At 36.9% G+C, this 60,948-nt stretch overlaps 1 protein-coding gene across 2 annotated transcripts; it reads right to left on the bottom strand.

Annotated features, from left to right (window-relative positions):
- Positions 1 to 374: 374 nt before the first annotated feature.
- MINDY3 (MINDY lysine 48 deubiquitinase 3) lies at positions 375 to 50,811 on the bottom strand. Of its 2 annotated transcripts, none has more exons than XM_040547998.1 (15): positions 50,599 to 50,811; positions 42,469 to 42,548; positions 41,557 to 41,614; positions 40,498 to 40,671; positions 36,814 to 36,865; positions 34,903 to 35,017; positions 34,315 to 34,388; positions 33,876 to 33,955; positions 28,197 to 28,267; positions 26,920 to 27,000; positions 8,837 to 8,909; positions 7,901 to 7,973; positions 5,118 to 5,205; positions 1,824 to 1,895; positions 375 to 1,447 (listed from the first exon to the last, which is right to left on the bottom strand). In XM_040547998.1, exons 1-15 carry the CDS (start codon positions 50,693 to 50,695, stop codon positions 1,298 to 1,300), a joined length of 1,338 nt encoding a protein of 445 aa, XP_040403932.1. In that variant the 5' UTR covers positions 50,696 to 50,811; the 3' UTR covers positions 375 to 1,297. The 2 variants fall into 2 exon arrangements, with proteins under 2 accessions (XP_040403932.1, XP_040403933.1); XM_040547999.1 differs by lacking the exon at positions 50,599 to 50,811 and adding an exon at positions 44,201 to 44,232.
- Between the last annotated feature and the right edge of the window lie 10,137 nt (positions 50,812 to 60,948).

The raw sequence follows: 60,948 nt of genomic DNA, 5'->3' as shown, positions 1-60,948 counted from the left end.
ATGCAAATGATGTTCTCTTTCTGCCATTACTGCCTACTTTACAGTGCAACAAGGATTTCACCTCAAACCTACGTGTTCCATTTCTGACCATGCCTGTTTGTCTTCCTGCATGATGATCATTCTAGAGGAATGAAATTTTTAAAAAGTAAAATAGTTCTGAATGCGAATTTCAGCCCTGTTGGCAATAACAGAGGCTCTTCAGTCAGTTAAGATGCAATAAATTACCCCCCTCCCCCAACTCCCTCTTGAGATGTGTTCATCTCAAAACCTGGCATTTCTAAATGCAAGGTCCCTTTTCATCATTTTACAGAAGTGGTAAACAAGTCACATTAAAACCAAATATATAGATAGAAAAAAAAAACAACACATCATGATTCAAGGAAAAAAATTTATTTTAGGGCTAACAAGTTGATAATAAATAAAGGAATATAATAACGTAATAACAGATGTTCTCATGCACTTAACACATACAATAACGCTGGCTTACACTGCTGTTTGGACAAATTGAGAAGAGGTATTTGGCAATATAAGTTTGAATAGTTTAGAGATTATAGAACAAGAAATTCTGCTGTGTTTCTTTTTTTACATTTCTTTTATACAAATTCAAATAAATATTAATACATCTATTTTTCCTCAGATTGTGTTCACTTTTAACATGCCTGATAACTAAGCCACAGTAATATACAACTGCCAAGAAATAGTATTTATGAGTTATACTTATTAACATTCCTAGAAATGTATCATATTATGTCACGTTGTGCAAGCTCCTTAGGTAAGATTGGATTTTAGGAAAAACTGCAGAAGGTTTAAACTCATTTAAACATATCCAGTGCAAAGGCCAGTCTAGTCCACACATTATGGTACTGTAATGTAAGCCAATATAATTTAAATAATAAAACATGCCTATATGATTCAGAAGCTGAATATGTCTTATGTTTTAAAGATCTGACATCTAATATGCAGATTCTGCAATATCAGACATTTTTCAAATCTTCATGAGATGGCAAAATAATGTTAAGACTTTATAAGTAGTTTTTATTTTCTTTTTTAAGGGTAACTCACATTAACAGTACTACAGTGGCCAAAAAAAGACAAACTATTATAATAGAAATCAATCTGATTAAAAAATTAAATATTCCAATTAACACTGAAAAAGTGTTTGTATTCATTATTTACAATTCATCAATGATACCAGTGTATAACTTCACACATCAAAGTATACCACTTTCCGAGCAAATACCAATTCGTCTATCCCCATTCAAGCATCCGATAGTAGCATGTTGTTTATACGTTTCATTCAGTTTAAAGAAGGAGATCGATCTGTGGTCCACAGTAATTCTATATATGGCCATTTGGTTTGCAAGCAGCGCTTTACGGGAGTGTCATCAGTCTGTAGCATTGGTTCTTCAAAGCCCATAACAACTGCTGTGCCTTCTACATACATGACCTGTCAAAACAAATCCAAATATGTCAGCTTATGTTTGTTCAAAACCTTTCTTTTCCTAAAGAAGAATCAGATCCATGAAGACCTTCTTATTATTTATTTTTATTTTTAAATGAAATGAGGTATGAAATCTCTACTCAAAAAGCACATCTGAAGAGCTGCAGTCTAGCCAACCCATTCACTATACTGTCTACAGTATGATCATAAGCACAAAACAGTTTCTGATTCCAAATATATCCCTTTGTAAGAAAAATTAATACTTTTGAAAAAGCCAGTTTGAAGTATTTTGTCTGCCACTACAGTTCTACAATTTAAGGCAGGGAGTCAGCTTTGCAGGCTAATTGTTATTAAGACTAGATTTATGTTTCTTACATCTTACCTTTTCATTATAGTTGGATTGTTTCAGTCCGTTGTAATGGTAAACAGTGAATGACTCTGAAACCCTGGAGTCCTAGTAGAAAGAAAATGGTTAATTTCATGTAATATATACACTGTGCCTTAATAGTGTCTTTTCTTTACAACCAGACAAAGCATTTGAACAGGAAGGCTCAACGAATCTGTAGGAGTGTACTATTTCTATTTTTCTTTTTCTTTCAGGTGACATATTGAAGATTTTGTTCATCTTGCTTTCTTCATCACAAATTATTAAAAGATGTCATTAAATTAACAGTTAAACTCCTCCAACACCCCCCCCCAACATTTTCACGAGCTACTCATGATTTTCAGTGTTCATGTGGACACTTTAAATCACACCTTCAATACTCAGCATGTAGTAACTGTCTTACTCTTTAAAGTTAAGACACCTTAAGTAGTAGCCACAGTTGTGTGTATTTATAACTGTTTGGATACTGCTAAGTTAAATATTTACTAAGGACCAGATCCAGTCTCCAACCCTCCATTTGAAAGGCAGAGAGAAATTTCTATTTTACATGCCTGCATATCTGCGCACTAATTCTGAGGACACCTGTTCAGCTGATGCCTAACAGATGGACTGCAGTTGTCAACCTTTACCACTCCAGGTGTTTAAGTGCTTTAGTCCTAAAAGGACTGAAATGTTTTGCATGTAACTGAATTAGGAAATGCATATTAGGTGTAATATCATCGCTTTTATACCTAGTGGTCCAGGCTCCAAACAAAAGCTTTTCCCATTTTAAAATACACGGCAATAAAGGCTGAAATGAGGACACATCTGCTCAGGTTACAGCACATTCATCAGTTTACAGAAAGCCCCCGTTCGTTTTTCTTCTCTGGAAGGACTCAACAACTGTGCCATGCTATGGGTCTCACACAGCAAGCTAGGTTATGCAGCAAAGAGAGGGTGGAGAAGGGAACTTACTGAAGTTGCTTCACAGAGACAAATAAAACTATGCTTTGGTGGGAAGGGAAGAGGGCACGTTCTTTTCCCTGATAAAGGTATGCTCACCCTGAAGGAAGAGAATTGCTGGTTTCCAGTTCTTGTCCCACAGATGTTAAGAATTTTGTGCAGTAATTGTTTCCCAAATAAAGGGCATACGGGAGAGTGCAAGTACTCCCCTCTCCAAGCGACTACCTAACCACTGAAGAGTCATGCTTGCACTCCCAGTCTAAATGATTTTTGAGTATTTTTCTAAGTCAACAGCTTTGAAAAGGAAAGCTGAGATCCCTTCTTCCTCTTGAGGTGGAGTTCAGTACTTTCTAGGAGAGTAAGAATGAGAATCCCTTCTCAGGAAAGAAGGAACTGATCGGGATCTCCTGAGCACTAAGTGTTCATATATTACATAAAGGGGAATATCAACAATCCCAACCATCACCGGCATCTGCTATTTCCTCACATTACTTTAAGACATTGTTCTTAATTTCCAAAGAATTTTACTTTAACAAAGAATTCTGAACTAGGCATCAGTATGGGTAAGGAAGGGTTCCTGCTATTCAGTCCAGAGACACGGGTAGGTTTGACAACCTGTGCCCTCAGCATTTAGTCACTCACTGACAGTGGCATCTCCCAGTCCAAAACATGCTGGTTGTTCAGACTGTACTCTTTAGGCAGTAACATTTCCCGTGTTTTGCACTAGAGCCAGTTCAACAGCTCAGGGAAAACCGAGTGGTAGGGAATCGTGGCAGCAGGGAATTAGCACCTGATGGACAGGTGCTGATTTGCGGCCTCCACCCTTGCAGCAGACAGAGTTCCTCCACCAGCTCACCAGGTGACTAACGTGGAGATCTGCCCATGACTCCATGATGCGTCCTTCTCCAGCTATCTTTGGCCTGTCAGAGATGGCATCCAGGACATCCTTGGCCAACAAGTTCAGTAGCCCCCTGCAAAGACTTTTTTTTCCCCTCCAATTATGGCCCACAGTACCGGACAGTTTAGGTACAGCCAATTATAGAATAGGTACTTTGGCTTTCTAAACTCCATTCTAGGCATCTGAGGCCTAAAATTAAGTACTGGAATCTTCTAGACTTAAAAGTGCAATATAATTGTAAAAAATAAGATTAAATTATATTCATTTTTAAAGATATTTCCAATTCTGGAAGTACAAATGAAAGGAAGACGAAACAGCTGGCAAATACACAATGTGTGTCTAGTTCTGTAAATCCCAAGAAAACGAACACTAACTCCTCTTTTGTCCTCCAGATGCTGAATCATCTCTTAATGATGTATTCAGTCACTACCATCTTTGGCAGTGCATTCTTCTGAATGGCCATCTCGTTTCACAGTGCAGTACTGTTTGGGTGTAATACTCTGTGCAACTCTAACAAAAAGAGTCTTCCTGAAGGTATTTTAAAAATACTAGTTTCATGTTACCTTGGTTGTAAAAATTAAGCCACAGTTTCAATTATATGTTAAACCACAAAAGCCTCCAAAGGATTACTCCTCCCAGCCCTTCTCTTGCCTCCACCATTGTATCTTTCCATCGCTGGGAAAACCCTCTCTCTTCTGCCGATACAAACATCTGAGACTGCTCTCGTCTGGACCAGCTGCCTGTTCTGGTTTAACATACATCTGTACAAAGTTGCTCCTTGTGGCAGGAGGAAGGCAGCATGACAGCAGGAGAATGTGACCCAGGCCAAAGAGAGAGGCGGGCAGCAGTGCTAGGTTAACACATGCTTCAGAGCAGTGGTGCTATCTTAATGAATATATGCAAAATTACTTTCAAGCTCTCAATCTGTTTCATCACCCTGGCAGATACTGACTTCCACACATACTGAACATAAATCTATAATGACTTCTTGTTGTACTGTTTACATGATTAGAGATGCACAGTTTTACATATGTTGCAATCTTTTCCTATTTGGGTAGCAATTATAGCAGACGTTTGGAATATTGATAGAAACAGACCCGTCATTTCATTCTCAGAAAAAACAAACTCAGATGAACTTCCTTTTCTGGCTAGGGAAGTGGTTCAATTTCATATGCAACATAATTATATATTTCCAGAACTTAATTTTTGAAATTGTCACTACAAGGGAGCTTCCTTCCAGTGTAAAGCTGACAAAATCAGAGATACCTTATGCAAAATGAAAGTCTACAGTTTGCTATGCAATGCAAGGAGTTATTTACTGGTCATACCTGCCAAATGAATACAACACTTATTATTCAAAATATCTTTATGATATTGATCAAAGTGCTTTATGACCCTCAAAGACAAGTTAAAGAGACAGTGCTCTGCAGCAATGAAGCTATATTGATTACCTGCTCAGGGAAAAATTCTTGCAGAAAGGGACCCAGTAATATGATGCCCAGCCCTTCTGGGTCTAATTTGGTCTTCATGAGGTTTACACTATGACAAAAACATCGGATATAAAAGTATGAGTAAGACGTCTTTACTCCTGCATGACTAAATTACGCTCTGCTACCACACTACTGGCTGCCAAGTATATCAATACTATTCTATTTTTAATCCTAAGTGACAAAATGCACCAGAATGGCATGCAAGTTGCCAAAACACAGTTATTTTTAAGTAAAAATAATCTGTTATTTTAAATTAAATAAGTGATAATTCTGAAGGACCACCATATTTGGTAAAGTAATTTGAAACCCATATAATCTAAAACTAGGTTTGTAGCCCAAAAGGCATTTTGCTGTCTCGTAAGCATTCTTGAGCTATACATAAAACAGTCATCTCTCAAACACAGCTCTGTAACTGCCAAACAACCTGTTTTGAAACAGAGACTTGAAAAGCCTCCAGGATGTACTAAGCACACTGAAATAAAACTAAGCTTAACATTTCATGTATACATTGTGCCCTTGATAACAAAGAAGCCAAAAAAATAATGCATTTATTAATAGTACACTGGAATAATCTGAAAGCCTTTCTGCATGAATATGGTGCAATATTGGGTCACTACAAACAAATGTCAATTATACCTTTATGCTTCTACTTAAACATCATATTCTACAGACATCAGATTGTTTAAACATTTATTTATATTTATCCTATCCTTTTGTCTAAGTTACAAGTTGTACCATACAGGAGAATGTCCTCATTGGAGCAAACCAACAGACTGCCTTGCCCTGTGTACTGTTTCTGACACCGGTCAGTAGTGGATGCTTACAATAGAGTACAAGAGGGCAAGCACAGAGTGATACCCTTAGTTTACCCTCCCCGTTTCCAGCAGTCTGCTGCTTCAAGACATCTTCAGTGAGAGGCTGTATCTAAACACAGAGATTGGTATTTTTTTTAAATTTCCATGCATGTGCCTAATTGGCTTTGAACCCATATACACTTGTTGCATCTAATCAACTCCACTCAAATTAAATTTAAGAAACTGTAAATAAGCATCCTATGTTTTGCAACTGCTATCTGCTAATCCAGTCTGATGACACCTTATTCTTGTACAGTGAGTAACAATGAACATAATTCTGTATTTATTTTTATGAAAATCCTGAATTTAGAAACCTCTCACATGCCAATGATTGTCTTTCATTACTCACCTTGAGATTCCAAAAAGCTTAAAGTATTAGATAAGATGATCACAAGCAATTTCTACTTAGTTCTCAAATTTAAAAGTGCAAATATCACTCTTGGAAGCAATGCCTTTAATTTTGCTTTAACAACAACAACAACAAAAACAGAACAGAAAGGTCTGTATGTAATTTGAAATGTGTTATTTATACTTTTGTTCCACATTAAATGGACAGGGCAACTAGAAACAAAATAGAATAGGTCCTCAAGACAGTAATGTTAGACAAAATTTTTATTTAAGAAGAGATGTTTCAAGACAAAATATTCCATGGTTTGATCTCCAGTGAGGTCTTTCCCATATAGCAGGCTGTCTGACTGTCATCCTACATCAGTTTATGTTTGATGTGCTAAGCACAATAACATAGGCCAGGGTTATGCCACAGACACCCTGAAGGCCAAACAGCCGAATGAAAAAACTGCTCGATACAGAAAGGGTATTTCTGCAGACTTATTGATGCAACAGAACAAAAGGCCAAAACAAAGTTTCTCAGACCTTTTAAATGAAGGCTTTTTTGCCCTTTAAAAAAAAAACTTTTGCAAATTGCACCATTTACTAACATGACACAAGTACTAGTATTTTTGTCTCATCTTTCCTTTGATTTTAGTTTCCTGGATGTCTTTTGATTCCAATTTTCACTCTTCCTCCCCAGCTCAGTAATCTTTGCTGTAGTTTGTAACATTTGGAAGACAGAAAATGACATCAATAAATTTCACGTCTGTGGTAAGTCCACTTGCAGCCTCCACAGCCATTTTACAGGAACAACTGATTTAGACTATAATAGGCTAGAACATATGCTCATGAAAGAGCAGAACCATCTTTTGAAGATGTAAAAAAAAAAATAAATAAAAATAAAAATATTAAGCACATAGCTCTCCTTCCTGGGTTAAACATTTAGTGTCAAGACACGATTAGAAGGTAAGCTTTGACACTGAAGTTTAACTGCTGCCACTGAATATTAGTCCTGTCAGTCCATATAACATCTAAAGTAAACTACCTTTTTCACTTAGTAGTTTTGACTCTAATCCTAGAAATGTGCCATTTCTGGAAATAAATGTCAGTTATAAACAGAAGATACCATGTGCTGCTGGAACAAAAATGCAAGCGAAGCAGTTTCAGCTTTAAACTCTGTACATGGATCAGGCAAAACCGCCTTCACGTGCCTTAGTGATTTATCTTTTTTGTCACACAGTTTCACCCTAGTCAACGTATGGGAATATACTCAAAAATGACCATCTCCTCAATACATAGTAATGACAGTAGTGTTTTTTTTTTCTTTTTTTTTGTTGTTGTTGGTTTTTTTTTTTTTTTGGCTTCTAGTTATCACTACCAAAGTTAGAGAGATTTTAATTCTAATTCATCCCCCCTTCCATTTCACTGAAAGCTGACTTAGGCACTTCAAAATAACATCCTGTGCCCAGAGTACAGGCTAGAAAAAAAAAATCCAGAAAAACCAGGAATTAATATGTGGCTAAATGATACTTCTGTATTCTGAAATTTCATTACACTTACTATTCAGGATCTGAAACAAGGTCCAGAGCCTTCATTACATCTTCTAGGAGAGTGTCAGGTATAAAGCCATTATCTAAAGAAGTAACAAAGCTCATTAGGAAAAGAAAGAAAATGCTTTACAGGAACACAGAATTTACTAAAAAATATTGCATATCTTTATCTCTAAAACTTAAAAACAAATGGTGGGGTTCTAGAAGGAACAGTTTTCAAACACTTCTCTCCCACTTTAAAAGAATGCAATACAGAAACTGTAGGTTTATCATTCATACACTTAAAAGCTTAATTCTTGCTAAGAATTCAATCCCTATAGCAATCTCCACTTGATACATGGGGTAATAATTGCTCCTTTTTTTGTTTGTTTTTAAACAGTTAAAATAATGACTGAATGTTACACAATTTGTTTTTCAAAACATAAGAAATTTTTCATTTTGTGCCATATACGTTTAAAAGCAATTTCATGACGAATGCAATCATAGCAGGTCAGTTATTTTATGAAAGATTAATATAAGAGAAATCAAATTATATGTAAGCCTTCTATTAATTACAAACAATATTACGAGGTTAAAAAGCATATGCTCTAAGAACTCTAACTCCTGTTACACTATGTTGTACTCAATTTCCTTTGCTATAAAAAGTTTTCAAAAATTTGTTTCACTTATAGATTGAATGCTGTATTAAAAATTTCTTGTCTTAAGTACTAAGTACTTTATTTGTCTATTAATCAGTGTGGGAATAAACAGCGTATTACCCTGACATAGAAAGCACAATGGATTTGAAAGTGCAGTATTTAGAACAAGTTTTATAAAATAATAATCCTGTTTATTTTTAAGAGATACACCATAGAATGCAGTATTCATCACTCCTTGAAATTTGTCTCTACTGAATGAATGCATTTCAATCTGAAAATTACACTTCAGCAAGACATACAGCCCTTACCCTCAGGGTCGTATGTTTGGAAGACCCTCCTAGCTTGTTCTGAAGGCGCTTCAGGAGCAACAAGGGCCATATCCTTTGGAGAAAAAAAAAAGAAAAAGAAAACTTTCAGGATATTCTTGATTCAGATACAGATTACTAAGGAAAAATTTAGCTATACTACACGGGTTTGGACCTTAAATGAATGCAAATTAAATACAAGAGAAGAATAACTGAAGGTACTTTGAAAATATCGCTGATAGTGACTTAAAGCTATCAAGAAATATGTTACAGACCATTAAACTTCTAGACAAAGCTTACGTAATTTTTTATGCAGATGTCATGGCACAGAAAAACTACTTGGAGTCTGTGTATTAAATAGAGATTTAGATTTATAGTATTATTCTTCATATCCGAAAACACAAACAAGTAGCAGAGGAATTTAGTGAGTGTACTATGCATGCATGCATTAAAAAAAGATAAAAATTATTTAGATAGAAAGCTGCAAGACAATGTTTTGAAGTCTATTTCACAGGCTGGCAGAACACAAACTTGTTAGTTGCATGAAAAAAATATGGTTCCAATAGTAGCTGTTGTAATGCTTTTATTTATGGGCTTTTCATCTCAAACACAGTTTTGCTTTCCAAAACTCATATACAGGAGACATTTTCTCTACTATCGTAAAACAGCAAAAAGCATATTCCCCTGGTTTTATAACAAAAACATTATGAAAAAAAATAAAACTGGTAAGCTATTCATGAGAAATAAAAAGCGATAAAAAGGGTAAGAAATGCACCATACTCAACACACCCTTTAGCTTAAAAAGGTAACAAAACCTGAGATTAAAATGGAACATAAAACACCAAATAACTGCTCACTAGGAGTACCTCAAGTCCTACATCTCCTCTTAAAAGTTATGATCATGTATGTTATTTTTCACACAGAAAGGGAAATGAAAACTTACTGAGGAAATGCTGCATTTGACAATGCCCCCCTATAGTTTTGCTTCCTGTCAAAGTAGAAATGTAATGCTACCTGCTTTGCTATGAAAAGGAAAACAAACAAAAAGTTGGCTTTCCTCTAAACAACAGTAAACATCAAAACTGTTTCTTCATATTGTATTGAGTAAATTTATTTGTTTTTACAAATCAAAAAGTGTTTTAAAAAGTATACAATCTTTTTTATTTCTAGTTTCGGCTCAACTTTTTGAAGATAACAGATTTTTTAAAAAGATAAAGTCACAGTATCTACTCATTATACCTATATGCGGCAACGGTGAATCAGAAAAACATAGAATTCAAAAATGTATAGCGATCTATGGTTCTTTGAACAGATTAAGAAAACTACTTCAGGGAAAGAACAGTAGCAAATCATAGATTTTACCAGAATTCCACTCTTATCCATTTTCTCTTAATGGCTGACTCCAAATCAGCCAAGAATTTTAAGTATACACCTAACAGTATCCGGCACGTGCTTAAAAAACTTTCCTGAATGAAAGCCAGCTGCCTGGAATACACAAAAAGGGGTAATATGCGACACAACACACATTTTAAAATATCAATCAAGTTTTACTTTGCAGACATGAGAGATACAGCTATTACTGGCATCAGGTGCATACAATCATGGGTTAGAGTTCCCCTAATTTCTGTACATGGGACAGCCAATATTTGGTCTTAAGAAGGACAGTATATAGAAGTTAGGAGGAGATATCTGAGCTGCCAGCCAAGGCGCTACTAGAACACCACCCCATTATACTTTCTCTCCTAAGGCCTGCTCTCCTGCTGCTTGACACCATGCAAAAAACCTACATTACCGAGCAGTGCGGTGCCTTATGGAAGGATCGAGGTTCAATCTGCTGTGATCTATTACGGGGTACCCGTATTGCAACTTAAGTGGTAATAAAGTTTGAGCCAAATGCCAGCCCTAGATGCACACTGTGCAGAAGCAAAGCCAGCTGCTCGTGTCCACCCCACAGGCAAGGCTCTCTGAAAAGCAGCAACCCAATGTGCAACTTCAGCATGGGCTCCGCAGCTACAGAAAGCTTTCAGCACATCTGTTGGACACTTGGTTACACGCTGCAGGATTCAAAGGATCAATGCAATGGGAATTTTCCCCTAAAAGAAAGCTCTCAAACGTGCTAAGTCCCTAATGCAGATTAATCCAATGAATCACGTCTGCTGGAAGCCTCCTAGTTCTTAAGACGTGAAAAGTGCTTACCAGGACCAAGTCAATTCCAGGCTCCAGCCTACTGGGCCTCTTGCAGCACAAGTACCACATCTCATTGTGACTGGACTTCTGAACCCATCTTCATTTATATCAGAAGTAGGCTGGCCTGCAGAGAAACTAGGACTGCACGTCTCCCCGAGCTACATGCGACTTCTCCATCACCCTGTATCTGAGTACTCCAAGGTAGGAAGCCTACAGAAGACACTAATTCAGGAGAAGTCCCTTCATGCTTTTAGTCTCTCCTAGTGAGAACACATTCTACAGTACTTGCTTAACAGACTGGAAAAATAAAAGCTAAATTGTTACATTAATCCAGTATCATCAAAATGCAATTTTAAGGGTCTAAATATGACTGATTTGGAACAAAAGCACCAATGAAAAATATTAGTGATTATGTAAATGAATGACAACTAGAGCACTTACAGAAAATCAATACTTTAACAGTGTATCTTCATAGTTGCCTATGCTTAATCTTTTTTTAAGCAGGTAAGAGACTTAGCAAGCAAAAAGATTAGAAAAAATTCTTATGTTTGAAAAACCCTACAAAAGATTAAAATTAATTCTTTAAAAAAGGAAAAAGTAAATAAAATATATCTGTAGGGAGTGTGGAACCCCAAACTGTTCTAACCTCTGAGACCATAAATAATTAAAATTCCAAGATTTTAGCTGTGTATATACAAACCCCATGCATCCCCTAACTTTGACTATATCCACTATCCAGAAAAACTAGACAACTCAACCAGTCCATACGTTTCTATCTAGCCAACGCCCCTCTTGCTCCCCCCAAAACAAACCTGTACCTCCCTCAAGCAGCAAAATTGAAAACGTGACAAACATTTAATGAAAACATACTTCAGCTGCCCAAGTTGATACTCCATCATATGTGCCAAAACACACGCCCCCAGCCTTATGAATTGTATTTTAATGTATCCCATGCATTGAAAGTTCCATATAAGGGAATTCCATCAACAGTTAATTGTAATAATTATTTACAATATTAAGTACAACATGTCCCAAAAATCACATTTCACTTGTTGGCTCTTATGATTCACAAACAAGTCATTTTGTATTACTTTGAAAAGTTGTTCTCATCAGCGGTACCAGTTATTTTAAGATCCCATGTTTACCCTCAGAGGCAAAAAATACTCTTCATAAGTTTTAATGAAAACATTCCAGAAGTTTTCATTTTACAAATCGAAACCAGAACATAATGAATAAGCCACGCTGACATTCTGGCTATGAATTTTTACAAAGACCCCTTGCTGAAAGACCTGCTGCCCCTGAAAATGAAATGTTTGTATATGGCCCACTTCACAGGTCCACATATACCACTGTTGAGTGATGCATGGAAGAATTACATACTATAGCACTAATTCTTTTCTTAAAAATTTGCCTGAAAACAATACAGAAACACTGGTAATTTATTAACTATTTAATCGGATCTGCAAGAACCAAGATTATTTTGTATCTTGTATTCTGGAATCTTGTATTACAGACAAAACAGTGTCCTTTTCAATGCTGTAATCATTGGCTTTCAAGACAGAAACTTTTCCAAAATAGTTTCCTAAGAAAACAAGGCTGATGGGATCTGAAACCAATTCCCGTATCTCTAGTTGACTTCTGGATGCATTGCTCAACTTCAATTTTATTTGACAGGAGGGCTGGAGTCTCAAGACTGGTTGTTGAAACTGGAGTCCAGGCAGAGAGGAATTGCACAAGTTTGTGTTCCCAGCAAGACAGAAGGCAGACACTGCTGTTAGTGACTGCGTTTGGCGGAAGGTAGACAGCTGTCAACTACTGCAGGCACAAGCTCAGACTTGTGACTCCATGCCTGACTCTCCTCACGTGCACCCTTGCAGGGGATTGAGTGGTGGGTTACCACAGCACGTATCTGTGTGTGGAGAGGTAGAAAGAGAGGTGCAAGAGAGAAAAGGGAAGGGAAAGAAGAAAAAACATTTAAGGTTGTCTAGGAGACAACTTGCTGAAAGACAGGCTTTGTCTGGTTTGCTCTTCCACAATGTGCCTGGGCTTGGAAGCCCGTTAACCCTATAGCAAAATCTGACAAAACATTCTTTGCATACTACTTTCTTTCCCTCAAAGATAAAATGAAATAAATTTTTCAGAAAGTTAGGCCATGGTATCTTGGGAGTTCTTTTGGACAACAAATTGTCTATCAGTCAGCAGCACATCCTTGCGTCAAGGAAGGCTGTATTAGCAGGAAGGTTGTAAGTAGTTGGAGGAAAGTGATTCTTCCTCTATACCTCTGAGATTCCACCTGGGATACAAGGAACGGGTTTGGGCTCCTGACCACAAGATGTTGACATGCTGGAGAACTCCAGAGAAGGGCAACCAAAAGGACTAGCGTGGGGAAAGAATGTAATATAGGAGAAGGGGCTGAGGGGACTGGATTTCTTAAGTCTTCGAAAAGGTTAACAGAAGGATCATTGCTATCTTCAACTACCTACTAGGACAATAGGGAAGACAGGGCCAGACTGTGCAATGTACAGAGAGGACAAGAGCCAATGGGTACAAATCACAAAACAGGAGATTTAGATTAGGTATTATAATTCAAATTTTTTTTCCCCCATGATGAAGGAAGTCGAACATTGGAACAGGCTGCCCAGCAAGGCTGCAGAGATATTCAAAACACAACTGGACAAGACCCTGAGCAATCTGCTCTGGGCAAGACCTGCTCTGAGCAGGGAGCTTAATCCTAAAACCTCTAGCAGTTCTTTCCAATCTAGTTTATAATTCTAACAAGTTCTAGATTTACGGTTCTCATCTTACAATTTCAGCTGGTCTTGATGAGACACTGAACATGTACTTAGAGATGTGTAACAATCTTATTGTATAAATTACTTTTTCAGAGTGGTCACCATTTCCTCTTAATTTTAACCCAATGGCTTCAAGGTGAATGCTTCCATAACTGATTCAAATATAAAAATACAATGCCCTGGCAAGTGACAATTGTGATTTGAACTTAAGTACAAAGCTTGAAAATTCTTATCCAAAGACAGCTATCCACACATCAGTGTTGAAAAACTTTGAGTGTGGATGGATCTGATAGTTTAATCGCTGGTTTTGGTCCACATGTAATGGTCAGGACTCTGGACTGAGATCCCGATAACAAAACTATCCCTACCATGTCAAAAAACACCAGGGTCCTGTTCTGTTTTTACTCTAGATAGGAGTCCAGAGACAAGTTAAACTGGATAAAATCCAATATCTGTCTGTTCAACCCAGCACACCATTGGAAACACAAAAAAGTAGGTTTTAACAGTATAGGAAGTAAAAAGGAAGTCAGATCTATCCTAATACTGTGAGACTATAAAGGCACCTGATGCATGGCGTAGAGGAAGAATCTCATTCACTTAATCTCACTGTGGAGGCATTTCATAAAGAAATCTGATTTTAATTGTCATTAAGGTTCTCTTAGAGATTATCTTTTGAAAAAGAAATTTCATATGATCCTAATAACGTACTCTGTAACTGTATCACCATTTGGATGCATAGGTCTTTCACACATGACCAGAATACTTTTCAAATTAGACAGTGCTCCGAAGTAAGAACGAGAAGCTTCAGTTCCTCAACAACATGTTCAACAACATTCCAAGAATGCAACTGCTGCCACATTAAAAAAAAAAGGGGGGGGGGGGTAGGAGGTGGAAAGGGGGCAGGAAATTCATGATCCTTGTTTTGAAGCATGTATTACAAGAGATTACCATAAAACAATAAAGAGTGGTTATATAGTGTTCACTTTTATTTATTTCAATTACCAACTTGTCTTTCTCACTAACACAGAACAAAGCCTTTGTTTTGAGAGCAAAAGTGTGTTACTGGAATTACAGAACAGGAGTGGATAAGTTTTAGTTTCCTGGAATTCTTATTTAATTACTGAATTAAATGTTACCCCCACCTTCCCAAGTTTAATTGAAAATGGCAGCATTTTCATACTTATTTGTATTTAATAGTATCATAGTCTGTCCTCAACAACGAAAAAAATAATCTTTATTCCTAAGAGGAACCAAACTGGAAGTGGTCAAGTTTCATGGTTGACAACATGCAAAAACCTCACAACAAAGTTTACTCAAAATGAATTGTAGTTTTTATTATCATGCTAGCTGTCAACTTTTAAAAAAATCTATATGAAATAGTATTTCTGTATCTAGTACCATTTCAGGCTGCACATGAAGCACTTGCAGTACGACCCTTGGTGAGCATTAATATACTAACTCTATTTGAAAATTGCACTAAGTAGGTGGGAGGTGAACAGGTATGACAGGAACATGCAATGGCACAGTTCGAAGATGTACCTCAGAAATTCAATTCTTCTTAAATACTCAAAGTACTGGGAGCCTCACTTCATGTTAGAAACTAGTTTCAGGTATTCAGTTTGCCACTTAAACCATGTAATTCATCCTTGGAAAGACGAAAATGGCCTGGTTTGCTTCAACCCAGAATCATGAAATGTTTTTGAAAGTGGGTGTGATTGTGAGACTGATTATTTTGTAATTCAGATATGACAAAAATGTTTCTAAAAGACAATTATTAACTTGGTTAATTACTGACAGTAACACCTTATGGCTTTACATGTGAAAAGTATGAGTTTTAGAAAGTAATCAAGACAACAATATATTAAGAACATCATGTGACCACTGCTATTTTGTGCTGCTAAGCAGTATTTTAGGGAATCTGTGTACGTATGCAGAAAATACTACATACTCAGGGACATTACACTTATTTTCTTTTTAAAAACAGTATTGCCTTTTATGTTCATATTGCAATTTGGCATTTCAGGTAGCTAATTCTGTAATACCAGAATACAACAATTACCTCACATTAAAGGCAGTATGCTTATTCCTTTAATACAAAACTTGTGTTATTTTCCTCCTTACAGCTGTGTTACACAATAAAGCCCATTTCATTTAACACCGATTACATCAGTTTTCTTAATTATGCATAGGCAATCACAGAACTTTATTTCTGAATACATCCATACTGTCTCAATATTCCTGTAGCAAAGTATCTTTAACTTATTCACATCTTAGACTGGCAACTTTGGCACCTCTCTAACATAAAAATGCTCTTTTCAAAAAGTCTATATGAACATATACAGACATATAAAGATTCCCTAAACTGTAAAGCAGTAGACCCAAATGGGTATAATTCAAACTCAAATGAGAAAATATTAATGTTTCATACCCTTCTCATGCAAAACAAATCAACAGTGGGGGAAAAAAAAGTATTTAAAAACTGAAAGGAGGTTACTTAAATCTTAGAAACAAACATGTTACTCAGTTATTTTAATATGACTTCTGATGCTACGATGCTACATATGGGAGAAATAAAGATAGAAAATTAAAGTAGCATGTTAAATAACTGCTTCAACTCAGCTACGAAAAGTTAAAAGCTTCTTCCACCATAAGTGGTTCCCCCCCACATCTTTCTTCATATTTTTTTCTTCCTTCCTCATTTAGACTTTCAATTCATTCATTCACGTATTTCTAACCTGAAAGTAGAGCTGCTTTATCAAAGGAGGTTGCTATCAGTATGAAAGGAGATGACCAAGGAATGTAAACCTCATTTCTGAATGCTTCTCAAAAGTGGTTAGAAAGGGACTTCTGAGGGTATTTGTGATTGTACTTGTGAAGGATGAAATTAGATGCTATATATGGGTTCACTCTGATGTTCCCAGGGATTCAACAGCTGTCACATGCATTAAGGTTCTGTGAATCAGACAATAGCTAAAATCCAAGTTGATTTTAATCAGGTTCCTGCCAGTTATAAAATTACCTAAGGTCTCCTGGAAACATGCGGATTTTGTACACCAGGTCAGTCCGTCACGTGACACGTTTATTAGGCAGCTGGAGAGTTTTGTGAAACGAAGTTTGGCCTGAAATTTCAGAACAAGACTACAACTGCTACTACTTTAAAGAATACTTTTTTACTATTGACGCATATGTTGTCATGTTGGCATCTTGTTTAGTGTTTTCAGTTCCCTGCATCTAGCCTAGTATGGTCTGGGAACATGGGAATAAAGCAGGCTGAGCAGAGATGAGAATTAAAAAGAAAACATCATCTTCCCAAATCTTCCCAAGGATACAGGACATCTTGCTCAGAAAGAAAGAACATCTGTCTTCAGACTTTTGGGGGGAAGGAGAAAATGGACACAAATTTATTTCCTTGTTGTTTAGCCCAAAACCACTTCACAAGCTTTCAACAACTATACTTAAAACTCCCTATTTCATAAGCTATATAATACATCTATGACTTCACTATAAAGAAGAAAAATTCTATGGGGAAGAAAGAATATGAAGAATCAATCTAGAACATGTATTTATAGCAGGCAAATACAGATTAACAGCCATTCATACTCACTGATTTTTGCTAACCGAGGACGACGCAATGGTCATACCACCAGTTCTTACACTAATTCTGGCACTGCTATTTGGTAACGTAGTGACTACCAAATTTTCATTTCCAAGTTTCACTAAAAATGGTAAAATAATATTCCTAATATCATTATCTGCTAAACAGTTCCTTCAGTTAGTAAGCTGTAACTAGAAAATAAAATAAAAAGGAAGTCAACGAAAGGAACAATGAATGGATGGGACGGGCCTGGCATTTTCAGAGTTTATTATTTCTATATATTACCTTGTATAAGAATATATCGAAAACGGAGAGAAGTTAGTCATTATATTTGACTTATCCTGTCTCTTCTTTGCAATTCTACATTACTACGGATATTAAATTCCATATTTTGGAAGGCAGTAGGTTAGGTTTTGTTTTAGGACCCTTGGGAAAAAAAGAATTGTTCTGTGTTGAAACAGCTCAATAAAATCTCTTAAGATTCCCTTTCTGGAATGATTTCATTAAGAGAATCACTGAGTCTGATTATACTACTTGCTGACATAAATTGCCTTATTTACTGACCTGCGTTAGTTTAGAAGCTTTGACAATCATGTATATACTTGTTGAAAAGGCATGGAAATTAAACCCAGCTTCTTCCCCCTTCCATGTGCTGAGACAGCATCGAATGACTAAAACAGTACCTTTTACCTCTGTCTTCTCTCTTTCTTAGGCACAATTTCACGCCAAAACCTGGCATGAACACTGGAACAGACCACTGCACTGCGTTCATATACTTTCTAGAAAGGGGTATTCTACAGCATCAAACTAAATCCCTTCTTTCCATTCCTCACTTGCTGTCAGCTTACCTATTAAGAAAACTAGTATTTTCTTACATATTATTCAATGATTTGTAAACCAGCAAGAAATGAAAGCACGCTAAATTTATTAAGTCACAGCTTTAGGGCTAAGACTTTAAAAAGCCTTTAAGGGAATAAGTTTATGCCTCTCCCCTCCATCTACTCACAAATACTGGATAAACTACAAATTGATTAGGGTGTAATGATACCTGCTCCATTATTAACAGAGTTCAAATAAAAATAGTAATATTATTATTCAGTGGGAACTTGAAAAAATAACTAAATATATGCAGAATGCTAAAGTATAAAATAATTTCAAAAATTAAAAAGCCAAAACTTAAATTTCCAAATGAGAAGAGGACTTTTAAAATAGTTGTGTTTTTCAGGCCAAGATCTATTGTGAGCTAAACATACAAGCACGTACAACATCTCAGCAGCTGTCAGATACAGGAAGGATTCTAAGCTGTTTCATATAATATTCAGTGACAACTATCCAAAAGAAAAGGTCTGTAAAAAAAATTATGTAAAGACGTAAGTATAAATGCCTAGTTTCTAAACGTTACCTGCAGACTGGAACAGCTGCAAACATACCACTTGCCAAATACAGAATCAAGACCGCAACTGGTAAATGTTAATGCATTGAGTGAGGTGGACGTACTTCGTGACCAGCAGAAAAAAACAAAACAAAACAAAAAACAACAAAACCCAGTAATACAATATATGAGAGAACATTGTATTAAAAGAGGTGTGGATATAAAACTTCAGATCAGGACTTGCTGGATGGCTATATCCTATTGTACTACTGAGCAATAGCATGAACAATGCTTTGCTATTTAATATAGCTGAAAATGGAACTAAAGTGATAATTAAAGTGATATCACTAAGGTGATAACACCAGAATTGAGTAGAAGTTACAGCTTGAGAGGCCAAGGTACCTGACTAATGGAAAAAGCAGATGATGGAGAAAAAGCCATCAGCATTTTGTTTTTCACTTGAACTGGAATTAGGAATAACTTTTTATACATGTTTCTGTAAATATCAATATGATTGATATTTAAAAACTGTAATACTATCAAAAATTTTATCACTTTATTCATCATTTTTAATAGTAAGCTGGGATTCCTATTCCTCCAAATTTGAAAAACAGAATATCTACCCGTCATGTGATGACTCAGGCCCCATGTCTTCTCTATTGTATCAAATATAGCTGGAACCAACATTGGTTTCATACCTAAAAGGGATACAGAATGATACAGTGATGTTCTCAGCCTTCGTTTCTATGCGTTGACGTTCAGATTTTACTTGATACAGTGATTTATACTTTATAAAACTGTATTTAACAATGTCTTTGATGCATTTACTATTTGCGAGACACTCTGCATATACTAACAAAAAAACTGTAATGTGTTTCTTCAAAAATCAGCCTTTCATTTGATAAGACTGACATACAAACTACGTTGTTCATACCCTCTTTCCTTAAACAGGACACTATAAAACCTTCTGGATGCTAGTAAGTACTTTTATGGGGTAAGACCTAATCCATTACCTTCCACTCCCCAATTTCAGTTTACATAGTCATGACAAAGTCATTCATTTAATTCTAGTATGGGGAAAAGGAGAAAAAATAATTCTCAGGACTGCTCTGCCTACAAATGGGCAGTAAATGAACCATGATTTTTATGTGTTGTACATTTTTCACAACAGTAGCTTATACATTCATTATAGTGTTCCAATAAAAAAAATACCTTTCATAAACAACGTGTCATTTAAGTTAGTCAAAATAATTTTCAGAGATGACTACACCCCGCCCCCATAGCCTACTGTTAATCTTTAAAATCAGACAAGTTTATTTTTTAGGCAACTGATATACAAACTCAGAAAACTGAAAGTAAACAGAACAAATGTTTTGAAGAGAACTAGGAAAACTCAGTAAACAGATGAATTCTAGAATATTAGAATCTCTTTTCTTCCTAACCGTATTTAGAAATAAACTTGAAATGGTTAAGAAATGGCATTTTTAGTGTGATATTCATGGCTATTACTTAAGCGCATTTTCTTTGTAATCTTTCCAGTTTGGAAGTGCTCCGACGATATGCTAAATTGAGAACTTAACAGTTCAAGGGAAGGAGGTTTTTTTTTTTTTTCATATGTGGACCTACAAAAGGCTCCTTACATTGCATTGGTTTCATTTCTTTTCTTATTTGATCTCTCCTCCTCTTCTTGTTTTCAAAGGGCACCTCATGTAACAAGTGTTAGCATTTTACTTTGAATTTTTAGACTTAGATTTTACTGGATCAAAAGTTCCCGTTGGAACTACTAGAACTATTTTCTGCCCCATTTCACAAGTTTTCATCTAGACTCGGAAACAGCATCCAAGATGACAGTACAAAGTCATTCCCTCCTCTACTTCTGCACAAAACAGTACTAACATGTAATATTTCAGGAGGAATAATTCAGTGACACAAATTGGAACAACATAAACACATGAAAAGTGATATCATCTAAGCAGTCCTGTTCTCATCTACATCATGTATAGAAACTCAAATTCCCCCTCTGAAAGAAAACAGATGGATGAGAAATCTTTTCCCAAAAGGAAGTAATTTGCTTATTTGCTTAGGGGTATATACAATTACATTTCATGGTCTATATCAGCCAACCACAAACAATGTCCTTAAATGATCACAGTGAAAGCTATACATAATGGGATGAATGTTAAAAATATCTGAAACTTTAGGGAACTTATAAATAAAGATAAGTGTCTGAAATTAGTCAGAGAAATCAGGATAAACACAGTGAAAGCATTCTTTTTGTTGGTAAATCCCCAAATAGCCGGTTTGATGAATATTGTGAGCCTTACGCCCTCTCAGTTTAATGACCTCTGTTACAATTTTTCAGTGTCTCAACTCCGAGAATAAATAATGTAAAAATCTTATGATTGAGTTACTGCCTCTGTGATCTAAACACTAAGTCCCCATAATTGCTAGTCGTATTAGGAGATGCACAGCACTTTTGACAAGAGCAGCATCAACTCTGCCTTGAGGTTAAGATCCTCAAAAAAAATCTTGTGTACAAATCTAGGCATCCTTATATTGGAACACGGACAAAAGCTGTAACTGATATAACGTGGCTACATGGATATAGCATGGATACAAGTTATGAAGCAGTGCCTCCAATGCCTTTCCACAGTTCCTCTGCATACCATGTGGCAGCAAGGAAAGGCCCTACCTGAAGATGTCATTCCACTAATTAAAAAATAAATAAATTTAACCTACAATTTACTTGGGTAAATGCTGGTGTGTAAGTTACATATGTAAATGAAAAAAAGTACAGGTTTCCCCATAGGAAGCCTCCCAGACAAACAAAGAAATAGCCCAGAAGTGCCTGCTCTGAGACACAAACATGCATCTGCATTAGGAACAGTTTAATCAGAAAGTAAGATTGGAGCAGACCTACAAAGAGAAGAATAAGGTTTCACAGTCACGCTCTGTGATCTTGCAAAGCCAGAATAGGGTAGATACCTTACAGAAGTATTGTATTTTGAGGTACCCCTTTCACGATGAAACCATTATTGAGAATAGAACTGGCCTTTTGGCTACAAAACTATTCGGACAAAGCAACCCCTGTGAACTACTGCATTATTCAGAACAATTTAAATTCATTTGTTTAACAGCAGCACTTACACTGTGAAGCTCAAAGTAACCAGCAGAATAAATTAAATTCTCTGCAGGCTCACAGATACCACAAGGAACACCCTGCCCTTACATTCACTTCAAAGAGGGGTCTTTTCTTGCAGAAAGAGCTCTTAACAGCTGATGGAAATATATCTGAAGCCTCACTGCTGATTTAATCAGGTCAGAGCATTTGTCAAGAACAGAGCAGCATCTGTCTTCCTGCTCTTCATCAGCAACACAGAAAACTAACCCCCTGCTTGAGCCCAGAAGTTACCGCCATTGACTTACATACTCATCTACATCCTCCTGCCAGAAAGTCCCAACCAGAACCAATTCCACTTACTCTTGGAAACTTAAGACACTGAAACCACATACTCTGTAACCATTTCCTGAGGTGGAATTCTTCAAAATCTGATTCTGGTTTCTTCTCTAGTGAAGAAACACTTCAAAATCTGATTACCTGATTACCCAAAATGAAGGGAGTAGACTTTTTTCACTACCTTCCCTACACAGAACTCCTCTATTAATGGAGAAGTATAATTTATTCAGATACACATAGTTTACTTTTGTATAGACCATTATTGTTAGCATACACTAGTAATGGTTGAATTTTTACACATACATCTTGTTTTCTTTCATGGCCACTGTCATTCTCTGTTGACGTTCTTAAGTTAGATGTCATATTCAGTAACATTCCTCCTTAGGGCAGTGCTGGCAAACACCACTGACTCAAATTCAGGATTTCCTATAGCAATGCCAGTGTTTGTTCAGGTGTCTCTCTACTAAAATTTGGTTTAAAAGTTTGTTTAGGAATAGAGGTAAATGACTTTTCTGAGAGAATATTATTGAGGACACTGCAAGAAAGGCCCTGAGAATATGTAACCAGGTTACAACAATCAAAATTAGAAAAATAGAAAATTGTAATCCAAAACCATAAGGAAAAGTCCCAACCCAGCAAAACAGGCTCATTTTCCTTGAAAAGCGTTACTTGTAACTTGTTCAGATGTCTCAGCCAGGAGTTTCCTCTGCTTATGTGATTCCTGAAGTCTAGAAATGCTACAATGCTGTAACTAAAAATGGAAGTCGACAGCTTGATTCTGTTGAGGTCTGTGAGCTCCAAGAACCGAGAATGAAGTAAGTATATAATAACCCAAAGTCCCTGGGGACTCATTCCATGTTGTCTTTTCACTTTTAAAGACTCTGAATTCAAACTTCCAGAACATGCAAGTTAGTATGTCAGCAGACACTATTTAGTAAACAGCTATTAATCTATTGTTCTTCCTATTATTTTCACTGAAACATTTTCTTATTTTACATAAAAACCACATAAACTAGTTGATTTTATTTTATTTTTTTTTTTACAGTGCCTGATGACGCTCTGACATTCCTACAGGTTCTGAACAGTCTCAGCTTGTCATAACTTCCTGTTATGAGGATAATAAAAACAACCAAAACCTGACCATACAGCATTTTATCCGGAGCATCACATCCTTATCTCTACATCGTCAGAACCACCCCATTTTTCATTTTCTTCTCTCCACAATTTAAAAAAAAAGTTGATTTTAAAGGACATTTACAATACTGTCTATTTGCATGATCACCGTCTGACAGGAATACTTAGAATGTCAGATGAAGCTTTCCTTGTTTATTTTTGTTGGCCTGAGGCCATTTGAGAGCTTTCTTATTCAGTGAGAGGAAGGGAAGGCAGGGAGAGGCAGAAATGATGGCCGACTGGATTTAGCTGCCTGCAAAGAACCTACATAGTCAGTTTTTCAGGGAAAATCCACCTTGTGACAAATGCAGCATCTATGATAGGTAACTAGGAGGGATAGCCACCCTTCCTCCCCCCATCAAGATTAAATTCAGATTGCTGAGCATCAAGCAACTTTCTAACCATATACGTACAGTCATAATTGGAAAAAAAAATATTCTAGTACTAATTACAATCCCCTGCTAACACTTGCCCCCCTCCCAACTTTTCACCCCATTTTTTTCAGATCTACTTTGATAGACATAAGTATCAGAGAGTTCTGAAGAACTATTCAGGTAATGCAAGTGTTCGTATGTCCTTACCAACTTTATGACATACTGAACTACAGAACAATCTGTAGCATTTTTCCTTGAGACCTAAGAAACTAAAATATGGAAAATGTGAGGTGAAGGTTCATTTCATTAAGGAAGAAACTAATTCTTATATCATTTCTGTGTACCTCCAATTCCCTGTAGTGAAATGAGGCTGAGTGAAATATCTCTGTACATCCCAAATGAGTTTTGACAATCCTGATGTGGTGATGAAAACCATGTAGATAAAATCTCCATTATTTCAACTTCCATTAATAATGGGGGAAACTACTGACCTACTGGTAGACTTTTGCTAAAACTTGGAATTGACTCAGCTGTCACTGTTTAAGGCTATTTCATGCAGCAGCAAGAGAATTTAAGCTTAGTTATGAACTAGTTTGTTTTTATTTTCACTGTTACCTTAAAGTGTGATTTTCAGCACAAAAATGCTATGTTGCACTTTGCTCATTCATTAAAATCCACTGAAAACGTAGAAGGTAAGTTTCAGGCTGGTTGCTATGGACAGATTTATTTTAGAAAGTATGACTAAACATTTCTCTGAAAGTCACAGCTACAGCAAAAGGGTTCAGATTTAGTGATGCAAATATATTCTGGCAGACAGCAACAGTTGTCTGTAACATTTTCAGTATTTAATATAAAATGTTCTAAGATAGAAAACCATGGTGAATGATTTCATTCCACAGTGAAGACACCAATGTTTATTGCTGTACTTCAAGTAAAATGTAAAACCTGAATGAAGCAACTGAGTAAACAACAGCTGCCAATTTTGAGTAGGGTGGTATGCAGCATTTAAGTAAAACTTTTTGTCTGTTGAACGTTCATGCTCAATAAAGGTCCCCGAGGGAACAATGAAGAATCTGCCCATAGGGACGATATTCTAGGAAGATTGCCTTTTTCTAGGCTTCTTGGCCTAATTACACAGCTAACTCCAACAGTGACTACTCCTCTGCTTAACAATTGCTTAGATGTTCTATTTAAGCATAAGGGTTTACGCTCCTGTCAATTATACGCAGCTTCAGAGAATTAGAGCCATATTTATTTCTATCCAAACCTAATCTAAATTGCTTTTGTCTTCCCTCTCCATTTTCCTCGTTCAGTTCTGAAGATTTCTCTCTCTAATCATATTCAACATTGAGCTGGAAGTTACATCCTCAGTATGAAGCATCATCCAGAGAACTACACACACTACTTTACGAACTTACTGACTAACCATTTGGCAATGTACTCAGGTTTCTTCCTACAGTTTTCAGCAAGCAGCTTCAACTGATAATTGCAACATGATTCAGTACTTCCTCTGCATAGCTGACTTTTCTGCTCCACCTGAAATGCTTACCAACCCTGACTTTAGGGTGAGGACAGACATACAAAGTACTCATGGAACTTTTACACACCTTCAGCTCCTACCTCTTTTCGTAAGAAAAAAATCTGGAAAATTCTTTGCCAAGCCCCCATTGCTTTGTTTTCCTGCTCTTTGATTCCTGAGATACTAATCACAAGATGAAGTTTTTCACAGCCTATTTGGAGTTCAGCAAGGAAAGAAGAGCCAAGCTATACTGGAAGCACTAGACATTGATGCCTAGTTACCTTAAACCCAGCAAAGAGACCTCTACGTACTAAAAGAAAGAGCATTAGAAATGGATTTCTACCTGGAAATAGTCTCTGTAAACACAAAACATTTGGAGATACAATAACATTCTGGACAGGTATACCTGACTTGGATAACAGGATGATTGTGTCTATTTTATTTATACCTATCATGACTCATAACGCTATCTACAGAATAAGGTACTGACATAGGATTATTCTAAAAAAAGTGAAAAAACTTCGAAACTGAAATCCAAAAAATTTACTTGAAAAGACTGTTTGGGGAGATAGTAGGCAGAAAACAAGTAAAGTAGAATATAGATTTTTTTTTTCTGTACTGTGGGAAAGAAAAAGCAATTCCTTTTTAGAGCAACAGGAATTCAAAGAAGTTCTAGTATAGCGTTTTCAAAAAATTCAATGCAGAATATGAGCTAATTGTGTATTTTTTTTTTAAAGGTTAAAGAAATGCTGCACATACGCTTCCAATTATCGTGGGTTTCTTTTGTTCACTTTTATTATATAAACCTGCTACTCTGTTTCTTCTTTATTTTTATTTATGGCAAATTCAACAACTGAAGAAATTATGGCCTTCATTTTGTCATAGGTTCTACTACTTACTTTCAAGATTTATTCCTAAAAATAGTCATTCATTTGTAAGATACTAAGTATAGGAAAGTTCATTTGTAATAAAGACTAATAAATGCACTAATAAGTACCAGATAAAGTTTCAGTAAGTGTTTTTAATCAGAACGTGTTCTGTAGAAATTATAAGTGTATGAGAAAAAAAAATCTTACAATCTTCTACTAAACAAATAGAAACTGTTCAGAAACTTTGGTCTAAGGCTTTAAACTGAGGACTTGTGATTATCATACATACCTGTTAGAATAAATAAAAGGAATTATTGCAAGTGTCCTGTATCTATTTTTAACCTAGGACAAAGATACCTATGGTTATAGATTAAAACCTGTGAAAGTACTGTCACGGAAAGATTAAACTACTAATAGGCACCTACATGTAGCTATTTCTTTTTTCTTTCTCTCTTGCACAACAAAAATTCAAGACAGTATGTATCACAATTACGGTGTTCTAAAGCACCCTCTTCCCCCCATACCCTCAATAAATTAAACCAGAATCAAAAGATTTCACTAAAATTTAACAGGTATCATTAAACCACTTCAACAAGTCTGTCTTCAAAGGTAGGCTTAATTACAAGTTTTGGTGACTACATTTTATATCAAAGCCACATGAAACTCATGTCGTGGCAAGATCTGAACTTCAGATTTATGTGGTGTTTATCTGCCTGAGGTTACATAACAAAAATCACATCTAACATACCTTGGCAAAAAAGACTGTGAGATGTGTTTCACTGCCGAGTATCCAGATGGGGAATTTTGGAGACTTCAAATAGGAGCCAACCTAAAAAGTTGTAATAAAATCAGAATCACAAAGCAAACCCAGGAAATTCATCTCGTCAGCGATCAAGCTAATAACAAATCAGTTAGTGCAGACCCAAATGCTCTGAAAACTACCATAAAATGTTCAACAAAATATCAAAATTGTGTAAAATACTTGAATTACAGTTTAAATCTCTGATTCCTGATTGACTCGGAAAACAACATAACTTACAGTAATTAACTGAAAGATGACATCATTGAGAAAGTGGTATCATCAATATCTAGTACTTCAACCTCGGAGACATACTTCAAAATGCACAGGATTAACTACTCCTATGTCTAACAATACTATAATCAGATGCTAAATGAGGTACAAGTCCACTTATTACCTGTTTTTGGATGTATCAATTCAGAAATGACAATTAACAAATGAAGGGGCAGTGTCTATCAATACACAGTATTTTGAAAACCACACAATCCTCTTTAACCATGAGCTAAGTTAAAAGAATTCAATATAGCTTGAAGAAGAAGCAGAGATCAATCAAAAAGCCTTTTGAAATTAAGATTATCAATGCTGTAGTATGTATGTAGTAGTATGATTTTCTAGAACACAATTTCTCAAATAAAATCCTTAAATAAAGGAAGTCTGTGTCATGACATGAAGGAACAACATAGATTAAGCAACTTTCAACAACTTCAGCAGCTTTCAGATGTGCACAGATAAGTACGCAAAGTAATTACTAGGTCTTCAATACATTATATTAACTAACATTTAACTTAACAGTTTTACAATTTATACTTATAGCATTTTAAGTGGAAGACAACAATGGCATAAAAAGAAAACTAGAACTGCAGCATTCACGATTAGCAAATCTCCTTGGGACTAGATACTGTTTGAAGACAAGAGTTTCATAACCACCTATATAACTTGCATTAAGCATTATTTTGGTAATAATATGAGCTTCTAACTTGCTATCTTAAGTTGGTGCAATAAAGTTTTAATTTAAATAGCATCAAACATTTACTCAGGAAGATGCATTTAACAATTATAATTCTTTTTTAATATAGTATTATTTTCAGTTTTAATTTGAAGTTGAAAATGCTTTGTAAGTTCTGTAATATCTCCCATTGTTCACAGTGAAGCTTTTAGTAATAGTCAAAGAAGCACAAAACACCACAGTGAAAGAAAAATTGTAAATTATACAGAAAATAGCTTACCTTACAGTACCTCAGAGATTCCATCAATGTCAAAAAGCCAATTGTTGCTTGTTTATGTATACCAAGAAGTTCTGTTCAAAACAAAACCCAAATTTATTCAAGAAAAATCCTCACAGCCTCTTTTAAGCTGCTTTTTCTTGCTTTCAAAATTGGTCAAGGAACAACAATTTTAAAAAGTAATGCAGTTTCAGCAAAGATAAATCACTAAGGTATAGTAAAAAAAATGGAAAGGTTTAATAATTTCCCTCTCTATAAAGAAATTAGAGTCAAACAGATGTTTTTAAATGAAGTTTGCTGTTGATACCTCTTTTCAAAAGTTGCTGGATTTATTAGAAGTACTTGTATCTTACACCAAAATTATTCTCAGAAAAAGTTAAGAAAAACAGCTTTCCTGAAGGGGAAAGAAAACATCTGTGTGTGTATTCTTTTAATTTTAAGAGTTCCACAGCTTTATTTATGTTAAACATTTCACATTCTGAACAATAAAACATGAGAATTTTGTAAATAGCAGTTCTGTTAGTAGGAAATAAAGTGTTCCCTCGATTTGATTTTTCTATACCAACTTCCATTTAATGAATCATACAGCTCTCAAGCACGCACAGCTGTCAGCAACATCTAGACTATTTACATACTACTGAAAGAGTTGTACTGAAAAAGTTGACTGAAAGAACACTCAGAGCTTTTTTGAGGATCTCTATTAGAGAGTAAGAAAGTACTTCAAAATTCAAGCTTAGAAACTAGTCATAACCATATGGAATTGAAGGAGCTCTGGGCTTACATATACATCATCTCAACAGTGCATGGAGCCTATGCCACACTTCCTTCACCAACTTTGAGTTTTAATCACTGAATTTTGCAACAGTGGAGAACAGTTATTATAGACATGGTTTAACTTTTCCTCCACCATTAAGAATAATGGAACCAAACTTACAACGTTAGTTCATTTAGTACCTTTGTGGCCTGCAGGTACAACTCTAAGGAGTTGGCAGCTATATGTGTAAAAGGACCTCTTCGCAACCTAGGATTCTTTGATCTGAAAATACGCTTTCAAGAATCATCTTCAAATTTTCTTGAATTAAAACATATGGGGGTGCATAGACATTTCTTTGCAGAACCCCTTTACCTCACCAACTTCACAGCTGCTATAAACTGCAATATGCTTTGGCAATTCAACCTCCATTTGAGCCAAGGGCAAGAGAGATCTCAATTCAGAACGTACTGAAGGATCCTTCAAACTAGGGAGTAGCTATTGCTCTGAAATAACATTTATATGTGCAACAAAGAAAAATGAATGACAGAAGTAACACTACATATTAAGGACAATCTTAACATATCACATTTTGGAAAAAATCAATAAAAAATTAATGTAAAACTCTGTCTGATAAACAAAGGCTTCAGATTTAAGAGCTGACGCACAGAACAAAAACACAATTAATATTTACTAGTCAGAAAACAATGATTCAGGTTATAATGAACGGGCTGCCCAGAGAGGTGGTGGAACCTTCCTTCTTGGATATATTCAAAAGCCACCTGGACATGGTCCTAGACACTCTGCTCTAGGCGTCCCTGCTTGAGCAGGGAGGTTGTACCACACAATTTGCAGAGATGCCTTCCAACCTCAACCATGCTGTGATTCAGAAACCAACCAGATTAAGAATTTTTTTTTTCCCCTGACAAAAAGTAGTTTTGCAAGTATAAGCAGATTTCTAAAAATGGAGAAATGCAGAGCCTTTAAAAGTTCAGGCACAAATTAATGATGATTTTAGAATTTAATGATACTGTTACCAACAGTATAAGAATACTACCACCTAGCGACTATCTGAAACATCACAAATTCTTGGCATTACTTAGAAAAAGTGACTCCAGCATTTCATTTTTGAAACACTTCTTACATTTCACGTAAGAAAGACAGGAAGTTTACTCTAACTAAGATCAATGAAGTTTTGGTTTTAAAACACTGAACTGAAAATAAGCAGGGTAGCTCCAGCTAAAATACAAATCCCACAAAACACAGAATGTAAAAATAAAAGTGTATTTCTCAAAGATTTCTATTATTAGAACCTCTTCAAGCAATAGCTTAAACAACACCCACGCCCAGTCCTCCTTCATAGTTTGTCCACTGCTCCACCACAATCCCTGATTCTCAATTTCCTTGTTGATTTCCTCACTACCAGCCTAGCAAGGCCACACATGCAAGGCAGTTAATTATACTAACGTGCTGACCAGTAAAGCAACAGCCAACGCTTGAGTTCAGCACGCAATCTATCTCATGGGAAGTGTTAAGTTTGTTCTCTCTGAAAGACCTTACTTTTCATGAAATTTTTGCGAACTTCTCCTTAAAATGCCTGATGCAAAATTTGATTTAATTTGTCAGAAATTACTTCATGAAAAGAGAACAGACAAATGAACAGCAACTGAGATTAGAATAAGATGAATAGTTTAAACGGGAATACGTACATAGGAAATGAGAAGAAAGCTAGGAAGTCAGAAGACTGATATTTCACTGGTAGTTGTACAAGTGGTGGCTTAAGAAAAACGCCGGTTAACTTCTGCCCAACTTGGAAAATTTGCATTACCATATAAGTTAGAGCTCTGAGTGTCACTTGCAAACTACTTGGTAATTCCTGAAGTTTGTAATTCAGTATGTTCTTTTTCTCTAAAAAGATTACTGACAGTAACTTTTAAATAGTTTTAAATTAATTTGAAAATTTTACTTCAGTAATTAAAAGTTACCTATTTAAATAACTGAACAAGAGTTAAAGTATCTTTATGCAACCTCTGAATAAAAACACAGGACAAGTGTAATTTTGAAAATTTCATAAGTGTATTGGCTTATGGTAATATTATCACCTATTGTTTTTCCTGTTTCTGTTTTGAGGCTGAGTCTTCTCACTGTTACTTCACTGTGGTCCCTACAAACATGATATGCGCTGTATTCCTGCTTGAATAGTCTCCTTGTTTACTGTACTTTGATTTTTAGCAGACCTCTAGTGGAAATAAAACATAATTGCACAAAATCTTTGATGTTAATCAGTGAGTACAGGATCGTCAGCTACAGGCTGAGATAAGATATCTAATGACCTGGATCACAGAAAGGGAAACAGTCTCAGGAAGACAGGAAGATAGGCCAATACACTGGAGGCAGGGACGTTATTCAGAGTAGACACACCAGGCTAGATAAATGAACTGTCAGGAAACTTATGATATTCACCAAGGGCAGATACAAAGTCATGCATCCACAATGAAATAAGCCCATGCAGCAGAATTGGCCGGCACTGACTGGCTAGGAAGCAGCTTTGTGGAAAAGGACCTGAGGTCTGTGTGAACGAGTTGCACAGTCATCAGTGTGCCACTACAGCAAAGGTCAGCTGCGTCTTGGGCTGCATTAGGAGGAGGACGGCCAGCACATGGAGGGAAGTGGTGGTTCCCTCTCTCTGGCACTTACAGAGACCACCACTGGAGTTTTGGGCTCCCCAGAACAGGAGAGACATTGACAAAGTGGAGCGAGTCCAGTGGAGAACCACTGAGATGATTAGGAGGCTGGAACACACGATGTACAAGAAGAGTCTGAGAGATGAGTTTGTTTCATCCCAAGGAGAGGATAACGTGATGGGGGGAATCTTATCGCTGCCTATGACTATCTGACAGGAGGACATGATGGAGTCAGAGGCTAGCTATTCTTGGAGGAATACAGTGGAAGGACAAGAGGCTGTGACCAGAAGCTGAAACGTGGAAACTCCATCCCAGTACTGGGAAAATACTTTTCCAAGAGAGTAGCGAAATGATGGAACAGGTTACCCAGGTAGCTTGTGGAATCTGCATCCCTGGAGATACTCAAAGCTCGAGTGGCCACAGCTGTAATCTAACTGGAACTACACTGAGTAGGGGGTTGGATGAGATGACTTCTAGAGATTGTTTTGCTTTCAACAATGAATTATTTTGTGATTCTACCATACCTTATATGAGTACTCGTTGACTTTTTTTTTTAAACTATTGTGCTGGGCCAGATCTTCATTTTGTACTTTTTCTTTCAATTCAATTGTACTGCGCTTTTGATTTTTGTTGTTAACTTATTTTTACAAAGATGATTGTCTGAAAGCATGAACACTTCAAATTCTGAAGGTATTCACATCCTCTCCTCTGCTTCTACAAAGTCTGTTTCAGGTTTCAAAAATACAAAGCCTGTATTTTTTTTTTTATTTTTACACAAGGATGTAAGTCGTTGCTGAAAATACTGACTTGAATTGAAATTTAAGATAGATTCATGCAAGATCTGAATTAAAATGCTCTGGTTTGACTACGTACAAGTAGCGGAATCTCCTTTGAGACTTTTTAGGCTTCCACTTAATTATGATTCCACAGAGGCTGTACTTCTGCATCAGTCTTATCAGAATGTCATTTAGATATTGTATCTAACTCTTCTCACTCTTATTTGCTAGACTTCTTACCAAGGCATTCAGACTGAATTACTGCAGTCTATTATTGATGAGCTTATGCTGGCTGTTCTTTGGTTTCCATCCTTCTCATGCATGCATATTTACTACTAATTTATTTCAAGACCCTTTGGAAGTTTAAACTGTCCTTTCTCCAGGGTTTTTCCTTTAGCATTTCTTGTCGTTTTTGTTAAGTACCCTGTTTTCTCTTTTCTATTGTTTTGACACCTCCTGTCTTTGATACACATGGTAATCATTAATGGTTCTGAGACTTAAGTTTGTCTAGCTACTTAAATATCATATAATGAATTGCATTAGGATTTGCGAACTTGAACATGCCTGACCCTTTTTTTCCTTGCAGTTCTCTCTCCCCTTTATTTTTCAGATTATCTTTCTGGGAGACCTTTAGTACCTTCTTTAGTACTCCAAGTAAGAAATTTTTTATTTTCTGAGAATACTGAACTCTTTTCACACAGTAATACTATGAATTTAGGTTCTCAATTAGTTCTGACCTAAGTCAGAAGTCCAGAACCAAAGCTCCCATAGAAGCATCTGTCTCCCATTTTGGAGAATGGAGAAGCAGAAAATGATCTTCAGCACATTTTAAGAATCTGATAACATATGTCTTGTTATTCATCAGGTCAGTAATTAGACTTAACTACTGCTAGGAGCCCTCAATTTTCTCCAAACCCTTGGGATAACAATAGTCAAAAACTAGCTTCATTTGCTATCTTAAGTTAAGTACTCTAAAGTTAATCAGTACCTATTACAAAGTGATTTGTGTAGTCTATCAAAAAAGGGGGGGAAAAAGACCAGACTGTACTCTTCAACACTTCTTAAGCAAGACAATTTTGGATTTATTGTCACATTTCCTTTATCAATGCTTTTTTGTCATCTTTTCTCTCTTCCTTTAATCACTTCTCATGTAACTTTTTATCTCTTTGGCTGTAGTCTTAAGCTTCCTTTCTGCCAACACTATGAGTTTCTTATGTTGAGGGGTTTGCAGGTGTCAAAATAACCAGAAAATAATTAGCAAACATTAAGTTTTTTAACTTGGCCTTACGTATATTTTTCTGGTTTGGTTATTGGTCACTTGCCTTAGATTCTTCTGATCAAACAACTACAAGTCAGAAGGTTTGACAGCAGTAGTATATAGAGATGATTGCCAGTACTTCTGAATTTCTGTAGGGTCAGCATCTTATACTAGGTAAAAACTATGAACAAGCATAAAATAGAATTGACTTACTCATTCCTGAACATTCTCTGTCTCCATCCCACACATTAGAAACAGCATGTCCCGTCAACAGGAGATTAATCAAACTTTGGCTATGCAACAGAAAGAGACAGCCTGTTAAAAGTGACATAATTTATTTCTGAAAAAGCAGTTAAAAGAGCTTAAAATAGCCTAATAAAAATATTTTATCATTCTCTAACTGTATAATTTTAATTATGGTGTATTTGTAATTCAGTGATGCTAACACTCTAACAACACTGATGTAAAAATGTAGCCCCGAATAAGCAGTGAAAAAGGTATGCTATGGTAAGTGTTGCTTTTACCTATTACAAGTTATAACTCAATCCTTCTCATAATGTCAATATTTTCCTAAAAGAATGCTCAGTTACAGAAACAAAAAACTAGCATGCTCATTTATTTGAAATGGTAGCAATCACACTTTCTAGCCTACCTTCCATGACCATAAACAGGATCTATTAAGGGCTCAGTTGCATCTTCAATTTCGTTTTTTATGTTTTCAATACCCTGCAAAAAAATAATAAATATTTTTGCTCTCCTGAGGAATGAATAGACATTTACTGCAGAATGCAACAGTAAAACATTAGGAGGCTGGCCCTCTTCTATGAGCCGAGACCTGAACACACTTGTTTCTCATGATAGAAAATAGAAACAGAAATGGAAAGCAACAGAATGCAGTATTGAAACAGACTACTACAGAGGCTGATGTTCTTATGTAGTGAATTGAAACCTAAACACATTTTTCTTGATAGCTGATGGTAGAGATATACAAGGAAGGATGTTTCCAAAAATCTGTAATTATCCCAGATGAGAAGAAAAAAGACACAAAAGGGATTGAGCTTTTCAAGTTTTCATGCTGCAAATGTATTGCAACATGAGTGAAGACAGCATTCTATCCATTTATCTAGATTTCAACTAGTTTACCAATTGACTTTAGTGTTCACTTTTTTACAGGAAAAGGGTTACATGATCAAAATTTCTGTTAACAAAGACACACACAAAAATCAAATAACCTACAAACCTTTGTCAGTATCACAGAATACAGAAAGAGCAATACTCCAAATCTGTTTGTCCACACTGAATATTGATCCCAAATTGCATCCTTCAGTTCAGGGAAGCTTTTGAATGCTCGTTTGCTAAAGATAAAAAATAACAGAAAAGAAGAACGTATTTAGATGAAGTAGAACAGTGTCACAAAGCACAAACAAGAAATATTAAGACCTAACATGAAACTGTCCAAGTAAAAGCAGCATAAAACAATTGTTACATACAGAATGATGCAGCAGCTGTTCTGCAGTTACTGAAACCACCACAGAGTCATTATTATTTACCCATTAGAAGAGGAAAAATAATTCTGGAGCAATGTGTAAAAATGCATGTATTTTTACATGCAAACACTAAGCTTAAAGTTACATATATTTGTGAAACAGCCGAGTGTCTTGAGCCAGTAATTCTATCACACGCTGTTATTGAAATCACAAATAGACTGTATGTCCAGAATAATGTTTGCATTACATATTGTTATGACAGATGTTCAGTTCATATACAATGGAGAAAAAAACTTCACCTAATCAGGTAAAAAAAATATTTCAACCTTTAGAAGTAATTGTTACCTTTCCCTTAAGAACTTGATTTTATTAGACTCTAGCTTTGGAAAAAGCCAAACATTCAAAACTACTAGTGGTACATCCACATTTGGGAAAATACCCTGTTGCATAATAGCATTACTGCCTGGATGATTAGGTAACACCAGGTGATCTTATGTTTAAAAATAAAATAAAGTTTATAAGTTTATAAAGTTTATTACATAAAAATAAAGTTTAAAAGTAAAATAAAAACAGAGGAAAAGTTCCATCAGGTTCCAGTGAAATAATGCACTTGGTCTTTCTTGGGAAATATAGAATCGAATACTGCTTTTCAGAACATACACACTTTTTTATTGAGTAATTCAAAGTAAATCACATTCTCTGCTTATCTGTACATTTGCAAAGTATCCAGAGTGAACTCTCATATGGATATAATACTTGAAATTTTTAAACTAACTTCATTATCGACAGAGTATACAAGGCAAAGACATTCTCTGAAATCCATCACTCAACTTAATGACATGCAAGAGTGCTCATTTCCAATGAGATATACTGAGAAAAATTGAAATGGGTATCACGAATCCAGGAATTGGGACTGGGGGAGGAAGTTACACAAATTTAATTATCCCTTTTTCTTCTTTCCTCATATGACAAGAGGTTTAAAGCACAAACTGTAATTACTACTGAAGACAATAATCAGTAGTTATTTCAGTTCTAATTAGTAGCATTTTCCATCTCAAGTGTTTTTATAGTTCTCTTGCTTTTATTTTCCTCTTTGGATATTTATCTTTATAACAATTAAAACTCCTCACTGTGAAAACAAAAGGCAGTTGCCTTTAAACACAAACTCACTAGTTAAGCTCTGCATTTACACCCCAAAAAGAAAACAGTAAAGTATGAGACAAAAAAGAGTCCTCTATATGAAACATTTTTATAAATATTTCTTGGGTAATCCCGAGTCAAATAATAGTAGATGACAATTGTTTTCAGTGCATACATCACGTATTTCAAATACAATCACCTGTGTATGAAAAAAATTGAGGATGAACATCTATAATTAAATATGAACCTTGACTAGCTGTGTTCATTCAGCCAATTTCATGTATTACATTGCTCCAGTTTTATTTTAAAGAAAAATTCTTATGTTCAAAATAATATTCCATTTTAAACTGTAAAATGCGTAACAAACAACACAAAAAACCAACCCCCCCAAGCCCCAAACGTGAAAACCAAATTTAACCTGATGTGTAACACACAAGAAGCTTCTGAACAAAGCTTTTTCAGGGCTGTAAATATTAGTGTTATTTCAAAATATTGTATTTTAAATGTTCCAATATATTACTTACTGAATTAATGCATGAAATCGCTCAAAGCCAAGCTCTTCCACAGCCAAGGCAGCTATACACAAGAGACACTTTTCAGCACTACACATGGCAAAAAATGACACAAGATACACACAGCAAGCTAGTATACTTTCAAGCATTAATTATATTTTTAATTTTTAACCTGCCCCTGAATTAATTTTTTTTTAAACTGATTAGTATAAAGCTAATTTACCATAACTTTAAGTTTAGACCATACAAATTAGTGAGAACACTATTTGGAGTAATCAATTTATTGAAAGCACAAAGCCACTGGATCGCATAGCCTTGAAAATATCTGTCAAATGCCAAGCTGTTGATTTTGTACAAATCATGACTGTCTCAAAGTCATCAAGCATACGCATGCTATAGATTTAATTTTGCAGGTCAACAAGTATTATTTCCTAGAAGAGCAAGCACGATTATTTGGATCCTTTTATCAATGTAGGAAAGCTGTATTTTTTCCTTTAAGTATACATCTGTATTACTGAAATTTTTGTTTTTCCCTTTTAATGCTTATTCAAATATCATAAATGAAGTAGAATTAGTCTATAAAGTGTTACACATTCTATTTCTATATAGTTTTTTCACCATTTTATATTAATAATGGTTAAATAACCATTCAAATATTACCTTCAAGACAGAAAAAAAATACAGCATTTAGTGTCTTCCCAAGTTCAACACGGGCTTTATACCTTTGTTCCCCTCATAACACTTCCAAACTAGGGAGGTCAAATGAACTTTTAAAAGTGTGCTAATTGTGTAATTATCAGTTTCTGATAGGCATTCAAATATGACGACTGTAGAAGTCTTTAGCGCCCTCGACGTCTATAAGGACTTTATCTTCCTGCTAATGGAATAATATTCCGAACAGACTTGCTTCTGATTAAGGCCACTTACTACTAAGTTTTTAAATAATGTCTCATCACCTAGCTATTGAATTTGACTGCATATACTTCATTAAAGACCTGAAGCCAGTACGGTTAATACTACTGATCAGCTCTTCCCATAGTAATTCCCTTGTAATAGCATTTTATACCTGGTTGTATTTTGAAAGGTGCATTTGGTTTGCCTACATACAAATATAACTGACTCTACAAGCAGTAATTTCTTTTCCCACCTCAGAAATACGGCAGCAGCTAGTTTTTAATCCTTTAAAAATTACAACTATGAGGAATTGCAAAAATTGGGTTTCTAAGACCAAAACTAGACTTAAAATATTTTAAGACATTTTTGAAAAATATGAAACTCATCTACATTGCAGAAAATTTCCAAACAGATTTCTTTCCACCCACTTCCCCTATTAATGTAAAAGTGTTTTTATATGAAAAGCTATAAATGCTACAGGAATTAACCCCTCCTGAAGAACACACATCTTTGTAAACAGAAAATTAGAGGGAATCAATCATATAAAGCAATCTTTGAACCTGGGAACTCGCACTACTACAGCCAATGCATGGCCAACAACAATCACTAGTATACATCACAAAAGCAGATGAAAAATGCTACTGTATTCAGCAAGTGGGCTTGAATCCATCTTTTGTTTACACAGCAAGATTATAGGCAGTTTCATTCTGTTACTACAGAGCAGATGGAAATGGTAAAAACTACTGTTTGAAACAAAGGGAAAGAAGTAGAAATCCTACAGAGAAGTGTAGATGTAACCCAAAGTTGGATAAAGACAGTATTTACTGGAGAGGAGAAGAACAAAGAACAACAGAGCACGAGCTGTATGAAAGCTACAACTGTATAGGATTTCTTTAGAATGATATTTTATTATGTTGTTACTAACCATATTTCCAGGTTTACCATAAACATATCCCCATATGCAATTCCCAAATAGTACTAGCCTGCCACATGGAATTGCATCTGTAATGCTGCACCACCAACCTACACCATCTCTTAAGTCCTGCAAACTATGACAAAACCTGCTTCTTTTTATTGATTATAGCAACCAAGCAAGAAAAATGTATTCCTTTGCACTATCAATGGTACCATTCCACATTATTAACAATACCTTCTTATCCTTATCTTTGACAACACCCTGTTATCCATATCTTTGTTCCTAGCCTAAGCAGGCAAGTAACTGAAATTACTTCTATAGTAAAAAATAGCAGCATGTAGAAGAAAAATGGAAACACTAAAGTATATCTGAAACTAGTGAAAACACTAAGTATATCTGAAATCAGGTACAATCAAGGATATTAGCATTCATGACAAAAGCAGACTGCTCACTGCTCATAGTAAACGTAACCTGCTCTTCCTAAGCACATTCCATGATACTAAGGACAAAGGCAGAAATTGTAGACTTGTACAGAAATATGAAAAATGTACATATGTAATAGAATGGACTAGTTGTGTGTCAGTATTGAGACCCCCTGAACACACTTGCTATAGTTAAAATCTCTTTAGAACAAGGCAAAAAGGGCAAAAGAAACCTATTGATAGCTAGGCTCTGCCTCACATTTTCTTCAAACTGGAAAATCCACAGAAACTGGAAATTTCAAAGTTACAACTGCCTTATCTTTCAAAGGAAGATTTAAAAAAAATCGAAAACATAAAAGTGCAGATACAACTTTCTAAATAATACTTTGTCTTCATAAAAAAACCTCACTTTGGAACTCTTATGTTGTGACCTTTTGGGTTGTTTTTTTTTTTTTCCCCAATTAAATTACATTTTAATTATTACTGATTGAGCCTTCTAAAGCACATAGAGCATTTGAGAACAGATGATGACATGTCCCATAAAGAGTTCCAGCACTACTAATTGCTCTAGCTAGCTTTACACATACAAATCTACTTGTGTAATTCTTACTTTGTAATTACACCATAAACGTGAGTAACAGATATCTTCTGTCAAAAGATGCACCTTTATAAGCATGTTTTCATGTGAAGAGCTTTTCATACTTCTCAAAGGGCACATTGAGAACAAAAACTAAAAGAAAAAGAATCTTAACTTTTAACATGTTAGATGTTTCCTACTAAATGATGTATAAATACATCCCCAATGATCACATCCACACAGAAAAAAATTCCTCATTACTGGCATCACAGTAGTTACATATGACTGGATGCAGCATCTTAGCACAACAGGTGATGTTCACTTGGTCTTTCATGTCAGTAACTGATGAAGAAATCAAGACATTTGCAAAAAGAGGGTAAATGAAAAATTCTAACCTACAAAAAAATCCATTAATAAAAGAAGGTGATTTGCTTTAGTTGTTCTGCTACTTCAAAAGGCTACTTCTCCCCAAAGGAATCCAAAATATTTTAGAACAGTTTAAGATTTGAAGAGTTTCTTATAAATGCTCTTCTGAAATAAAGCTGCAAGTGACAAGTTAAAACATTCCTCCAGCTTTATGAAGCACGTACATTTTTCCAAATTAAAGTAACACCAGGTCCCAATAAATTCCAAAAACAAATGTGAAAAGATTGGTCAAATTGCTCAAATTCAAGAAGACGCACATGTTTATTAACTCCAGCGATAGCACATTTCTTTCAACGAAAAGGACCGATGCCTCTAATTAAAACAGACAAAAATGTCCTACTGCTAATGGAATTACAAAGGCAAAAACCCTTATCTGTATACTAACAAAAAGCAGTGGCCGCTCAAAAACAATATAATACTTCACTAAGTGATAGGTAATTTAGAGCTGAAATTCTTCTTACAAGGTTGTTCCTCTTGACGACTGGATTCTGCAGGACTTTCAGAAATACTAGCAGTTTCTTCAGTTGTTTTTCCTCTTATCCATGTTGCCAGAGAGTATGACTCAGAATTATCAGAGCAAGCCATTTCCAAAATATCACATAACGTATGACAGAGCAGGTTCTTCTGTTCTTCTTCTGTAAAATCAGAAACCTGCATGAGTTCAATTGCTGCTAATCAGTACCTTATATATGCTAATAGTATCTTTTAACCACATTAATATAATGTGAATAATTAAGTGAGCTTATTAATTTTATCTTATTAACGTTGTTTTGTGATTGTAATGGACCAAAGACTTATAAAGCTGTCTTCAGAGTATTGTGTTTCAATATGATTTCTAACCCATTCCCTTTGCTAATAATAGATTTCAATTAATCAAATATTTATAAAACACACAAGTACTGTGGACTGGCATGGACCTTGCAAGTAAGAATTTAGAGTTTATAGAGAGTTGGGGTTGTTCAGCATGGAGAAGATAAGGCTCCAGAGACACATTATTACAGCCTTTAAACATATAAAAGGGGCTTGTAAGATAGACAAAGACTTTCCTAGGGCTTGTAGAGACAGGACGAGCAGCAATAGTTTTTAAACTTAAAGAGGGTAGATTTAGATTACATAAAAATAAATAAATTCCTTATATGATGAAGGTGGCAAGAAACTGGGACAGGTTGCCCAGAGAAGCTGTGGATGCTCCGTGATTGGAAACGTTCAAAGTCAGGTTGGATGTGGCTTTGGGCAACCTGATATAGTGGAAGGTGTTCCTGCCTATGACAGTGGTGGGCAGCCTAGATGACCTTTAATTACCCCTTCCAACCCAAACCATTCTATCATAAAACATAGTATACATACTTCATGCCACGTAGATGGCACAGGAGAACACTTAAATATATTAATAGAACATGTAAATGTTTTATTTACTATTATTTAATTACAAAATTATTTATTTTACTACAAGAACAAAAATTTGTATTATGACTTGATTTATGAATAATTAAAAAAAAGAGAAAAAGAGGTCTCAGTACCTGGACAGTCTCTCCAAGTAGACTTTTCGCTGGCAAAAAGCCTCTTCAAGAGGAATGCCTTTGATATCAAAGCATCAAATAATTATTAAAATTCATGACAATTAAGTTTTACATTTCATCACAAGCTCTATATCAAAGCATTTTTGCATGCTATTAGAAAAGCTTCAAGCACGTCACCACTCAGTAAGAGACCGAAGTCTGGACTGTTTTACTGATTTCTCCCATTCAAAGTAACTACAAACGTGGCCTTAAGTTCAACCTTATTGAGTTTGAACCTAAACTATACTTTCAATTCACAGAGTACATATTTAAACAGCTCCAGACCCATGGGACTACAGTATTGGAGGCACAAATATTTTGCAACATATAACTGAGGAGTACAAGACAATGCTAGTCAGAGATCAAAAATCCCTTGAGTATTTCCAAAACGCACTGATTCAACCATTACAAGTTGTAAGTTGAAGATCACATTAAAGAAAACCTTTATGTCTACATCCCTGCTTTGCTTTTCATTAACACCAACATTGCTCAAATAACCACAATGCCTATAAAAAACTTTGACACAGGTACTGCTCTTCTTAAGGTCAAGGAATTTGAGAGAAAAGAAAGTATTAAGATTTCATTTCTATCTAATCTTTTACTTTTCCCCTTCATCCTGCATTCCCCATTTTAAAGTTGCCTCTGCTTGGTTCATCCCGCTGTACTTTCTCAAACGAATCCCATTCAGCACACACAGCTCAGAATGAGATCAGCTCTGCCTTATCTTGTGCTGAATATTGGTTTCCTCCATACTGTAATTATGAAATTAGCTGATTTGCAATTAATTTTGGTATTTCAGATCCACATACATTGAGAACAGAACAAAATTTGGGCTTATTAATCTTAATAATTCCTGTAATAAATGCATCTTACCTGTACTGGTGCAATCACTGCACAAGGGCCACCTTCAAATTGCTCTAACGCAGTTGATTCGGATTCACTGAAGACAAATCCTGTCAAATGAAAGATGATGGTATTTAGTGAAATATATAAGCAATCATTTATATATATTCCTTCCCTAAAAGAAAGAACATTTGATTTATTAACTTTTAAAGATCAAACAAGTTTTCAAGATTTTTTTTTCCCCTATCATGCAGCAGAACGTGGTTAAACTATCTGAAAAGATAAAAAGATGGTAACAGGTGAATAGAAAAATGAATATATCTCAACAATCACATCATGACAACTGCTAGAGTTTTTTTTAACAGTAAAACTGTCACTGGAGTATGTGCGGCTAAACACTTAAAACAATTTTTAATTTATTATTTCTTACTAATCAACTAAAATTTGTTTGTAAGTGATATTTTTGTCCTGCATATGTAAAAAAGTCACCTTTGGAGCTTCACTGAACACGTATAATGCATTTCTATTCTCTATGAAGAACATGTTATGCCTCTCACTGATCTCATTTTCGGCCTATCAGTGCTTCCTATTGAGGTTGAAATAGGTAGAGTAACTCAAATATTCACTTGTAACCACAGAAGCAAGCTTCTTACTGGTAGTGTTTTGCAGTAGATACACTGTATCTATCAAGATGCAAGATTACCTATTTCCCCCTCCATCTTTGAAGTCAGAATTATTTTACAGTCACATAATAGAGCAAATGCTTGAGCCACTATTGCAGAATTATTTATCACTTTGCTCTTAAACTTCTCTTCAACAGTTGTTGATTCGTAGCTTGCATTTCTCATAGATAAAAGCATATACACAATTACCTTGATGAAGCTGATGCATAACAACTTACAGTGAGCAGCATTTTGCATTATTTAAGTTCTAGTAGCATTGTGCTAAAGTGACTCTAGTTCATTATAATCTAGAAGCCATGCAACTGTAGTCAGCAACTAACCAGCAAACGTAAGCAAGTGGGGACAGGAAGAAAAGGGATACACATGCATATTTTCTCAGCAGTGCCAGTCTCAGCAGAATATTCAGCACGTATTTCCCACAGTTTCTCCTTTCCCCTACTCTGTATCATTACACCCTGCCGCATCAGAAGTGTCCCCAACTCCTAGATGTGAATTTGAACTTGGGGAACGTGTCCCTCCCAGTGCAGCCTTCAGTACTTCTGCAGGACAGGTACCGCATCCCAAGCAGCACAAGGAAGGACTACCGTTATGTCTGTGAGGCCAGATTCAGCACAGAAATGGCAGCTATTCAACAACAGTGTGAAAAAAAAAAAAAAGAGACAGATCAGCGTAGCCATAGCTCTTCAAAAGTGGGCTTTCCCCTGTATCTGACAGGGAGGCTGCGACTTTTTTTTTTTTTGAACCAAATGTGCACATGTGCATTACAATGATGTCCTTTAATATCCAAATCTCAGCTGCTTGTCACGCCTACTAAGTTAGATCCAGCATCACCAAATTTAGCAGTGATGCTGCATTAATCCGTACTTCAAAGTTTGCCCTAGTGTGATTTCATTCCCCCGTTAACATGCCCTAACAAGAAGTATCACCAGCCATTTCAACAATCACACTTATCCGTATTAAAACTTTAGTTTTCTTCTACTTTGAAGCATTATTACATGCCATCCAAGCACACTGCAACATTTTTAGTTGTTTTAATGATTTAGCCACTGCAGTGAAAAAAACATACTTGGACATGGTACCATTAAAGCACACTTAGGAAATCCTGAGTTTGTTTCGCTTTCTTCAGGGGTCTTACAGAAAGCACAAACTGTTGCTGCTTACCCTGCCCGTTTTTGAAAACCATCTCCTAGAAGTAAAGAAAATGAAGTGTGATCAATCAGAGGGAAATATGGGATAGATGATGCAAAACTGCTATTATGCAGAATTTGACAGAATACAACCCTAGAAAAAAAAACATGCAAACATTTTCTTTTTAGCTAGACGCTGCTTATTCCTTAATAACTGTCAACCTTCCAAAATCTGCCTAGCAAAAAAAGGGGCTTTGGAGTTTTGGTCTTGTTTTCTTTCTTCTATTTTCTAAACTTCTACAAAATCTAAAGTCAACTAAGACAAAATTTCAGAAACCAACAGTCTGAAGTCCAACTGGGTTCAAATCTACCTCAGCTTGCAATCGCATCTCCTTGCTTTTTTTGCATAGTAATCACATCTTGGGCAGTCCCCCACGCTTTTCCTAATGATTCACAGGAATGGCTTAGCCACCTTGTAATCTACCAGCTAAGACCAGCATCTCTGATCCAGCCCAATTTCGACTTACTGTCACTCTCAACAAGTTATTTCCCTCATACAGCTCCTTTCACTCAAGATTAAACCTTAACAGCAAGAGATGTAACACAGCTGAAATAATCTTTTTTTTTTCCTATCTCCCTGTCTTTATTCATAAATACCATTATGATAATTTGACCGTGAGAAATGATTACTTTTTTTCATTGCTGTTTATAATCCTAGCAACTGTTCCATTGACCTCCCCCTTTCCTTCCCCCACCCAACACCACTGCCCTGCTGTATCCTTTTGGCTGTGGAGAACAGCAACAACAGTCGATTTAGATTGCTGCCAGTAATCAATGCCACCAATATTTTCTGTTACACCGACTATGCTATTTGCAGATTTGTCTTCATATCCTTTATTCACTACTAACCACACAAAAGAAAGTTTGTCTCCTTAGTTCCCAAAATTTGGCATTTACCAAGGTTTATATTTCTTACAGATAATCCTCAACTCTTCTACGCGCATTTTGCCAAAACAAACGTATGACTTAGTTACACATAATTGTCTTCTATCTAATACACCACATCATGGCCCAAAGCACTATAAAAAACATTGATTTTTCTATTCTGATCACCCCACCACTTTGTGCATACTTTACTGTCTATTTCTAGTATCTATCTATCTATATATATCTTACATCCATGCCACTACAGACACCAGTAAGTGTCATTTCACAAAGGATGTGGTATATACCTTCAGTGCTTTCACCCTGTGCACGAACCAATTCTAGCTGAATAAAGGGGAGAAGAGGAGAAGCTAAAGAGCACGTGGCCTTAACCACATCAGAAAAAACAATTTGTTCCATCACTGACCCAGTCTAACTACAAAGATACTGTGCTATTCATTTTTTGTGCTATTCTCTGCGGAGCTGGCCTCTTCTCTCACCAGAGTACTGTATTCCTCTCTTTTGGGGGATGTAAGAACTGCCTGACAGGACTAGTAGAATAACCTGTTATTACCAAAGTACAAGGTTTGCAACATGTCTTAATGCTTCATCCTTTCTCTAAAGACGAACGTAGAATGGTAACGCACATTTTGCATACAGCTTTGGGTTTTGAAGCTACGTTGTTAATTTAAACTTCTGAAATTTTCTTTGCTGAAAAAAAAAAATATTCTTACATACAAAAAGAAATGAGAATTTACTACCGCAGTACCACAAAAAACCTCTACTTACTGGGTTGCGGGTAAGGAGCCAGGATGCCCTGGAAGGGTTTGAGGAAAGTACCCAAATTACCTGGCAAGCTGCCGTTACATTGGGCAAGGACCTGCCAGAAAACAAGGTAAGGTCCCAACCTGTCTGCCTTTCTCCACCTCTGTCAAAAATAGAGCCCTGTGAAACTTTTGTATTTCAATAAATGTGTATGTTTTCTATGTGAGCCCTCCTCAAGAGCTTTTATTTTTGTTAAGACTGTCACCCTTATCGAGAGAAGGGAATGGTCTTGCTTGTACCACATCCTTACAGTATGAGCAATACCTCTTCTGATTTTCCTCTTTGGACCCAGGCAGCAATAGAGTTTTAGGGTTTACTATTTAGAAAATTGTGTTACAGGGCATTTGAAGTTCTTACTACATCTACATTCAACTACATTAACCACTATGCCTTTTGGCCAGAGAATACAATCTTCTCATTAACTTAATTTAATTTACATGTTCACACCCCGTTTTTGGGCAGTCATTGATATATTCTATTTCCCTTCCAGTTTAACAGTGCCAAAAGGGCTGTACCTTACACATAATGAGTCCAACAGTCCCTCGAAAAACGGCACTGCCACCCCAAAGCCTAACCTTTCAATCAGCAAGCCTCATGGTGTGTCTGATTTCCTCCTTCTGGTACAAAATGAAGTTGACTAAAATAGGAGAAATTGGCAACACCATCCATAATACTGGACAGACACAAAACTTAGGGAAGTCCTAGTTGGAGAAATTTCAAGAAATTTTGGGTTCAGTTTCACTTATACTGGAACCAAATGAAGGAAATTTCCTGTGAAGCAGGAACCCACAGCTCAGGCAGCGCTAACCTTCTGCCAGTGCAGAGCCTCTCTGATCCTTCCCCATCTCAATTATGCAAGCGCTCTGGCTGTTCCCCAGGCCATTACTTCACAAAGGCATTCGCGTTCGTCAGAATTTATCCGTTATTTTTAAGACAACTCTGTTACAGAAGGGTGTGAAATAAAGAAGTTAAATCTCACAGAGCAGAAAGGGATTTGACCGTCTTTCAGTTGCTGTTCGAAACAGCAAGATGTGGTTACTTGGTCTGTAAAGACAGGATCACTGCCCCAAAACAAATCTGCCACTCCAAGGGGAGAAAAAAGGTCAACAAACATAAAATCAAGAAAAGAAATTTCTCTTGCCTAAAGTGTTAGGTGGCTGTTCTCAAGCAGAACGTCCCTGTTGTTTTTCCCAAAAGCTACTGTTCTCTCAAACTTAGAGGTATTGCTTGTGCTAATAAAAAACCACTTCCTACTGGCTGAACTAGCAACATTTTCTGTTTAAACTGAAGTTTCAGGTCAGTACTTTACAGTACTTGTTGATTTGAAAACCTCAATACTTTTTCGCACGATGTACCAATTCCTGGCGGCAGGCTTGGCTTCTTTTTACTTTTACAGAAGCCTTAGAAGCAGTCCCCAGACCATAACTCAAGAACCACCCACCAGGGTTTATTTTTGCTTTGGCAGGCATTAATAAAGCAGGAACTTCAACAACGGTTCCACCAACCGACTTGGAGAGGCAGACAAGCAGTAACAAGCAGGTAGAGCTGGCACAATAGGTGTAACCGCTTCCTCCACCTGTTTGCACGATCAACAGCCGTCTATACCCTAACTGCAAATATTATGAAGAATGTATTTTTCTTTCTGATTTACTGTTTGCACTAACATGGAATTCACAGAGACGGAAAGCAGACAGAAATGCAGATGTGTTTTCATAACTAGTAATTATAAAATAAAAAAAAAAATTACATAGATAACAGGCACTACTCCTCTCCAATTACCCAAGTGAATTACAAATTATTAAGTTAAAGGCACGCTCTTCAAATTGCTACTTCTATTTAAGGCTTAAAGAATAGCAAATCCTTTTCCCTTTACTTTTCCTTAAAAATATATGTGCTTATCTGGTAAAAAATATTTTTCCCTGGTAACCTCGACTTGATCATGGTCTAATGATATTACAGCTCCAATGATTTAAAAGCAGTGCGATAGGAGGTAGCTCCTCAACCAAGGATGCAATAAAAGCCAATCTGGTGATGTTTAAATATACTAGACCAGTCCAAAGAGTTCCTGGTATGTAAAAACATGGAAACCTAGAAAAGAAAAAGGTAGAACGAAAAGGAAAGCTGGCAAACTACTCATCCAGCTCTCAACATGGAAGGAAGTTAGAAGGGGATCTGGATAAAACAGACCTATTTCCATCGTATGTTATACATATATGCATAAATTGTAGTATTAATACCCTCATGCTATGCTTTTGAGTTAAGCAATTGTTTTGAAAAGACAGTTCCACGTCCTTTTCCCCAAAGGCCAGTGAGAAAACAGCTTAGGTCATTCTGAAATGCTGTTGCACTTAAACCTGCCAGACATTCCCAGTTACGTATCTGCTGATCTGCACAGCAGCTTTGTGAATGGAGTCTGTCTCCTGGATCAAAGAAAAAATTGTTCCTATTGCAGGTATGGTTATTTAGGGTTCAGCCCTCCTCCTACCTGCTTCTCAAGTCCCCATATCTATACCAGTAAACACTGAAGTGCAGACCAAGCCTTTGCTCCATATTCCTCTGCGCCCACTTTGAGGATTCTGGTGAGTGGGACTCACAGGGCTCACACGGCAACTTCTGCTGCAAACACACAACGATTTTCCTTGGGAAAAACCAACAACAAACACCACCACAGAGAAAATTCAAACACGGTAACAGCTTTGTGGTTATGCCTCTGTGAGGTCTGGAACCAAGAAAACGTGTTTCAAGTCGCCAACGCAACAAACTGCAGGAATTACGCCTAAGTTTTGAACCGTCACTAACTTCAGACAACATATCCACATTAGCCAGGTCTGTTCTGCTAACTCACCATGGCTCAGTTGATCTTAGTTTTGACCAAACACATACAATGGTTAAGCGAGTTTTGTGCATGACTAGGTTTCCCAGAACACTGCTATCTTTACTAAGAAACCGACTGGTTTGAGTCTTACATTCCTCTACACCCTCCCTACTACTTATTTTCCTTTCTAAATGTAAGTTACAGCTCTCAACTTCCAAAGAGTATGAGAAAGATTCATATTCAGAAAGTATCTGAAATAAACACCAGTGCTGTCGCTACACTCTGAAACACAAAAACCCAAAGCCAACCAACCAAAAAAACAAAACACCCACAAGCAGCAACAAGAAAAAACACATACAAAAAAATCTCAAACCAGTTATTTTAGGCAAACATCATTTATATGTCTTTGGTAACTTTTGCACAACTGATGCAAAACAAGAGTCCCTCTCAACTTCGAAGGCTGTGGAAATAAGCGTGTGTATATATATATATATATATATATATATACACACACATATACACACACACGCGCACATGAAAAATCAAGCTTTATCTTGGTAAGTCAATGTTCACAAGACTCCTTGGCAGCAGGAAAACAGTGCAGTACCTTTTCAAGATGGAAATTTAAAGTTGGTAAAGGTATTATGTAGCTATACACCATAGTAGACTGAGACTGACTTTTTTTCTCAGCACGAGGACTCCAAACATCACACTAACCTGCTGTCCTGTGCTTTTACTATATGAAACTGATTATACTAAACAGAATATAGGGAAGGGAGCAGAAACGCTACACAGTACAGTTATGGGACTTTGCTTAAGGACAGATGGAAAGACAGGAGATAACAGCTTCTTCCCAGGAGCCACCCAAAGGCCACGAGAGGCCTTTCCATTAATCCTTCACAGGAGCGCAAGTCTGGGGCATTACAACACACAGTTCAATACGTTTTGAAACTGCTGAATCTCCATTTATGAACAAGCTGTCCTAAAAATATCAGTTTAGGTAAACTAACATTACCAGTAAAGAGAGAATAATTTGTTGGTACCAATTTTGGTACCAGAGACTGATTGTCTGAATACCACTTTTACCAGCAAGTCTCTGGATTACACCTTTCAATTGTAGTTCTGAAACGGCACCAGAAAATCTGCACCGAGAAGAAATTACGTGTAGGTTGTGTAATTTACATAGAGAAAAATCACACTGCAAAGCCCCCAGGAGCCACGGTTATTGCTGCTTTATCTCTGGCCACCTCCTGGGGACGATCTGCACCTGCTCCAACTGCCAGAGAACCCATTAGGAAATAAATAAATAAACAGCCAGGGGGACTCCGTCCCAAGCCAATCCCCACATCTGGGGAGCCTATTTGGGGCTCCCATGTTTTTTTGGAGGAAAAAAGGCAAGTTAGCCTTCCCGTTTCCAAAAGCTGTGTGGAATAAAGGAGCAATACGCCCTTGGGAACAGGCGTAAGGAAGGTTTTTGAAAAAAAATGATGCGAGAAACGGGTTTCTATCCCTCCTCCTTTCAGCTCCCTTGGAGATTTGAGGCAAAAGGCGACCGAGCGGACAAAAAATAATAATAAAAATAAATAACATAAAAAAAAAAAAACAACACCCCAAACCCCAAACTTCTTTCCCAAGCGAAACTGCTGCATCATTTACCACCACGCCACAGCCTCCTCCTTCCCCGGACACCTCCCGGGCAGCCAGGCAGGGCTGTGAGGACAGACGGACGGACACACGGACGGACACACGGACGGACAGGGAGGGAAGGAGGGAGGGAGGGAGCTACCTTGCGCCCAGCGGCAGAAGATGGTGTCGGCCAGCCCGCGGGGCCCGGCTTTCTTGCCCCACACCAGCTGGACAAGCTCCTGGGCCGCCTCGGACATGACGGGGACAGGGGAGGGGGAAGGGGGGAGAAGGGGGCGGCGGCGGCCCCGGGGCCGGGCGGGCGAGGCGGCGGCTGCCGGCGGCGGCGGCCCCTGCGCAGGGGAGGGGCCGGGGCCGGGCCGCGCCGGGAGGGCGGGGCGGGCGGGCGCTGGCGGCCGCGCATGCGCCGCCGCTTCTTTTCCGCCTGCCCAGCAGCCCCCGGTGCTGGAAGGGGGAGGGGAAGGGGGGTGGTGTGCGCGGTGCCTTTTGGCGGCCGTTGATGTGTGAGGGGCGGTGTCGGGGGGCGGCCTTTTAGTCACAGAATCATTGGGGTTGGAAAGACCTACGTGATCATCTGGTCCAACCATCCCCTACCACCAGTGTCACCCGCTAAACCATGTCCTTAAGCACCACGTCCAACCTTTCCTTAAACACCCCTAGGGAGGGTGACTCCACCACCTCCCCGGGCAACCCGTTTCAATGCCTGAATAAGGCTTTAAGGCTTAATATCACAGAATCATAGAAACAAAGAAAACGGCGGTCAGCGTGAAGAGTCGTAATCTTGCATGTGGGCTGGGTGTGCCAAGGGAGCTGTGGAGTTCAGTCAGACTACTAACGTATTCACAGAGATTTCTTTATGCATAAGTTCTGTGGAAGCACCAACCTGACGCATAGGTACAATGCAGTGCTTGCATGAGTACCTTAGATATTTTTACTGGTTTAGAAACAGCTCTCTTACCTAAATTCATACAATCACTTGAAATGATGAGTGAAGACAGCCGTATGATTTTCTTAAACCAGTCAAGAGCAGTGTCAAATGTACATCCCATGAACTTTAGGAGATTCAACTTTGGAAAACAAATAAACAAACAAACTCAAATTGGGTTTATCTAGTTTAGTAACAATTATTTTCCTGCTAGAGATTTTAGAAATCAAGAGTTGGTATTTTTACAAGGGATAACTGCCATTGTTTTTCTGGAAGGTAATTGCCATTTGAATGGGAATTCTTCATGGAAGGATTTGTGGTCAGTGTCATGCACAAGCTCGAGAGACTTCAATAAACAAAGTTCTTCAGAAAGGTGGTAACCATTACCACTGACAAAACTGGATTAAGGATGTTCTCTTAGGAAAAACAAAGCAAACCTAAACAACAGCAACAAAAACATTTAAAAGTTTTCTACGTGAAACTGTAATGCATGTGCCACTCAGAACTCTTCATCTGGAGATGAAATTGGGCTGGAATATTGTGCCCATCCATTTTATCTTTATCATACAGTTACTATCTTTACAGAGACTGAGCATATATCGAGACTGTTGTATGTACAATCATACTGAATTAACTGTGAAAACAGGCAGAATCAGTGTGTTTGTAAACTTTATCCTCTGTAATACCACAAATGGATCAGAAGATGGTGTGGTTGTACTTCTGATGTGTAAGCATTTTCAAGTACTTGCACAATTAAGCATTCACTTGAGTTACTGACATCATTTTCCTTCAATACTGATGAACAGAATTGATTTTGGATTTTACATAAATAATGCTTATAATGTCCACATTTTGAGTTTTAGCATGAAGAAAGAGTAACTCCAAACAAATGAAAAAAATGAAATTGGAATTGAAAGCATCATAACAAAATCTGATTCTATATGTATTATAATAAGGGTGTTCTTTAGATTTAAAAATTTTGAATCAATGATGAGCAATAAAATAGAAATTTTCTTGTAGATGTAATACTTTGAGCTTAATGCTAGGTATAACAGGCTTGTTATTGTAAGTATCCCATGAGCAGGAGGTTAATAGAAACATTTCAAAATGGAGCAATGCTACAAGCATAAGTCCACTAACTCAACAAAATTTAGGCTGTCCATTGATGGTCAGGCCGTAGGAGGAAGAAAGAACTGCAAGTTTTGGTTCTCTCTTCACATTGATGGGCTTGTTCTGAGGAAGAAAACTTAAGTTTGGCATGGATGCTGAGAGTGAAATCCAAGAAACTGTCTTCAGTGAAGCCAGTGGAAAGAGTTGGGTAAGAGGGCACCTTCAAACAAGGATGCCAAGCTCTGCAACTGGACAATGGCCACCACTATATGGAGTTCAGTGGCGCTACCCAGCAGCACCAAAAGGCCTGAAAATATTATCCTCCCCCACTTCCTTCTCTGGTGTGTTGGATAATCATTTGCATGTTACCAAAAGTGCCATTTGATTTCCTGGGTGCAAACAGGTATTCACATTGAAGTGAATGTAAGGAAAAGTTCAGTCACAGCTTCAGGTGTTGTGAGCCAGAAGAGGTATTGTAGTTTAATGTGCTCTAAGTACAACAGGTTTACTGTCTCATCACAGAGTGGAAGACTGCTTACCAACTGTGTGTCTGTGATTATAGACCCATCGGTGAGCTAAAAGCTAATACCCTGTAAAAGTCACAATATCAAGCTAAATTGCACCCATATTTCTAACCTTTGAAAGATAAAAGGAAGATGCAACAGAGTTAGAATCACAAATTGTCACATTTTGGTGAAGTAAGTTTAGTTGTGTAGCAGTAACAATGAGATTTCAGGCTAATCTGCTATGCTGTATGTTGTATAAAATGTCTCACCAGCTATTCACTCTTAAATACCTCTGACACTATCAATTTGCTGCTAAAAATGTGGTTTGAATGCGGATAAGAGTGAACTCGTCTTCAGAGTTTTTCAGTATACTGATGAAAGCAGAGACAGTAATGAGAAACAAGGTGTAAAATGTTTTGACCCATTTTGATGATGTAGTTGGCGTGCAGCACATGGAATTCGATGTAGACAACTACATATTAATGAATCTGGGAACAAGGGAGCAGTCTTGGGTTTATGCGCCAACTGGAACAATCTGCCCCATGCTGGTTAGAAAAGCATTAGAAAATTATTTTGGAAATATCGCTGAAATTGTTAGCCTCAGTGATACAAATGGTAAAAGTCAAACCGTGCAGTCAGTAATAGAAAACAACACTGGCTACAAGCAAATGAGGCCATGGATGTCATCCATTATGACTTTTGATCCCTCACTGATTATCTTTAAAGTTCTGGGCATCCATAAACTAGTGTTATATATGCATATATTGCATATACTAATGAATTGGACCGGAAGATATGTACGTGAATTTGTGTAGGTAGTTGTCCTGAAATCAGAGAGGAGGAAACAAAGGGGATTTGGAGAAAAGCATCGGTCCAGAAAATCTGATATTTTGGAATTAGAATGCACCAAGACTTTTATTTTTTTCAGTTTGTTGAGGGGGAAACTAAGACTTCAGTCAGGTCTAACATCAGGTTGACCTATATTATATGAAGGCAAACTATATACTGTATTACAGAAACAGAATATGCATGGATTTGGGGGCTGTGAATGAAGAGTGTGCAAATTAACACACTAATACATGGAAATCATTTTCTAAATTTCTGAAACAGTCGTTTAAACTGTGTTTCTGTATAGTCTGGGATGTATGAGCTGTACTGTAAAGTTAGGAGTGTGTGGAAGATAACATCAGACTCCTCTGCAAGTTACCTCCTTTTATTTTATTTTTTTAATTTATTTTATTTATATATTTTTTTGAATGGTTTCTATTAAATACACAGAAGTGGGTGTTTTTAATTTATTTTGTAAACGTTGTGCTGCCACCATGTGGTTGGTTTGGTGACTTAAAGTGCACTTTAAAAAAATCCTCAAGCTTTCTATTTTTCCTTTTAAATACTGTGCGCTATTCACTTATTTTTTTCTTTGTCAGAAGCTGCTAATTCCCTTTGCAGGCTGTTTGTGTGTATGTGGTGGTGTTTCTGTTGTTGTTGTTTTAGGAAAACAAAGCAACTACCATTTTCTCCCTTCTAACCTCTAATCTAAACTCATTTGGTTTAGCTTGGCTCTATTAATTTCAGTATATGACATCTTAAAACAGTTCTCCATGGAAGGAGGAGGTAAAGAACGTAAGCATGCATCCTCCATGTGCACAGTCCCTTTTGGATTACTTCAGTGCATTTTTTAAGGATTAAGGCTATTGTCATACTTTAACCCTGGCAGGCAGCTCAGCACCACACGGCCATTCTCTCACTCTCCCCAGGTGGGATGGGGGAGAGAACAGGGAAGATAAAAGTGTGAGAACCCACGGGCTGAGATACTGACAGTTTACGAGGTAAAGCAGAAGCCGTGCGTACAGGCAAAGCAAAACAAGGAGTTCACTCGCTGCATCCCACCAACAGGCAGGTGTCAGCCGCTCCCAGGAAAGCAGGGCCCATACGTGCAGCAGTTCCTTGGGAAGACAAATGCCATCACACCGAACGTCCCCCCAGTTCCTCCTCCTCTCCCCAGCTGTTATTGCCGAGCATGACACCCCGTGGTGTGGGTGGGACACCCCTTCGGGCAGCCTGGGCCAGCTGTCCCGGCTGTGTCCTCTCCCAGCTCCCAGTGTACCCCCAGCCCCTCGCTGGCCGGGCAGTGCTTGGAGTAGGAGAGGCTTTGCCTCTGGGTGAGCACTGCCAGCAGCAACTACACATCCGTGTGTTACCGGCATTGTTCTCATCCTAAATCCAAACCACAGCACCATACAAGCTTCTACAAAGAAAATGAACTCTATCCCAGCCAAAAGCATAACACCTATCCATGAAGGTTCTTGAATTAATTAAGGATTTATGGGTTTACCAGTAGGAACTGTTGACAGACTGCTGTAAGACTTACTATTTTACTTATTGTATGTTTTTGCCGGGCAAATCTCATTGAAAATCATCTGCACTGAGGTAATTTTTTTTTTTCTTGACTTCAAAAAACATTGTTTGGCTTGGGTGGTAGGAAAAACAAGTATATTAATAACAAAGTAAATGCCAAGCTACTTGGTGCATTCAGCTCCAAAGGGGATCACACTGGTATGACTTGTGTGACACACTTGTATGACTAACGTGTTCTGACATCAGCAAGGAGCTATAACTGAGTATTTATTTAATATTTAATATATATATTACAGTGAAAGTTTGCTACAGGTCCCTTTTTTGTTTGCTCTCCTTACTTTTAATTGCCTATAAAACAAAAGTCTTCTGCCCCCTTCCCCCCAAAACAAAACAAAACAGAACAAAAACAAACAAACAAAATACAAACCACCCACATATGATCAGGTCTGTATAGAAAAAAATGTTATTAAGAAGTTGAAGCATTGCATTAGGTTAGAAAAGGCCCCTGAACCAAAACACAGAATTATTTGGTTTATCTGTTGCCTGGATACCTAACTTCCGACTGGTGCACGTTAGCTAAAAAAATTGTGTACTTGGACTTTGTCCACAGCACAACATGAAGTGTTATTTAGCTATTTGTTCTGGGGATGATTTCTGAGAAGGAATTATGGTAATCATAGAGACATAGAATAATTTAGGTTGGACAAGACCCCCAAGATCATCAGTTCCAACCATCACATAATGCTACCAAGTCCACCACTGAATGATGACCGTGTCACATGCACATGTCTCTTAAATACCTCCAGGAATGGTGACTCCACCACTTCCCTGGGGAAGCCTGTTCCAATCACAGAATCATAGAATCATTAAGCTTGGAAAAGACCTTCAAGATCATCTGGTCCAACCATCACCCTACTACCAATGTCACCCACTAAACCATGTCCAAACCATGTCCCTAAGCACCATGTCCAACCTCTCCTTAAACACCCCCAGGGAAAGTAACGCCACCACCTCCCTGGGCAACCCATTCCAATGCCTGAATACTCTTTCTGAGAAGAAATGTCTCCTAATTTCCAACCTGAACCTCCCCTGGTGCAACTTGAAGCCATTCCTTCTAGTCCTAAAATGCCTAACTGCCCTTTCTGTGAAGAAATTCTTCCTGATATCTAAACTAAACTTCCCCGACTCAAAATTCTGTTTGTGTGCACATTGTTGTCTGGGGAATAATTAATGTTCCCAGTTTACAAAATGAAGATTATTCAATCCATTGCATCAGAGATAAGCTCTGGACTTTGGGTAAGCAACAAGAATGGGTGACCTCAATTCTTCCAACTTTTTCTCAGTTGAGAGGCACAGATAACCTCAGCAACTGCAATGACAAAGTGGCATGGGGAGAGGGACACATCCTGAGCCAGGCAGCGAGACACCAAATGGACAGAACAGCGTCATGTTCTTCTTCTTTATATCTGCATCCCCAACTGGGGTAGTTCTGCAGAGTTTGTTGCTTGCCAAAGCTCTTCAAGTGCCAAGGGACATGAAGTCACCCTGAGTCTTGTGTGGTTCACTTTTCCCCTCCATAGTCCTCCTTGTTTTGAGAAGTTAAAACTTCTTACCTGTACCTCAGCACCACTTCCTCTGAGAAGGTGAACTCCAAGGCTAAGAAGCAGAAAGCTCTGATGTCTCCTGTTTTCTCTTTTCAAATGATGAATTAATGCTAGATTTAGAAAAGGTTTTAGAGGATGTACTCCTACTGAAATCATAGAAAAGAGACAATGGGCAATTTCTATGTAGATATTCACTCTCAGCTTCTATAAGTGAGACAAAACAAGCTACTCTGTGTCCTGGATGTGTGAATGTGTATGATTGGCATCCCTTTGGGATGGGAAGAAATTCCAGGAGAATCACAACTTTCAGTGATAGCCCACAGAGCAAGTGAGATTTTTTTTTTCTTGTGTATATACCATATATATGTTATCTTTATGGTATAGACAATAGTTTAGCTCTAGGAAAGCAGTTTAAGGCCGGTGGAACTATAACACCATCATTTGCAGAAACACTGACAAGAGTAAACATCCATATACATTTCACAGGACAGGACAAGCTACATCAAAACATAATGATTCTACTCATAATTACAGTTGCATTTCATTCAGGGTTTGCAAGTGTTAGCAAAAAAAGTATGTGTTAGCAAAAAAAAAAGTATGACAGAAGATAAACTACTTTAGAAACAGTCATTTATTCACTTTTTGTGAGTTACCATGGCACTTTCATGTTTAAAGAGAAGAGTCTTTCCTCCCAAAGCATCTGAGGTTTTCTGTGCCTTTCAAATAAAGTTATCTTACAGAGACAGCTTAAGATCTAACCTGCCATTATGCTTATATGGTCACTGTATGGCTCACAGCAAATTGTTTTGGACTACGGACTGCAATTTTGGGGAAAAAAACAGCATTGTAATTATCAACAAAAAGTTCGTAATTATTAAAACTATTAGAGATATAATTAAATTAGGCATGTCAAACGCCAACACAGTGATGCTAATAGCATATGTCTGGCTTTCTTAGTTACAAATGGCTCAGACGGGCTTGGTGTGACATGAATGGGCTAATAACTTGCTGTGCAATCAGTACTCTGGTTAATTGCGGAGATTACCTAGCAGAGACAAAGCTCAGAAGAAAAGATAGTTAGAGCTAGTAATGCAGTTAAATTTTTAAAAGTCATGTGAACTATATTTTGAACTGAAAAATTACTTTGAGACAAAAGACTGAGTTATTTGATTTAATAACTGCAATGTATTTAAATGTTAAAGTAATTACACATAACCTAGACAAAAGGGCTGGTTTCCCACAGAAAATTCCACTGAAGCATTTAGCCCAGATTTTCTTTCTAGGTTGGGGAGGCTGGGGAAAAATGGTTTTAATGGGGAAGTTTATTTTTCAAGCTGGTGGTAGGCTGTGTGTGGGAAGAATGCACAGTGAAGATGGTCAGTCAGATGGCTGGTAAGGGGAAAAAAAGTCAGAGAATGGTCTGTATTAATAGACAGAAACCTCTTTCTTTAAATGTGGTGATCAAAACATTTACCAACTTAACAGTCTTGCCCTCTAAATTCTTTGTCTTAGTTTCTCAGCTTTTCTGTTCCAAATTCCTCTTTTCTTAAAGCCTCTCTGTATGTTCTCATCTCATTTTTACGTACAGTACTTATTTTTAATGACCCTTGCCTTTTAATTTTCCATCTTTCCATTGTTTTGTCTCCTCAAGTACTAATATATATTGTATTGCTTTTTTATTATTGGAATGAGCTCTTTCTTTCTATATGGAATTTTGTCCTTCAGGTCTCTTATGAAAATCCATAATTTCATCTTTTTTATTTCACAGAGATAACTGAAAAGCTCATGTGCTTTTCATATTGATACCTTTTCATATTGATACCTTTTCTACAACTGTCTGTGCGTTCCTTGGGTATGTGATTGGTTTGTTTCTTCTGTGCATGCTCCAAAAGTATCACATACCTCATTTTAAGAATATGTAAGGAAGAATGCAAAGACAAGAGTTTTGCAGGGAGTGAATATATTGGGAACATTGAGTTGTGAACAATCAGAACTCAGTAGAGACATTGGCCAGTACTGAGAAAAGCACCAATCAGATGGAAAAAACAGTAGGGAAATGGAGCTCATAAGTAAGTTACTGTAACTTAAAAATTGATTTAAGACGGGTCTTTCATCAGAAGATGTGATGCTTCCTTATTTGTTGAGCTGAAATCCTACTTCCTCTTTACAGAATGTTATCACACCAAAATAAATCATAAGATAGTATGCGTCATTATGTCTTATGTATAGCTTATTTTATAGACTGTAATGCACTCGTGAGTCATGCACTCAAACTCGACATTTTGAAGAATGCAACCAGTGGTTGCTTCAGGTCATTCAAATCAAGTATACTTTAGCATCTCTGAATAAAAAATCTCTGCCCACTAGGGGGTGTTGTAGTTCTTAGAATAGCTAGAATAATGATACATTAAATAAATTCAGTGTAAAAAACCCCAGCACAATCCCGTGGTTAGGAAATTAGGGGTCAGGGAGCTATGCTGATTTATAGCAGCTGAACATCTGCTTTGGAACACACAAAGTGAAGGATTTCAAATTTATGGTTTCCCACAACAACCATGACTTCTCCTTGTTTTACATACTGTTGGCATTTTTACAGACAACTTTTATTCCTGAACATATAAAACACTGTTGTTTTTTTTATTGCTGTTGTTGTTTTATTTTGATCTTACACTTCTCCCTATGCAAAATTATGTTGACACTTTTGTTTGCTTCCCATTTTCTTACTTACTTTATAACAAAAGAATTAAAACTGGTAAAATCTAATACCCTTTCTTTTGTCATTCTAAGTAGCGATTGATAGGCATCAAAACTTCAAAAGATGATTACGGTCTGGAACTGTCTACAAAATCAGGAACATATCCTCAAAGCCACATTCTCTGTTAGTTCACTAGCTGAATAGTGAACAGGAGCAGATCCTCAATATTACATTCCTCTGTTAGTTAAACAATCTATTCCTGAGATAAAATACTTTGAACGTTTCATGGTCCTTATAGCAGGGACCATAACTGCAAGTACTAGAAAAGATTTTCTTTGAAATTTTGCCATTAGATGGAAAGAAGTAAGTTTCCATGTTTTATAGGAAATCAGTTTTCTTCCTTTCTTTTTCTTTTTTTTTTCTTTTTCTTTCTCTTTCTCTTTCTCTTTTTCTTTTTCTTTTTCCTTTTTCTTTTTCTTTTTCTTTTTCTTTTTCTTTTTCTTTTTCTTTTTCTTTTTCTTTTTCTTTTTCTTTTTCTTTTTCTTTCTTTCTTTTTTTTTTTTTTTAAATTCTTATTTTCCTTTTTACTTCCCTTCTGCCCCTTTAAAATACCTTTAAGAATCGCATGCTCTTAGAAAAAGTTCTTTGTGAGGTCTTTTCTTTGATTTGCTGTGGAACCTGTCTACATTTCGTTGTCTACCTATCCATCAGGCGTTAATGACCTATTCAGTTTTCTCATTTGATTGTCTCTAATGCCATTCTTACTGTCTCTTGTGCAGTTGCCCTGAAAATCATATATGCTTACTCTCCTGCTAATCTTATGCTTTCATCCGGCACTCCCTTGTTTCTTGACAATAATTATCCGCCACAATTCCAGAACGTGTCTGCACTGTAATCCTCCCATCATATGTTAGCTATTACAGCTTAGTATGGCTATTTTGCGGTCCTCCACTCTTGTGTTTGCATCTGCTGTCCATCCTGAGTGTCCATCTTTTATGTCCATAGCACGCCTTGTTTTCAATGTAATACAATATTGTCTAATACTGAGGAGATTTAGATTCCTGTAGCCGCATTCCTTCATTTGTATCCAGTATGTTTTGTATTGCTAAATCCATCTTTCAGATGAGAAGAAACTAATGACTTGCAGTCACTGAGGCAGAAACCATGCTCACATTTTTTTTCTCCAATTTGGACATGTAGTCAGAGCAATCACAATTACAGTGACGGTGTGAAGGGACGGTAATTGCCTATGCAAATTAGGGGCACAATTGCAAATATTTTTGTGTGCCGGTTA

The sequence above is a fragment of the Cygnus olor genome, chromosome 2, assembly GCF_009769625.2.
Source record: "Cygnus olor isolate bCygOlo1 chromosome 2, bCygOlo1.pri.v2, whole genome shotgun sequence".
Taxonomy (NCBI): domain Eukaryota; kingdom Metazoa; phylum Chordata; class Aves; order Anseriformes; family Anatidae; genus Cygnus; species Cygnus olor.
This window is presented reverse-complemented; position numbering and strand designations above follow the sequence as displayed.

Coding starts and splice junctions, on each gene's coding strand:
- MINDY3 (XM_040547998.1), bottom strand. CDS start 50,695: ATGTCCGAGGCGGCCCAGGAGCTTGTCCAGCTGGTGTGGGGCAAGAAA. Junction 40,672..41,556: donor TACTTGGAGAGACTGTCCAG/GTACTGAGACCT, acceptor CTGATTTTACAG/AAGAAGAACAGAAGAACCTG. Junction 8,910..26,919: donor TCACAGTCTTTTTTGCCAAG/GTATGTTAGATG, acceptor TTTTCTCCAAAG/GATATGGCCCTTGTTGCTCC.